Consider the following 72,089-nt stretch of genomic DNA (forward strand, 5'->3'; position numbering starts at 1 on the left):
GTCATACCTGAATGGTCTAGTGGTTTCCCTACTTTTTTCAATTTAAGTCTGAATTTGGCAATAAGGGATTCATGATCTGAGCCACAGACCACTCCTGGTCTTGTTTTTGCTGACTGTGTAGAGCTTCTCCATCTTTGGCTGCAAAGAATATAATCAATCTGATTTTGGTATTGACCATCTGGAGATGTCCATGTGTAGAATCTTCTCCTGTGTTGCTGGAAGAGGGTGTTTGCTATGACCAGCATGTTCTCTTGGCAAAACCCTGTTAGCCTTTGACTTGCTTCATTTTGTACTCCAAGGCCAAATTTGCCTGTTCCTCCAGGTGTTTCTTGACTTCCTACTTTTCCATTCCAGTCCCCTATAATGAAAAAGACATCTTTTTGGAGTGTTAGTTTTAGAAGGTCTTGTAGGTCTTCATTGAACTGTACAACTTCAGCTTCTTCAGCATTATTGTTCGGGGCACAGACTTGGATTACTGTGATATTAAATAGCTGGATATTAAATGATATTAAATGGTTTGCCTTGGAAACGAACAGAGATCATTCTGTCGTTTTTGAGATTGCATCCTAGTACTGCATTTTGGACTCTTTTGTTGACTGTGATGGCTACTCCATTTCTTCTAAGGGATTCTTGCCCACAGTAGTAGATATAATGGTCATCTGAGTTAAATTCACCCATTCCAGTCCATTTTAGTCCGCTGATTCCTAAAATGTCAACGTTTACTCTTGCCATCTCTTGTTTGGCCACTTCCAATTTGCCTTGATTCATGGACCTAACATTCCAGGTTCCTATGCAATATTGCTATTTACAGCATCGGGCTTTGTTTCTATCCCCAGTTACATCCACAACTGGGTGTCGTTTTTGCTTTGGCTCCATTTCTTCATTCTTTCTGGAGTTAATTCCCCACTGATCTCCAGTAGCATATTGGGCACCTACTGACCTGGGGAGTTCATCTTTCAGTGTCCTATCTTTTTGCCTTTTCATATACCAGACCACCTGGCCTGCTTGTTGAGAAATCTGTATGTAGGTCAGGAAGCAAGAGTTAGACCTGACATGGAACAACAGACTGGTTCCAAATAGGAAAAGGAGTACATCAAGGCTGTATATTGTCACCCTGCTTATTTAACTTATATACAGAGTACATCATGAGAAATGTTGGGTTGGATGAAGCACAAGCTGGAATCAAGATTGCTGGGAGAAATATCAATAACCTCAGATATGCAGATGACACCACCCTTATGGCAGAAAGGGAAGAAGAACTAAAAAGCCTCTTGATGAAAGTGAAAGAGGAGAGAGAAAAGGTTGGCTTAAAGCTCAATATTCAGAAAACTAAGATCATGGAATCTGGTCCCATCACTTCATGGCAAATAGATGGGGAAACAGTGACAGACTTTATTTTTTTGGGCTCCAAAATCACTGCAGATTGTGACTGCAGCCATGAAATTAAAAGACACTTGCTCCTTGGAAGAAAAGTTATGACCAACCTAGACAGCATATTAAAATGCAGAGACATTACTTTGCCAACAAAGATCCTGTGTAGTCAAAGCTATGATTTTTCCAGTAGTCATGTATGGATGTGAGAGTTGGACTATAAAGAAAGCTGAGTGCCGAAAAATCGATGCTTTTGAACTGTGGTGTTGGAGAAGACTCTTGAGAGTCCCTTGGACTGCAAGGAGATCCAGCCAGTCCATCCTAAAGGAAATCAGTCCTGAATATCCAGTGGAAGGACTGATGCTGAAGCTGAAACTCCAGTATTTTGGCCACCTGATGCAAAGAACTGACTCACTGGAAAAGACCCTGACACTGGGAAAGATTGAAGGTGGGAGGAGAAGGGTATGACAGAGGATGAGATGGCTGGATGGCATCACTGACTCAATGGACATGAGTTTGAGTAAACTCCAGGAGTTGGTGATGGACAGGGAGGCCTGGCATGCTGCAGGGTTCGCAAAGAATCAGGCATGACTGAGCGACTGAACTGCACTGAACTGAACTGAACTGAATTAACTTCTCTTAGTCATTCTCATTTATAGTATCAGAATAACAGTTTACAATTGTAATGAGATGAACTGAGATCATGAGTAATGAATATAAATATACTTTACAAGATGTAAGACACCTCAAGTTATAATTTAATTACACAAATATTGAATTCATCCAGGATATTTACATAGCCTTCTTCAGAGAAAGATATGGGAGTTTCCAAAGAAGATTTATTCAAGTAACCTCCCTTCCTACTTCATCTCCTGTCTCATATGTTTTGTTGTTGTTCAGTCTGCTAAGTTGTGCCCAACTCTTTGTGACCCCATAGACTGCAACATGCCAGGCTCCCTGTCCTCCACTATTCTTCCAGAGTTTGCTCAGTTCATGTCCATTGAATTGGAGATTCTACCCAACCATCTCATCCTCCGCTGCCCTCTTCTTTAGCCAGATATTTTTCTTTTTTCTTTTTGGCAAGGAGAGGGACAAAAACAGCCTAAAGGGGCTTCAATGCTTTAAAACAAGCATTAATTTCTTTAGAATACTATCACACCAGTTAGAGCCACATTTAGTTGTACTTTTAAAGCAGCTATTTAGTTTACTTATTCTGTGTAGGATAAGCCACAGGAAGAATTTCAAAACTAAACTTGAGGTCTGGTTATCCTTTCTAGTGTTGGGGCAAATTATCATCAGTATGGGGGGAGAAGGTTATCTTTTTTTTTTTTTTTTAATCACTCCAATCATATTAGCTGTGTTTTGAAGTATTCCTGTGAGACTAGACTATTTCTGGAACTACAATGAAAATTCATGGACTCAGGCCTCAAATGTAAACTTACCCTAGGGAGATTTGATTAGTTGGTTGAAACTTAATAGTAATGAGATGAAATTATCTGTTATGGAACAATGGAGTATGTTCTGTTCTATGGTCTCGGGCTACATTCAAAATTTAGCTAATCATCTCAGCATGGTAAGCCAGACTGAACTGGATGAATCAGCAGAAATAACTCTCCGTGACTACAAAAATTATATGCCCTACTGGTCTGAATTAGTATCATTATGTTTTGATTTGGAGAAAAGCGAATGGATTTTGAATAAAAACTGATAAACTTCAAGCTGACCAAATTTCCCAAACTTCCTCTGATATCTGGTCAATTATTTCTAAGTTCTAAATTATACCTCTAAGTTAGAGTCATGTCCGTAATAATAATAATGAAAAAGCAGAATAACACTTGATTAATAAGGTCCCCATGTTTGGAAATGATTGATTCTAAGATGTACTTCATACGAGACTGAAAGATTGTATTTATGATCAAGATTTTCAAATCCCACTAGCATCCCTAGCATATGCCAGGCACAAAACAAAAATTTCTTCAGTGACTGGTAACATGTCAGAAGATTTTGGTTGAGCATTCCATCAAGGATCAATTCAAAAAACCTTCAGAAATGCCTGTTGTTCAAGCAAGTCTAAATTTATTACATTTACTGCAGTGAAGGAGAACATCTTGTCAGAGGGTTAGTCATGTCTCAAAATGGGGGAAATTAGGAAAATATAACTTATAGGGTTTTATGGCTTGGGATTCATGACTTTAAGGTAGGTTTTGTAATGTGGAGAACTGACTCGGAGTGGGCAGAATTTATAATATAATAGCTTTCAATTGATAGGTACAGTGAAGCAAGGACTTGAAATACTCTTGATAAGCAAGCTTAGTCCTGATTTAAAAAAAAAGTTTTTAGTTGAGTCATAGTTTTACCTTTGAGGAGTGGATATTTCTTGGTGCAAGAGCTAAGGTACTTTTCCTTGGTATCAGTACAATTTTACATAGGGCAAGAAAGTATGCCTGGTTTCAGTATTGTTCAACACAGGGGCAAGAACTAATATTGGTTTTAGTTAATTAAAAATGAAATGAAGAGTAAGTAAATCTTTACAGAACCACCTAATGACAAAAATTATCTTAATGAGATTGTTGCATCTACCTCATTGCAAAGAAATTACTCTCCTCAGTTGTATTATTCTTAGTTAATTCTCTCTATGTCTATTCTATGCCTTTCTGAAGGTAACTGAAGGGGCTGAGAGAGCAATTACTTCCTTTCTGAGGTAGACAATACTCTGTATCAATTTCAATTCACTATTTTTGGTACTCAAGAGTTTTTGTCTGTGTATATCTGCCTAACTTATTTTTCCATACTCCATATCAGAGGCCAAAAGCAGTAAAAGAAGACTGTGAATTTTTTCATCTTTCTGCTAATTGATATTTTTAGCATTTCAAATGTTGATACTGTATCATGTATAGGTTAAAAAAAAACTTTCACGTTTTGAAGTTTATTATTTCAAGTTTTGATTGGGAGATCAAATTTCTTTTTGGCTACACCATCTTCCATGCAATATTATAGACTTTTGTTCCCTCTACCTTGCTTCATTAGCCCAAGATAGAAGGCATTCTATCTTGAAGGAAACTCATAGAAGTCCCTTTTATTCCATTTGCTCTGTTGCTTTGGTTTTTAAACTAGTTTTTTATTCCTTTGCTGTCATTTTATTGGGTTTTAGGAAGAAAAGGACAAAAGAATGTATACTTGGTCTATCATCTTGACTGAAAGATGTTTTGCTAATTTTACATATCAATTGGGGTATTCTGTTTATTTTTAACTGATTATTAAGTAATGAAACCTCTACTATCCTAAAATATATTGTACATCTTAATGGAAATTAATATAGAATGGTGAAAAAATAACTCTAGATTTAGAGTTAATTCAGTTCTAGTTCCAGTTTTGATGATTCTAGCTATATGAAGTTGAACAAGTTACTTAACCATTTCAATTTCAGTACCTCATCTGTGAAACAGTCATGTTACCCTATACACCCTTCTAGGAACCTTCCAGTGCTAATGTTCTGACTCTGTTTCATCCCAAGACAAGGCATCCTGATTAGCTACATTTGAGTACAGAACACTTTGATGATTTTAGTATAAATTTTAGGAATCTGTCTGTGAAATTTGCTCAGTCGTGTCCGACTCTTTGCAACCCCATGGACTATATAGTCCATGGAATTCTCTAGGCCAGAATACTAGAGTGGGTAGTCTTTCCCTTTTCCAGGGGATCTTCTCAACCCAGGGATTGAACCCAGGTCTCCCACACTGCAGGTGGGCTCTTTACCAGCTGAGCCACAAGGGAAGCCCAATTTTAGGAACATTAGACCTCAAACCCAAATTTTTGAGTTTTAAGTCATAGGTTTACGTGCTTTAAAATCTTTTAATGCTTTTATAGATATAGGTAGATATAGATATAGAACAACCAGATGATGAGAATTCAATTCTGACACTGACTAACTGGTGTTAGTATCAGACTCCACAGGTAAGGACTCAGTCCCACGACTGCCCTCATTTAAGATTCCAGTCACAAATATCCAAGTTATCCACACTTGTCCAACTTGCCTCCTAAGCTGGGTTTTTTTTACAATCCCCCTCAAGTTTGAAAATTTCTTAGAATGTCTCACATAACTCAAGAAAAATTATACTTACTATTATAGTTTGTTATAAAGGATACAAATAACAGTCAGATGAGAGGTACATAGGGCAAGGCCAGGAAGAGTCTTGAGTACAGGAACCTCTGTTCCATGGAGTTGGAGTGTGTGGATGTGTTCATTGATTCCTGAGTTCTCAGAACTCTGTTATTTAGGGGGTTTATGGAGGATTCACTACATAGGCATCAGTGATTAGCTCAATATCTAGCCCTTCTCCACTCTCTGGAAGTTGGGGAGTGAGAATGAAAATTCCAAGTTTTTAATCAGGGCTCGATCTTTTTGGGACCATTTCCACCCTGAAACTATTTAGGGGCCTGCCAGGAATCACCTGACTAGAACAAAAGATATTCCTATCACTCTTATCAGTTAGAAAACTCTAAGGGTTGTGAGAGCTCTGCCAGGAAATGAAGACAAAGACAAAATATTTTTCTTGTTTATAATACATTATATATATATATTATATACATGCATATGTATGTATATTGCTTTCCCACTTTAAAAATTGGTAGAAATGTCTCATTTTACTTTAATGTCTTGAATTTTAATTCACTTCTTTATTAAAGAAAGTTTTACAAGAAACTGATTAGACTACATAAGCAAACAGTATCTAGAATTTTATACACCTACTCAATTGATTTCATCAGGGTAATAAAATACTCCCTTGTGGTATATTAGATACTTTGGGAAGCTATGTTGACTCTTCAAGTCACTAGGGTACCATTTAGTAAATTGCAACTTCAATGGATTATTAACTTTTTACATAATATATTTCAATTAAAACAAAATTGGATCTCTATAAAATCAAATGGCTGATGCTGAGTTTAGTCTATGAGCAGGAAAGTAAGCACTGGAAATGTTGCTTAAAGGCATATCACCTACAAGAAATTAAATCACTTCAGAAGCGAGCTAATCATACATAGAAGGAATGGATACATATCCTAACACTTCATCTTCCTTAGAGATTTTCCCACATCTTACCTTTAAAAAGGACAGCTTTACAAAGTAATCCTCACCTGAATACTATAAAAATAATTGCTTTAAAAAATTCAGCATGGAAGGTATTGGTATTAGTTTCCTCTCACATAATTATTTCAGTAAGTTGGAATTCTTCAAACCTGCTATACTCACAAAGCTAGATTGTCTCACTGCATGTAAACTACACTCTGCTAACTATTGACTCATTTTCAAAATAGAATTAACTATTTCTTACCCACTAAGGGCCCATTTGAATGCATTGAACAGCAGTTATTGCAACCCACATCACCTCAACTTTCATATACTGGCTTAATTTTGAACTGTAATTCAAAGCCTCACTGGATTCACTGAATCCTATAGATAGAAGAGACATTTTGTTAAATTTATTTATGATATTTTTGACTGATTGATTTTTGTTATACTACTCTGAGTAGTATTCTGAGCATGTTGAAAGTAGGATAAGCTAAGCTATGATGTTTGGTAGGCTAGGAATATTAAATGCATTTTTGAATTATGATATTGGACTTTCCAGTTGGCTCAGTGTTAAAGAATCTGCCTGCCAATGCAGGAGCTGCAGGAGATGTGGATGAGGTCCCTGGGTCCGGAAGACTCCTAGTGGAGGAAATGGCAATCCACTCCACTGAGGTTATGGCTCTATAGTAATTGTACAAGTTGCATTCTTTCAGGGTGTTAATAATATAATTGGGGATATAATATATATGAAACATTAGTTGGTCTTCCTTATATTTCTCAGGAAAGATATTTTTCTCTATAAATTTTTAAAATATAATGTATGAGGTTACTGTGATCCACATTTTGGATATTTATGCCCTTGAATAGTTTCCTTACATGTTTAATAGGTACCTGATGGTATGTAACTTCCAAAGCTAGGTCATAAAATGCATTGCAGTTTCTACCTTGCTTTCCTTTGGATCACTTCTGGGAGAAGCCAGCTAATTCATGATGAGAAAACTCAGGCAGTCCATGAATAGGTACACTCTAAAACTGAATTCTCTTGGCAATAGCCAGCACTAGCAGTGAAAGTGAAAACAGATTCTCTAGCATCATTCAGTAATTTTTTTTTTTTTTTGATGCCTGATGGGGTTACTTGCAGGATCTTAGTTCCCAGACCAGGGATTGAACCCAGGTCATGGCAATGAAAGTGCCAAGTTCTAATCACTGGATAACCGGGAAATTCTCCATCCAGTAAATTCTGAAGATGAAGGCAGCCTTGGCTGACATCTGACTGAACCTCATGAGAGACCGTAAGTCAGATCCATACTACTAAGCTGCTCCTAAATTTCTGCCCAACCAGGTTTAGGATAAGGTACAGCAACAGATAAATAGTACACCATAGAAAAGATTATATGTAACATCATATATATTATTATAAAACATGGTCATAAACACCTGTGATACCACCCTTCCCGAAATTTGTAAAATAGGACAATATCATATATGCTAGTACAACACTTTTAAATTAGTATTGATTAGTACTGCATGTTTTATGGCAGAATATGTGCCCTCATCCAACGTTTTTGTTTCTTTTACAGCAGTGGCTAGGCTGTTCTCTTTGCCATTTTCTATACATTTTATTTCTAATGACCCCAGGGTCAAGATCTTGGGATCTATGAAAGACACTTTTGGGATACTCGTCTGAATTGCATTTTGGACAATTGAATATTTGGCATTGAATCTTCTTGACCATTAACTTCATTTGCCTAGGTCTTTCAGTAAATGTTCATGACATTCCTCACACATGTTTCACACATCTTTTGTTGGATTTATAATTAGGCACCTTACATAGCCATAGAAGTTGCTCTTCATTAGCTTATTTCATTAAATTTTAATTCCAGATTTTCATTGCTTTATTTATCCCAGAGGTAGGAACAAAATGATCATTTTACTTTTTATTAGAAAAACAAAAGAATTTATTATTTTTCTTCTTACTATTGTTCAGCTTATTCAGACCTTACATAAAGAAATCATTTGTAATACTAGAAATCAAACTGACTTTTGCAACCAGATCCTAATGATGAGCAAAAAATATTCACTTATTCTGGCTCATACTCTTTTTTTAGGTGACCTTAAAATAATGTAATATATGACATTCCCCATGTGTTGCCAAATATGATGGTAAAAGTTCTGTAATAAAATTTTGTAGGCTAAATTAGAGGAAATCAACAAAAGTATTATGTAAGGCAAAATATGAGAAAACATTTCAGTGGGTATGTTTAATATGCTTTATCATTTCTTTCATTATTATCTTGTTAGTTATTTACTACTGAAAAGAGATAAATTGTACACCATCCAGTCAACTTATTGACTATTACCTATAGAATATGTATGTACCTATATTCTGCATAAGGAAAAAAAAAGTTCATTTATGTAACAGCTGCTCTGTGTAGAGTTAATAGCAGTTAACCTTCAGCTCTATTTTCAGACCAACCATGAATCTTTGGTTCAGAGTACACGTAAAATATTGTGTCATAATTCTTAAATTTGTAATCAAAGATTTTTTATCAATAACTATTATGAAATTAATGAGAAGGTAAATAATTTCCTAAGACAAAGTAGCTATAAAACCTAAACAAAAGATTTCTTAGTTTCTTGCCTTTTAGTAACAGCGTCACAAATGACTTGGAAAATAAGTCTAGAGATAAGTTTAATAAACTGCCTTTTCCCCTATTCTTGAACCAATCATTCTTGAGAAATAATCTGGCATGACCTGTCTTTGAATATAACAAGGAAGGCAGCATTTGATTAAAAATCTTGATTCTGGATTAGTCTTGGATTGATCAAGAGTCATTTCCTTTTCACAGTCCTCATTAGTGAGTATAAGCAAGTATGTGTGAGCACTATCTTTTCTTTTAGGTCTGCAGTCTTTTCTGGTAGAGAAGTCCATTGCGTTTCTCCATTTCAGCTATACTTGCTATGGCTTTTGTTTTTAAGAACTGGTATACCAGAAGTAAGGCAGAAGTAACCTCTCAGAGAAGCTAAGGAAGCATCAGTGGAATGAAAATGGAAACCAATGGGAGTTCCATGGTAATTATAGAATAAAAGAGTATACATAGGTGCTGCTTCTCAGTCAGCCTTCAATGCCCAATGTAAGAGTGTTTCCAAAAGGATGTTCTCTGATTCTTTTTGAGGGGCATGCAATCAGTGTCTTGGCTTTTCAGCCCCCAGTCCTGCAGGACCCAGGAATGGGGGCCTCTTTATCATCTGCTTGTTCTACTCCAAGGAATTTATAAAAGAAGTTTCAATAATTGCTTTCTGAGTCTTGCTATCACAAAAGTCACCATGTAGCAACTTAGTACAGCACAAAAAAGTCTTCTAATATCTAAAGAGGTACTTTTTAATGTTTCTATGTTTATTTTTGACTTATTGTTGAGGTAAATGAAACTGTAAGCTCTCACAGTGCTGGAGTGTATAACTGAGAAAAGCTTTTTGTGATTTGACATCTTTTCCTATCTCTTGAGTGTGTTAATGATTCAATTATATAGTCTTAAAATTATTGGAGCTTTATTTTAATAAATTTATAGAGATTTATAAATGCTTCTCTGTATCTAGCAGTCCTAAACATCTACAGAGGAAAAAAAAAAGAAAATAAACTTAACATGTGCTAGCCTTTTAAGAGAAAAAGAAAAACTTTTCTTACAGAAATTTTGAGCATATTTACACAGAAACCCAGGTTCATATATTCAAGGTGAATCTTTTTACAGCTTAGACTAGTTTCAGAAACCTTATATGACTTTTTTTCTAATTTTTATGTGTTAAATATAACACAATCAATGAATTTTATTTTTTTATTATATTTAGGTTTGTTTTTTCATGAATAGACTAGTGATTCTGAGCTTCATAAACTGTTTATATTGGCTTGTTGATCAGATAAACAAATTTAGTTCTATACACTGAATAGGACTGTGAAAAATTGAAAACTATGTATTCATAATTTGGGATTCCCAGGTGGCTCAGAGGTAAAGAATCCACCTGCCAATGCAGGAGGCATTGAAGATGTGGGTTTGATCCCTGGGTCGGGAAGATCCCCTAGAGGAGGAAATGGCAACCCACTCCAGTATTCTTGCCTGGAAAATTCCATGGACCAAGGAGCCTGGCAGGCTGCAGTCCAAGGGGTTATAAAGAGTCAGACATGACTTAGTGTCTGAGCATGCACACAAGGTAATTATGTACAAAGTAGTATACATGTCTGACTGTGATTTCCAAGATTCTTACATAGACTCATGAGCTTTGTTCATCTGCTACTTGTTTGCATGATAGATGTTTTCTTTGTGAAAAAGAAGTTAGTTATGTTTGTTAAAGGATATAGTTACTGTGGGTAACTGAGACTGTACTAAATTAACAATAGCAGAAAAGCACAACTGCATGTACAAGGTAATGAATGGGAGGTGTTTTATTTAAAAAATGAGAGTAGTTTTTAAAATACAGTGTCTGTTTCAAAAAGTGAATGATTAGTAAAAGACATAACCTGGATAGACATAGAAAGTTTCAGATTTTTGCAGGAAAAAATCTAGTCTTCACTTATAATAACTGCAGATAATAGAGTGAAAAGAGGCATTGAAATGTATTAACATTTTGACAAATTTTGCTAAATGTTGATGGGCTTACTAGCAAGATGATTTGTTAAGAAAGGAGCTCCTGAATCTTATTTGGTTTTCTCTTTGTTAAAATGAAAATTGATCTTGAAGTTTTTAGTCTTAACAAGGAGTAGTAAAAAGGTTACTCTTTATGTAATCTTCTCAGAAAGCAACAGATTCAGTATCTCAACCAGAAAAAATTTCACTGCTCTGTGTTGAACTTATTGATCTCTATAACAGGAATAAGCAATTTTTTTTCTGTAAAGGGCCAGATAATAAATATTTTAGACTTGGCAGATTAGAAGGACTGTAAAATTTGTCACAACTACTCTATCACTATAGTAGGATAGCAGCCATAAATAAGCATATAAATGATTAAGTGTGGCCATGTTCAATAAAACTTCATTCATGAACACTGGAATGTCATATAACTTTCACATGTCACAAAATGTTATTCCTATTTTAATTTTTTAAACATTAAAATATATAAAAGCTATTATTAGCTTGTAAACTATACCCGTGAATTCATGGGTAGATCGATCAGTCATGGTTTGCTAATGTCTATGATAGGTTAAAAAAAAAATAACAGGACATATTTGAAACAGCTAAAATTTCTTACAACCACATAACTTTTTCCTATACTTATTTTAAAATATAATATTGCCACTTTGATTAAATAGATAGGCAAATATTGTTTCACAGGTGCCCATCATTCCATCTTAATTAAGTACTCAGATCTCCTTTGATAACTATTTTGATTTTGTCTTCTCAGGATCAGATTCTTAATTTAAAAAAATTAAAATATCTTTGCACCTGGAAGTATCTTTGAGATTTCCTAGTGCCCCCAAGCAAATCACAAAGATTTCTTCTTATTAAGAGAAAATAAATATTTAGGGTTATTTGATCCTCTCCATATTTATTAATTAGCTCAATATTATTATAAGAGATAAATGAGAATAATAATGATAAAATAGGAGGAGCTCATTCTTACCTAGGTTAATTTTGCACATGTAAAATGCTTTTAATATTAAAATGTAAGAGTATTTGTCAATATGCTTGTTATTCATAACATCTTATTCTTACCCCCAAGGGAAGGGAGTTGAAAAGTTTATGAAATAGTTATGTGCTGTACACTCCAATGGCTCTTTTCCATTTTGGTATTGTTGATTACTGTAATAAAGTAACAACAGCAATTTACTCTCAGACAGGTGAACTTTGCTTTCCTCTAGTTCTTACTTAAACACTCAATGGTTGGAACTCATATTTTCAACAAAGTCAGTTTTCATGTCTCTACCAGCTGTCTTCACTGGTACCTCAAAGAAGGCAGAAAAGATATCTGAAGATTGTTAAGCACGTGTCGCTTAGAATCCTCTCCAACTATACTAGAGGACTGACTCAAGCTTTCCAGGACATTTTTATTTCATAATGAGATGCCTTCTTGAAAACCAACTGCTGATTTGAGATCCAGGGGAACCAAAATTAATTATATTGGACTACACAAACTGATGGGAAAATCTTAATAGTAGTTATTTGTTTGGAATATTGCTTATGTTGTTTTAATGATCTATTGACTGATGAATATTTAAGAACTCACTTTTTCTTTCAGATCTCTGACCCTCAATTTAGAATATGATGCTTTTATAAATGGAAATGAAACATTTAAAAATGGAATCTAATTTCCAATGAAGTCTCATAGTTCAGAACCAAATATTTTAAATGAGTTTTCTTATTTATTTATTTATTTTTTGGGTAATAGTCATGTAAAAAAATTAATGAAGAGAAACCTCAGTTGAATAGAGTAGGGTGACCAAAGAGGGAGCTTTCACATGCTGCATGGATAGCAGAGACCAATAGGAAGAAGAGAGTCCTCTTTTTCCTGGCAAGGACGCAACCAATGAAAAGCTCTGGACTCTTCATTTACTACAGCCCTCTCTCAACTTCCCTTTCCTCTCTGTAAAAGTGTTCTTCTTCTTTACCCTGCAGGGGAACTTTACTATGGCTCATCATTGTTGTAGACACCAAATTGCAATTCTCTGCTGATCCTGAATAGTTACATCTTTGCTGGAGAAATATCTGGCAACTTATTGATGTCAGGTCAACATTTTAATGGCCCATATGGGGACCAGAGAAGACAGCTAGTGGTTCTGGGCCTGGTGAACACAAGGTGCAATACCCAAAACTGAGTCCAATGTCACTCATTGATTTTCTCACTGACCCTGGAGTTTGAATGGATGTCTTTCTCTTGGATCATAGTTCATGTTCTCTTTGTGTTTCATGTTCTTTAGGCTTTATTTGTGATCTATTTAAACGTTTCTGGTTAAGGGTTTGTTCTATAGGCAAGTACTTGTTTGATAATTCACTCTTAAGATCAGACCATTTCAATCAAAGCTGGCTGAAAATGCCTTTGTCCCAATTCCTTTGGGAAAGGGCTGCTTTGAATAAAACTGTGCCAGGTTTTCAGCCCTTTGGCCTGTTTCTTTGGATGGGCTGTCCTCTGGAGAGTGGCTAAAAAAATGCCTTGTCCTCCAGAACAGGGTTGTCTCCTTAAGACTGGCTGGGATCAGCTTGAAAGCTGTGTAAATTGAGCTGTTTGAAGATTGATCTTTACCCTAGAGGAAAAATACCTGAGAAGGGAAGTCTAGTTATCTAAATATCTTGAAACCTTCTCCCCAACTAGCTTTTATGTTTAAAAACCATGGCCCCTTTTCACGTGCACTTCTGACTAAATGGACTGGCCCAACCAAAGGGAACTTAGAGTATCAGGGTCCATAACAGGGTGTAGGTTCAATCTGGACCCCCAAGCAATAAACACTATTATCACTTGACATTCTATTGTTTCTAATCCTGTTGTTACTAACTCTGTTTTTACTACCATCCATTCCCAACAGAAATAAATTCTTTACTATAATCTATTTATGCAGTGCATTCTTTAGTATCCCAGTAGATGAAACTAGTCAATACTTTTTGCCTTCATGTCAGAAGAAAAACAATTCACCTGACAATAATGCTTCAGGGTTTTACTGAGTCCTTATTTCTAGCAAATCCTGAAGGCTGATCTGGATAACATAAATTTCCCTAGAATCTCTACTTTGTTGCAACGTGTGGATGATTTGCTTTCTTGCTCACCTTCTTAAGCCTCTCTACAGGAAGACAGGATCCAGTTGCTAAGGATTTTAGCCTTAAAGGGACATAAGGTCATCAGAGAAAAAGTGCAGTTTGCCCAAAATCTGCTTCATTATTTAGGGCATCTAATATCAGAACAAGGGCTACATCAAGATCCAAAAAAGACTTCATGATGTCCTAAGTCTCCCAAAATCTGAAACTAAATGCCAACTGTGAGGTTTTCTCAGACAAGTTGGTTATTATCAAAACTGGATTCTAAATTTCTCTTTTATGGCCAAACCCCTGTGTTCTTTACTCAGTAATAACAAGCCAAACCCAATTTTATGGGATAGATTGGATAACTTAGCCTTTAAGGCCTTAAAGGAGAGTTTGATGAACTCATTTGTCCTTGGGCATCTCAATGATGAGATCCCCTTTTCTTTGGGGTTCTCCCCAAAGACCACAGGGACCCATAGGGTAATATGGCCAGTCATTGGACCCTGTGGCACATGGATATGCCCCTTACCTTAGAGTCATTACTGCCGCTTTTCTTTGGTAAGGCCACTGAGAAAATTGTTGTGGGCTCTCCTTTAATAATTTTTGTACCTCATACATTTGAAATTCTTTTGAATTCTCATCACTTTCAACATTTCTCAGGCAGCCACTTCACCTCCTATGAAGTCCTTTTAACTACCCCTCCATAACTCTTTTACATCGCAAAAGCATTACATCACCAATGAAATCCTTCACAATTGCTTAATGCTGACAGACCACCTCCTGACTCCTTGTAATGATCTACAGAAAATTCCACTGGGTAACATTTACTTCTTATGGGTCAGTGTTGGTTCTTATTTAAAAGGTAACAATGGGAAATATTGTGCTAGGTATGCTATTGCAACTTCTTTTGAGGTTGTTGAGGCAGCATCTTTACCTAAGCTGCTTTGGCCCAAGAGGCTGAATTATATGCTCTTATAGGCTCTTGTACTTTAGCCGAGGATGAAACTGCCAATAGTTATAGTAAGATGTGCTTTTGGAGCAGTTCATGATTTTGGGATATTGTGGAAGTAATGTGGCTTCCTTACTTCCGGTGGAAATAAAAAATGATCCCTATGCTCAGGACTGGACTGAAGCTTCCCCTTGCAGATAGGCTACTGCCTTTCTACTGCTGAAGTCCTTAGGGAAGGATTAACCCTATTGGAAGAACTCTTCTTGAAATTTAAGGAACCCATTTTACTGGCCATGTGCTTCAACGAGTTTGTTTTAGCCAGTATTGGTGCTTGAGGTGTCCATCTCCTGAGGGTTCACTGTGAAACAATTACTCTACCAAAACATGGTTGTTTTTAATAGAAGCAATTAAGCCATTGCAATATTGGAGTATCTCTCTTTCTATCAGTTGTGGGTCAAAAGTAGGAGCCAAGTGCACTGGGTTTCCTGTGACTCTCTCGAAGGGTAAAAGTTTGAGTTCCAAAAGTGGTGGATCTGAGATTTAGAAAGACTAATGGCAGTGCTTTTGGCCAAGGTATCTGGAGGTCTTCTGCAAATTTTGCCAACTGAGTCTTAATAATGATGTTAATGCATTCCATTAACCAGAGGATAGAGAGTAGTAAGCACAGTGAAAGTTTTATAAAACTGGCCAAAACAAACTTGTTGAAGCACGTGGCCAGTAAAATGGGTTCCTTAAATTTCAAGAAGAGTTCTTCCAATAGGGTTAATCCTTCCCTAAAGGACTTCAGCAGTAGAAAGGCAGTAGCCTATCTGCAAGGGGAAGCTTCAGTCCAGTCCTGAGCATAGGGATCATTTTTAATTTTATTTCCACTGGAAGTAAGGAAGCCACATTACTTCCACAATGTCCCAAAATCATGAATTGCTCCAAAAGCATATTTTACTATAAGTATTGGCAGTTTCATCCTCGGCTAAAGTACAAGAGCCTATAAGAGCATATAATTCAGCCTCTTGGGCCAAAGCAGCTTAGGTAAAGATGCTGCCTCAACAACCTCAAAAGAAGTTGCAATAGCATACCTAGCACAATATTTCCCATTGTTACCTTTTAAATAAGAACCAACACTGACCCATAAGAAGTAAATGTTACCCAGTGGAATTTTCTGTAGATCATTACAAGGAGTCAGGAGGTGGTCTGTCAGCATTAAGCAATTGTGAAGGATTTCATTGGTGATGTAATGCTTTTGCAATGTAAAAGAGTTATGGAGGGGTAGTTAAAAGTGTTGATCCTTTATTGGACTGGAACCTGGTGGTCCAGAGTCGATGATGAGAGAGTGAAAGAAGGAAAGAGGCTAATATTCCCTGGGTTATGCAGCCGGCTTTCACGCTCCAAGGAATCAGCCAGAAATAGAGACAGAGTGAGAGAGAGAGAAAGAAAGAAAGACAGACAGATATGGGGATCCAAGCTCTGATGCAGCAAAGGTGTTTTAATCAACATGGTGTGGGCATATATACTCTCTTCAGTTCAGTTCAGTTCAGTCGCTCAGTCGTGTCCGACTCTTTGCGACCCCATGGACTGCAGCACGCCAGGCCTCCCTGTCCATCACCAACTCCCGGGGTTTACTCAAACTCATGCCCATCGAGTCGGTGATGCCATCTAGCCATCTTATCTTCTGTCGTCCCCTTCTCCTCCTGCCCTCAATCCCCCCCAGCATCAGGGTCTTTTCCAATGAGTCAACTCTTCGCATGAGGTGGCCATAGTACTGGAGTTTCAGCGTCAGCATCAGTCCTTCCAATGAACACCCAGGACTGATCTCCTTCAGGATGGACTGGTTGGATCTCCTTGCAGTCCAAGGGACTCTCAAGAGTCTTCTCCAACACCACAGTTCAAAAGCATCAATTCTTTGGCCCTCAGCTTTCTTCACAGTCCAACTCTCACATCCATACATGACCACTGGGAAAACCATAGCCTTGACAAGACGAACCTTTGTTGGCAAAGTAATGTCTCTGCTTTTTTTTTTTTTGTCTCTGCTTTTTAATATGCTCTCTAGGTTGGTCATAACTTTCCTTACAAGGTAGTTATTCTCAGCAAAGATAAAGATGAAAATTCCAGGCTTACAAAACGTAAGACAATCCATATTAGAGAGAGCTGTAAACATTCACTTTTACCGTATGGTTCATAAGAAGGAAGAGGGTACTTATCACCGTATTGAAAAACTAACAAAGGAGATGCCTGGATTCCTCAGCCCCGGGAAAGGCTTGCTCTTCCTCAAGGAACAGAGGATTCCTGACAGATCCAAAACAGCACGCAGGAAGCCTCCTGTTAAATGCTTCCTGACATAAAATGACTTCATAGAAGGTGAAGTGGCTGCCTGAGAAATGTTCCAAAAGAACTCCCTTTAACCTCAATGGAAAGGCCTCTACTAGGTACTGCTTAACAAACCCTTATGCCACATAATTCCAAAGAACAGACTCTTGTATTCATGTGGCACATCTAAAGTTCTGGACCCTGACTGACTGGACCAGCATGTCATCTGGTGAACTGAAAGTAACAATCTCCCAGAATTGAAGTAGATGACATCTGATGAAACAGCTTTCTCAAGATATCTGGATCAGGCCTGTTGGAAGTTTGTCACCAAACCTTTGATGCTGACATAACACTTCAGATAATCTCCAATGTTTATGATCTTGGTAACATATGAACTTTACATAAAAAGTGCCTGAGAGTTCTCCCTCTCACTTTGCGTAACTCAAATGTGACCTTAATAGCTTTCCAATCTCTGTACTTTTCCTCCAATATGAGACACTACAGCCAGGAAAGATTTTTCCTGGAATTGAGGGACAAAAAGCCACTGAAACTAGAAAACCTGACTCTTGATCAGCAATGTTTTCAGAGAAAGATCTTGTTCAACACAGGGAAATGTAAAAAAATTCAAAACAGAAGCCTTAATGAATAGAGTTGGGAGATCAGAAGGAGAATCTCTCACACCCTATAAGAACAACAGAGCCCAACAAGAAGAAGAAAGAATCCTCTTCTTTCCTGGCAAGGACTCAGCCAATGAAAAGCCCTGGACTCTGTTTACTGAGTAACATCTTCCAACTTTCTTTTCATCTCTGTAAAAGCATTCTCCTTCCCTTACTATGAGGGAGGACTTGGCTGTAGACCCCCAAAATGCAATTCTCTGCTGGTCCTGAATAAACCCATCTTTGCTGGAGAAATATGTGGCAATCTATTGATTTCAGGCCAATAGTTATTTTCATTATTTAAATAAGAATCAGTCTCCATTTTACCTTGAGTTAGAAACGATCATTCAACCAAAGACATACCACAGTGTTATATTTGAGAATGAATTACTTTTAGTTGGATACTGCAAGCCCACTGTACAAAGGTACAAATGCCTACAAAACCGTCATAGGAAACTGGTGTGGTACTTGGTTTATAGGGCTCCAGCCTCACAAGTGACAAAATCACTTTCTGGAAGGTCAGGAACCTTAGCATATTTGGGAGACCTTGAAAAGAGAAGAATTTACTAATCCTCTGGATACTACAGTAAAATCCAGGGGAGAGATTTTCTTAACCTTGACTTCCTAGCCTAGACTTTATAGAGTCTTTAAAATGGTCCAATCTTGGATTCTTTAATAAAATTCACAAGCAAAAGCTAATTGTTTTAAGAAGATTCACAGATATAGAGAACAAGCTAGTGGTTACCAGTAGGAAGACGGGAGGAGGAAGGGCAATATAGGGGTAGGAGATTAAGAGGTGCAAACTACTAGGTATAGAATAAGCTACAAGGGTATATTGTGCAGCACAGGGGATATAACCAATATTTTATAATAACTATAAATTGAGTATAATCTTTAAAAATTATGAATCACTCTTTTGTACATTTGTAACTTGTATAGTATTATACAGCAACTATATTTCAATTTTAGAAAAGCTAATAGTTTTGCCTCAGTATCTGTTAAATACTCTATGATCAAGCAGCTTATATAGTTATTTAATGCCACTTATTGCATTTGTAAAAATATTCAGTCTAGGCTACAATGAAGCCGGCCTTTTTTCCTGACCATGACCAAAACATAGAATGCTATGAACTAAAAGTTTGGGTTCCCCCCAAATTCAAAAGTTGAACTCCCAATCCCCAATGTGATCCTGTTTGGAGATGGGGCCTTTGGAATATAATTAGGTCATGAGGGTAGAACCTTAATGAATGGGATTACTGCCTTTATAAGAAGAGACATGAGAGAGATAATCTTTTTTTCTCTGCCATATGAGGACACAGCAAGAAGATGGCCATCTGCAAACCATGAAGAGGTCCTCACCAGAACCTGACCATGCTTGGCACCCTGATCTTGGATTCCACAATCTCTAAAACTGTGAGAAATAAACATTCGTTGTTTAAGCCACCCAGGCACCAGCTTGAACTAAGACAGGGAAATTGTTAAGAAAATGATTAAAACTGGAAAAATGGAGGAAAAGGTGGCTAACATGTCTTTTCAATGTTATGTTGAAACATTGTTTAATAACTTCACCCCAGGATTATATAATTTTCTAGGGGAATGTACCTATGTTTGACTTTGCTATTTACTACTTTATCAGAACTCAGACAATATAAAGTTGCTTACTAATATGTAAGTTCTATCTGATAGAACAGATAACTCTGATGATTATGGCTTAATTGATTCATAGGACAACAATGAGTTTTATATCTAATCTAACAATCCTACTCTAAAATTTTCTTGATAGACTTCATAAAACTCTGTTTCATCAAATGTTTTTAGTTGCCATTTTACCATCTTAGTAGTTTCCATTTTAATTAATGAACAAAATCTTTGAGATATGTTTATTTTATATTTCTACAAGTCATTTAAAACTTTTCAAATGTAATAATTTGACCCATATAAGGTATTCATGTTTACAAAAGTCTGCATTTTAATATAAACATAAGAATTCATACAGGTAATCATATAAAGCTTCATCCTAGAATAGAAAATAAGGCTAGATTTTAGCCTCTTTTTAGTTTGACATATTTAAGCTTTCTGATGCAGACTTTAGATTAATTAGGTATGTATCCTTCTGTGATGGGAAAGAGGATGCAAGTAATCTGAACACAGATTAAATGGTTTTAACGTCATGAACCAGCAACTGTCTCCAGAAATAACTGACCCTATTTTCCAATTGCTTTCAGAAATGGCAGAATAGTAAGTCTGCCAAGACCAAAATTGTTGTTGGTAGATATTTTTGAAAGTTCATATGGTAAATACTAATGATGCCAGTGTGGCAATTTGTTTAGTTATTTCAATGTGCATTTAGCAGCTGACTCAAACCTGGAAGGCCGCTGGGAAATGGTGCTGCACAAAATCAAAATTTTTTTTTCCCCTACAACAGCAATACTTGAATTATCCTCTGGCCAGGGTATATCACTAAATACACTTGCACTTATACATTTCTTGTATAAAGTATATATACCATATTCTATAATATGGGACTCTGAGGTGCTCATCAAGTTTTTGCCAAGGCTCATAAACTAATTCAAAGTTGTTCTTAAGAAACATGCTGACCTTGTCTGAAGGCAAATTAAATGGATGTGAGAAGGTATTTTGTCATCTTATGTGGGTGAGAATAAAGTCATTTGCTATCTTAATTTGAATAATCATACTCCTCCCATCCCAACCTACAGTCCTTTTACTTTCCTTCTTAGCAATTATCAACATATAACATATTATATATCTTACCTTTTTATTTGTTAATTTTCTCTTTCTCTTACTGAAGTAAAAGTTTCATGAGGTCAGAGATTTTTGTCTGTAATTTTTTCCTGCTATAATTTGCCAGTTAATATATGTGCCTGGTGCATAGTCAGTACTAAATAAATATATGTAAATGAATTAAATGAAGGGAATAAGTGAATGGACCTTCTCTAAGTTCATTTAACACTATGATAATATAATAATATTTTAAAACAAGTCAAAGCAACTTTCACTTGAATTTTTCTTCTATTGGATAATAAAATTCATATAATTTTTTGCTTTTATTTTGCTTTAGCAAAATTTAATGTCTAGTAAATGACAGAAACTGTTATCCCAGGTCACTATTCCATTACTTCTTATAAATCCAATAATTTATAAAGATTTTTCTTTCCATTTTAGTACCTTTCTTATATATTTTATAGGTCCTCTTAAATTCTATTGTTAATCATAGAAAGTATACATTAAAATATATATAATCTATATTTAACCAATAATCAGTTTTAAAAACTTTGAAATGATTGTTAAAATATTATTCATGTATCTATTCTACCAAAACCCTTCAGAAAACAAAATCTGTTGGAAAGAGAAATACTTTTTCTACTTTAAATCAGTGAACAAGTATGAATTGTGACATTAAATAATTCCCACAGAATTGTTACATACACTTATGTTAATTATTCTAGCAATAGGAGTTTCATTTTAGGACATGTACTGTGTCTACATTGGTAAGAGAATGACAACATTTTCTCCTATTGAGAAAGATACAATCAAAGGCTGCTAGTGTTGAGGAATAATTAAATACCTGCAAAAACTAAATTCTAACTTCTGGGAGGCTTTGCCTTTTATGTAGTGAATTCAAATAAGAAATTGCCAGTGTGAAAATAAGTTATTAGGTAGTATTACTTCACTACCAACTATTCAGATTGATCAAACATATTTATTTTCCCATAAATGCTAACTAAAGTGTTCAGTGTACAGTTGAATAAAGGAAACAAAAATATCTGACACTGCCTATGAATATATATTTTTCATCTGTAATATATGTTAACAGTCTAGTGAATATTTTGGACTATAAATATAAACATATTATTGGAGCTTAAAGTGTAACTGAAAGTATAAAAAAATGAAAATACTGATAGGCGATCTAAACATTCCATTTATTTGTGCACCAGAAGAGTCTTGGTCAGTTAGTCTTTGGAACCTGTGATAATTTTCTCCTTAAGAACATTGTAGATATTATGTAGGGATTTTCAGGCTATGATGGCATGTAATATTATAACTACTATTTGGTTTTGACCATTGGAATACACATCAAAATCCTCCCAAAAGTTTCAAACTTTTAACAGCATTGGAAACTAAGAATCTTCAGTCTGCAAAGCTTAAAGAAGTATTTCTATTTACTGAAGTGTAAGTGAGGTCATGAGGCAGAATGTTGGTGTGGACAACAGAGATACGGCTGGAAGAAGGGACCATAAAATTTTCACTCGTGTGTTTATTAAATCCCTTCACTTTCCCACTGGAAAAAAAAAAGGGAGGATTGTATCATCTGTCCTCCCAATCAGCCTTATCCATGCTTCTCATTCCATAATGAGCCTTGTCTGAGTTGAGAGAGCTGTGAGAATGGTGTCCTTTGGAGAATGCATAATAGTTCTTTATTTACCATCTCTGCTAGTGAAAGAAAAGAGTTTCTGATGATATCCAGAAAATCTCTTCCTAGTGGGCATATAACCAGGTAGTGAAACCAAGATATCCTTCCTTTAGACCAGAAAACTTACATAAAATAGATATAATTACAAAATAGTAACAATAGCAATAAATATTATGTACCAGCTATAGAATGGGCTAATTAGCTATCTCTTTGTTTTGCAAATTAAGAAAATAATTCCAATAGCAAGGTTATTATGAGAAAGGAGAATTCACTCATTTAGACTTGATACTGACATAACACCAAAGTTTTATATCTTCTATTTCATGCATATCACAAGTTGCAACAACAACCACAAAAATGAAATAAAGAAAACACTTTTTGAAGTGAAATTAATTTTAAGACACTGATACACTCTTGTCTATGATGAAAATACAAGAACCCATAATCAAAATTTGAGTTGATTTTAAAGTCAGAAAGAAATGAATAGAGAGTGCAGTGAGACAAGAAAACACGGCAAAGGATTTAATATTGCAGATTGAAATTCAGTCTTAGAAACAGTGAAGTGTAGTGATGCTGTGGGGAAGCTGAATCCATCATATGGAAAGCAAACCAAGGATACTTTCTCTGAATACGGAAAAACAGAAAAGAGAGTATGACAATTAAAACTATAAGATAAGACATGGGGAAGATAGAATGAGAAAGTTTATCTTCCTAAGGAGGAGATCAAAACCAAAAGATAATGAAAGAAAAGCAATATAAAATTTAATTTAGTAAAATATCACACAACTGAAGAAAGGTTTGACTTATTTTTTTTGAAAAATAAAAATAAAAAACACATTTATTAGAACAGCCAAGAAAAAAAGAATTGCCATTTATTAAGATTCAACAAAGCATTGTACTTTTGAAAGCAACTTTCAGTGCATTTTCTTCAACAATCACATTCTATGAGGAAAAACATTAAAAGTCACAAACTTGTCTTTTAATCTCAGAGTTACAGATGTCTTTAATTCAAAATAAAAGGTCAAAAACCCCACAAAAAAAGAAAAAAACAAAACCCCAACAAATCCCACCCTCCCCCCAAAAAACTGAGAGATTCTTTACTTCCATCCCCAATTTAAAGATATCAGTTTTCTACAACTCGATGCTAAATGCAGCATGGGAAGCTGTATGTCTGGGTGCACACGGGCATGCACACACGCACGCACGTATATTTGGTGTACATATGTGGGGATGTGTACATCAAATATACAGAGCGCATGTAATGGCAAATGAGATGCGCTTACTCTGAGGAAGGTCTGTTTAGCTAAACACACTACTGAACTTGAGAAAAAAGTCTCGAACCAGTTTGTGCATAGTTCATGATCCTCTATAAAACCAGCTTTTGTTGATCTGCAATTTTGCAGGAACTTTTTTTTCTTTCCTTTTTTGTCTTTTTTTTAAACTGTTTTTTGCTTTTTTGTTTTGTTTTGATAAAACCATTAAAAAACTAATTTAAAAAATGTAATGCATGCAGCTTTTTATCATGGACTAATGCAAGAAAATTGTTACCAGAGTATTGCACCATTTTTCCATTTGGCATATAAGGTTTGACTTATAAGACAAAGTGTTTACCAAGAAAAAGATCTCATCCTAGTGAATGTGTGAGACATTTCATGAAAGGTTAATAATTCTACAATCAAGGAAGCATAAAATTAAAATCTTACTCCAGGGAATAAAAAAAAAGGACTTTGGAACATTTGCAATAACAAATGCAGAAGAGAATAGAGTAAAATCTACAATATTTTGAGAGGAAAAAAGAAGTAAAAAAATATTTATATGCCAGATAGTCTGTCAACATACACAGGTGGCATGTAGGGCAGAGAAAGTGAGCCACCATGTTCTTTCACAAGAAACACTGGAAGATATATTCTAACGAATAAAAATATGAATTATTACATTTATTAATTTATTCATCAAGTATTTAGTGATAGCTCTCTGTAGTACCATTATTATAGAAAGACAGTATGCTAGGCATTGAGGATAAAAAGGTGGGCCAAACTTTGTATGGTGCTTGAACTTAATGCATTTCTAGAATGCATAACTGGGACATAGGATTCAAAGAGGAAATAAAAAAGGATTCATTCTCAAAATTATCATCATCCTTAGCAAGTGATTTTGATTATCAGGTTCTCTGGTTCCAAGATTGCTGCTATATCCCTAACATCATGTCTTGTTAAGGATAGAGGATATCCAGAAGACTTAACCTAATTTATGCTTCATCTTGTTATTCACTTCTGGGTACAGGGGCCCTGGGAAATTTAGTTTTGGTCTTGGCACATTGAAATCTAGAATGAAATGTGTTTTGTCTTAGTAAAGAATGGGAGAATAGACAATGGGGAGACAACCAGTTGTCTTGGATATACACATACATGGGAAAATCACTCTCATACACTACTTTATATGGTGTTTATTATTACAGACTTTCTGAATGAAATTTTGCAAATTATATTAAAATATTTATAATCTTTATATACTTTTGATGGCGCTTTTTTGCTTTAAGGAAGTTGTTCTAATGAGACAGAGTAATTCTGTCTCACCAAGCACACTTCAGAAGTTCACAGCTATGGTCATCTTGGTATGTAGATTGGAAACAATCCAAATGTCAAGAAAACCAATCAAAGTTGTAGGTTCTGGATATCAACTAATTACTTCTTGAATGGGGAATGGGATACAGTTGTGCCTTTTAACTACTTCAAATTGTAGCTCCTAATCCCTTTATTTTAATAATAAGGTTTAAGTAATGTCAAACTTAAGACTTTTTTCTTAAATTTTGGTACCCATATGCTGCTGAGCTTTTCCAAAGTAACCAGATTTTTCATTTTCACTTGTCCAATGCTCTATAGTTTGCTGCCTATTAAATATTGTATACTGATCTGATTTGTAATCAATACTGTAGATAAGAAAGACATCATCTTCTAGTTATATTTAGTGTCATCATTCAGAGAGTTCAGGTTTTGGTCAATGAAGAATATGATATTTAGTTCATTCATCTTGCAAAAACCATTTGAAATTTCTTTCTTCCTACATAGGGTGGGAGACTACCAATTATAATCAATTTGTTTCTGTAGGGTCTTAATTTTCCTAAATATAACAAATATTGAGAAAGGTACAACTTTATTCTTCATAAAAAGATAATTTCTTAACAGAAAATGGATGTTATATACATTACATTCCCTTATCATTAAAATTAACCAATTAAATAAAATTTACTGATATCAACAATCAATTACTAAAAGATGATGCTGTGAAAGTGGTGCACTCAATATGCCAGCAAATCTGGAAAACTCAGCAGCGGCCACAGGACTGGAAAAGGTCCGTTTTCATTCCAATCCAAAGAAAGGCAATCCCAAAGAATGCTCAAACTACCCCACAATTGCACTCATGTCACACGCTGGTAAAGAAATGCTCAAAATTCTCCAAGCCAGGCTTCAACAGTACATGAACCATGAACTTTCAGATGTTCAAGCTGGCTTTAGAAAAGGCAGAGGAACCAGAGATCAAATTGCCAACATCCGCTGGATCGTCAAAAAAGCAAGAGAGTTCCAGAAAAACATATACTTTTGCTTTACTGACTATGCCAAAGCCTTTGACTGTGTGGATCACAATAAACTGTGGAAAATTCTGAAAGAGATGGGAATACCAGACCACCTGACCTGCATCCTGAGAAATCTGTATGCAGGTCAGGAAGCAACAGTTAGAAGTGGACATGGAACAACAGACTGGTTCCAAATAGGAAAGGAGTATTTCAAGGCTGTATATTGTCACCCTGCTTATTTAACTTATATGCAGAGAACATCATGAGAAATGCCAGGCTGGATGAAGCACAAGCCAGAATCAAGATGGCTGCGAGAAATATCAGTAACCTCAGATATGCAGATGACACCACCCTTATGGCAGAAAGTGAAGAAAAACTAAAGAGCCTCTTGATGAAAGTGAAAGAGGAGAGTGAAAAATTTGGCTTAAAATTCAACATTCAGAAAACTAAGATCATGGCATCCGGTCCCATCACTTCACGGCAAATAGATGGGGAAACAGCGGAAACAGTGTCAGACTTTATTTATTTGGGCTCCAAAATCACTGCAGATGGTGATTGCAGCCATGAAATTAAAAGATGCTTTCTCCTTGGAAGGAAAGTGATGATCAACCTAGATAGCATATTAAAAAGCAGAGATATTACTTTGCCAAGAAAGGTCCGTCTAGTCAAAGCTATGGTTTTTCCAGTGGTCATGTATGGATGTGAGAGTTGGACTATAAAGAAAGCTGAGTGCTGAAGAATTGATGCTTTTGAACTGTGGTGTTGGAGAAGACTCTTGAGAGTCTCTTGACCTGTAAGGAGATCCAATCAGTCAATCCTAAAGGAAATCAGTCCTGAATATTCATTGGCAGGACTGATGCTGAAGCTGAAACTCCAATACTTCAGCCACCTGATGTGATGAACTGACTCATTGGAGAAGACCCTGGTGGTGGAAAAGATTGAAGGTGAGAGGAGAAGTGGACGACAGGGGATGAGATGGTTGGATGGCATCACTGACTCAATGGACATGAGTTTGAGTAGGCTCCAAGTGTTGGTGATGGACAGCGAAGCCTGGCATGCTGCAGTCCATGGTGTCGCAAAGAGATGGACACAACTGAGCGACTGGACTGAATTGAACTGAACTGATTGATATCAGCTTTCACATACATTATAATGTTCTTGTTTTTAAACTTCATACTAAACTTTCCTTTTATGATTATAACTAAAGAGTTATACTTTTAATCACAGGCTCGACTTGTTTCAAATAATTACAGTAGTATTTCCTCTGTTATGTATATATTGTCAAAACTTAGATCATGAGAATCCTTCTTAAACTGAGCTCATTTGTCCTTGTGCTAGCCAAGCCATCTCTGAAATCCTCCTCACTTTTGGGCAGCCATACTATGTTCCAGGCCACAGGATCAGCTATTTTTCAAGGTCTAGTTCATTTTTACAACGGAAAAGAAAAGGCATTTTTCTGGGCATTGGGGACTGTGTACCAGGTTTTCCACATGAGTAAGTCTGGTAGATAGTATGCAATTAATGCTGGGTCAAATTCTAGTTAAAACCAGAAAAGAAACTACTTTTAAAAGGACCACGAGTCCACAATATTTCTAGTTTGTTATTAATTCTTTATTTTGAGAAGTTTATTTTATCAATGACATACTTAGATTATTAATCCTTTCCCAAAGTTTAAAATATGCTCCCTCCTTTTAAAAATAATTTTTAGATCTCATTGACTTCCATTTTAGAGTCACTTCATTATCTTTCACTATTGGTAACAGTATGAGAAAGAAATGTCCTCTAACGTGTCTATTCTTTTCTGTTATCATATTGAAAGGTAGTGAAATAAAATATGTAGAAAGAAACATTCACTTCATTTTCACATTGTACAAATGAAGTTCCAGTTAATCCAGGATTGAAGTAATTATTTTTAAAGTAAAAGGTCAAAATGTGCACTGTTTTAATTAAGTTTGTATAAATTTGGGCTTCCCTGGTGGCTCAGTGGTAAAGAATCTGCCTGCCAATGGAGGAGACATGGGTCTTGCCTATGAAATCCCATGGACAGAGGAACTTGGTGGACTACAGTTCATGGGGTCATAAAGAATCAAACACAACTTAGCAACAACAAGACATATATATAAATTTATGCTTTAAGTAAAAGAAAAACTCATTCTATGAAGTTATTTTTAGCAAATATAATAACGAACACCATTTAGTGTGCTGTTATGAAGCACACCATTTGTTTTCTTGGAGATCTTAATAATCCTTGTGCAAATATGAAATGCAAATATTTAATTAGCTAATTTATTAACAATTAATCTGAAATATTTATTTACTATGTACTCTGTGTCAAACATTCTTCAAGTTCTAGGGATACGATAATAAGTAAAACACTTATAACTCCCTCCTCTCCAAATTACAAAACAGTTGATAAAACATCCAGTTAAATAAATGATTATAATGTAGCTTGATGAATGGTAACATTCATCCTGAAGGTAGGAGAAACCAGAATTCTATGGGAACCAATGGCAATGGAACAAAACCTGTCTGAGTGATGGTCTTCTTGAGAATGCCACATTTAGGTTAAGAACTGGAGAATGAATAGGACTCAGCCAGATGGAAGGTGGAGGTTGCATAGTGGAAGTGATAGCCTTTTGGGGTGATAGTTATTGATTTCTAGGAGTCAGACATTATCCAAAGGCAAAAGTTAGTCATTGAAGGGACTTAGTGAATAATCAGATTTCTATTTTTCAAAATACTATTTAAATTGGAAATTGGAACTGTAGAAGGACAGGACTGGGGCAACAGAGCAATTAGGAGGCTGTTTCAGAACTGCAGTAAAGGATGATAATGGCTTAGAACAGTGCTGGGCAAGTGATGATAGAAAGATGGAAAATAATCCATATCCAGACTATCAAAGCCTATTGAATTTGGCATTAAAATTTTTCCAGAATTGATCACTGCTCACCATCTGCCTTGCCACCATCCTGGTACAAGCCAACAACATATCTCATTTCAATTACTTCAATAACCTCTTAGCTAGAGTTGCCAGATTTAGCCAATCAAAATTTTATCTGGCAACTCTGCTCCTAACTATTTCCCACCTTCTGCCTCTTCTCACATGTCAGTCTCTTCTCACCATGACAGTTAAGAATACTGTTAGGCAAACACAATTCGATCTTGAAAAGTTCTAAACAGCCCACTGGTCACGATGTATTATGCTTATTCAGTTCAGTTCAGTTCAGTCCCTCAGTTGTTTCTGACTCTTTGTGACCCCATGGACTGCAGCACGCCAGGCCTCACTGTCCGACATCAACTCCTGGACTTTCATGACTTAAACTCATGTCCTTTGAGTAAGTGATGCCATCCAACAATCTCATCCTCTGTCATCCCCTTCTCCTCCTCCCTTCAATATTTCTCAGCATCAGGGGCTTTTCAAATGAGTCCATCAACAGAAAATTGGATTAAAGATTTACTGAGCATGGCCCTGCCCATCAGAACAAGACCCGATTTCCCCTTCAGTCAGTCTCTCCCATCAGGAAGCTTCCATAAGCCTCTTACCCTTCTCCATCAGAGGGAAGACAGGATGAAAACTATAATCACAGAAAACTAAACAATCTGATCACCTGGACCACAGCCTTTTCTAACTCAATGAAACTATGAGCCATGCCATGTAGGCCCACCCAAGATGGATGGGTCATGGTGGAGAGTTCTGACAAACGTGGTCCACTGGAGAAGGGAATGGCAAACCACTTCAGTATTCTTGCCTTGAGAACCCCATGAGCAGTATGAAAAGACAAAAAGATAGGACACTGAAAGATGAACTCTCCAGGTTGGGAGGTGCCCAATATGCTATTGGAGATCAGTGGAGAAATAATTCTAGAAAGAATGAAGAGATGGAACCAAAGCAAAAACAACACCCAATTGTGAATGTGACTGGTGATGGAAGTAAAGTCTGATGCTGTAAAGAGCAGTATTGCATCGGAACCTGAATGTTAGGTCCATGAATCAAGGCAAATTGGAAGCGGTCTAACAGGAGACAGCAAGAGTGAATATCGACATTCTATGAGTCAGTGAACTAAAATGGACTGGAATGGGTGAATTTAACTCAGATGACCGTTATATCTACTACTGTGGGCAAGAACCCCTTAGAAGAGATGGAGTAGCTATCATAGTCAACAAAAGAGTCCGAAATTATGCTTCTTACCTACTGCTGGGATAAATTTGTTAACATTTTATCTAGGATCTTTATGTTAATAAGTGCTTTGGTCTCTAATTTCTTTTTGTTAGCCTGATATGGTCAGATTTTGCTGTTGAGGTTATATTTGCATCATTAAGTGAATTGTGGAGTAATTTATTTTTTTCCCCTCTCTTCTCTGGAAATGTGTTTTTAAGATTATATTTATCTTCTCTTTGTAACTGACAGAATTTTCCTGAAAACCTTAGACCTGGTATTTGTTATTTTACATTTTAAAATAGTGATTCAGGGAATGCAAACTAGTACAGCCACTATGGAAAACAATGTGGGGACTCCTTAAAAAACTGGAAATAGAACTGCCGTATGACCCAGCAATCCCACTCCTGGACATACACACCAAGGAAACCAGATCTGAAAGAGACACGTGCTCCCCAATGTTCATCACAACACTGTTTATAATAGCCAGGACATGGAAGCAACCTAGATGCCCATCAGCAGACGAATGGATAAGGAAGCTCTGGTACATATACACCATGGAATATTACTCAGCCATTAAAAAGAATACATTTGAATCAGTTCTAATGAGATGGATGAAACTGGAGCCCATTATACAGAGTGAAGTAAGCCAGAAAGATAAAGACCAATACAGTATACTAATGCATATATATGGAATTTAGAAAGATGGTAACAATAACCCTATATGCAAGACAGAAAAAGAGACACAGATGTATAGAACAGACTTTTGAACTCTGTGGGAGAAGGCGAGGGTGGGATGATCTGAAAGAACAGCATCTAAACATGTATATTATCAACTGTGAAACAGATCACCAGTCCAGGTTGGATGCATGAGACAAGTGCTCAGGGCTTCTGCACTGGGATGACCCAGAGGGATGGAATGGGGAGGGAGGGTGGGGGGGGGTTCAGGATGGGGAACACATGTAAATCCATGGCTGATTCATGTCAATGCATGGCAAAAACCACTACAATATTGTAAAGTAATTAGCCTCCAAGTAATAAAAAATAAAGGGGAAAAAATAGTGATTCAATGTATTTGCTAAAAGACAATATTTTTGAGTCAATTATTAAAACTCAGTTTCTAGGAAATTGAATATTTTGTGTGAATAGTCAAGCTTCTTGTCATAAAGTTTTTCTTGTTCTCTCTAGGTAATCTGAGTATTATCTCTACTTATGTCTTTTCTCCTTTTTCTTCCCTCATATTATGTATATGTACTGCTGTTCTTCTTGATTAATTTTGCCAACATCTGTGTGTTATCTTTTCAAAATAATCAACTTTTGTCTTGCTGATTCTCTTTATTTTGTATTTGTCTTGAATTGCATAAATTTCCAGATCTTACATTTATTATCTCCTAACTTCTATATTTGGTTTATCCTATTGTTCATATACTATTGTTTATATTGATTTTGAAATTCTCATTTTTCCCCCATTTGTCAAAATTTCACATAACAGTTAAATCTAGATGTCCAATTGATTCAGTGTGAATATTTTATAAGTAGTGCTATGCAATTCCTATTGATTATTTTACCTTTTGTATGAATTTCCTTGAATAATGAGCTGGTTGCCTAAGTAGGATCAATAAGTAGGATATTAAGTGTAATTATCAATTTCAATGTTGGGTTGGCCAAAAAGTTCATTTGGGTTTTCTCGTACCATCATTTGGAAAAGCCTGAACACATTTTTTGGCCAACTCATTAGATTTGCTGTATTTCAGTATTCATTCTATTTGAAGCACAAATGGTCCTATGTTTGGCTAATGAGAGTCCCTTCAAGTTGCCTCCTGTGTCCTTTCATTGTCTATGAGGAAGTCTAGGTACAGGATTTCAGAAGTGACAAGATGATCAGGCTCACCTTGAATGTTTCTGATCACATATATTTTAAGAAACCCTGGCAATTTTTGTAAGTGGAAAATAATATTTGGAAACTATATCTGGGTGGTAGGTTTGCATTTTCTACTGGGTTGTCACAGCTTTTAGGGCATAAATTACATAAATTTATGCAATCAGTGGAGAGCTAAAAACACATGTATTTTGTTTATCTTACAAGGAGAAAAATGAATTCTACCTTTCCACACTATGCAGAGAGGAGTCCATACGGTATCGTCTTCAGTTTCTGTCAGAAAGGCGAGCGTTCACAATGTTTGAAGCCCTTGCCTGGCGGTAGTGCACAAGAAGGAGGAGACTGTACCTAAATTCCTTGCCACAGAAACCTATTCAGGTGGCACCAACCTTGACTTTCAAATGGAAAAAAGCAAAGTGGTGGCATCTACATCTTAAGTGTGAAGAGACCCTGGGAGAAGTTTCTGCCAGCAGCTCGCGCCATGGCGGCCACTGAAAATCCATCTGATATTGGCCTCATCTCCTTTAGGAACACTGGCCAGGGGGACGCATGAAATCTGTAGCTGATACTCAGGCCACCTCTACTGCTGGCCACTTCAGTTCTGGAAACTTCACTAACCAGATCCAGGCAGTGTTCCAGGAGCCTCCACTTCTCGTGGTTACAGATCCCAGGACTATCTGCCTCTCCCAGAGGCGTCTTAAGTTAACTTGTCTACTATTGGTCTGTGTAACACAGATTCTCCTCTAGGCTATGTAGACGTTGCCTCCCCCTTCAGCGACGAGGAAGCACCTTCATCTGGGGCTGACGCAGTGGCTGCTGGACCCGGAGGTTCTGCGCATGCACACCACATTTCCCCGCGTGAGCTCGCCGGAGGTTGCGCCTAAGCTCTACTTCCACACAGATCCTGAGTAGATTGAAAATTAAGAGTGGGCCGCTGCTGGAAAGGCTATGACTGAGGAGGAACTTCAGGGTGGATGGACCTATCGAGTTCCAGAGTTTACTGCTACTAAAGTAAAGGTTGCAGATTAGTCTGAGGGCAGGCAGCGCCCTCTGTGCCTATTCAGCGTTTCCGTGCTGAATATAACTGACTGGTCTCAAGCTGTTGCCTCCCAAGCTCTTAAACAGAAAACGGAACTATAAAGTTGACGGAAAAGACCATTTCTGCAAAAGTAAGTAAATCTATACATTCTAACTTCATATTACTAATTTCCCACATTTAAATGAACATTATCGGATTCTGTTTCACATTTGATTTGTATCTTGATGTTGTCTTTTATGCTGAAGATCTTGATTCTTAGTGATATAAGTGTAGTTGCTATATGGTTTATTATACTCTGTGTATGGTGGAGTATGTATATATCTTTTTTTTTTTTTAATGGTTTCCAATAATTTTTATTTTATTTTATTATTTTTTTTTATTTTATTTTTTTTTCCAGTGGGTTTTGTCATACATTGATATGAATCAGCCATGGATTTACATGTATTCCCAATCCCTATCCCCCCTCCCACCTCCCTCTCCACCCGATTCCTCTGGGTCTTCCCAGTGCACCAGGCCGGAGCACTTGTCTCATGCATCCCACCTGGGCTGGTGATCTGTTTCACCATAGATAGTATACATGCTGTTCTTTTGAAATATCCCACCCTCACATTCTCCCACAAAGTTCAAAAGTCTGTTCTGTATTTCTGTGTCTCTTTAGAGTTTTAGAATCATCCCAATAGCGCAACCTAAGATTCTGTGATTTTCATTTTTATATGCTTAGTATATAAAGTCAACATTCTGTTTTAAAATGTTTGAGGTAAATATCTTTGCCATTAGGTCACAAATTTGATATAAAGTAGTAGTCAGTCAGTCAGTCAGTTCAGTCGCTCAGTCGTGTCCGACTCTTTGCGACCCCATGGACTGCAGCATGCCAGGCTTCCCTGTCCATGACCAACTCCCAGAGCTTGCTCAAACTCATGTCCATCGAGTCGGTGATGCCATCCAGCCATCTCATCCTCTGTCACCCCCTTCTCCTTCCGCCTTCAATCTTTTCCAGCATCAGGGTCTTTTCCAATGAGTCAGCTCTTCCCATCAGGTGGCCAAAGTATTGGAGTTTCAGCTTCAAGCATTCAGTCCTTCCAATAAATATTCAAGATTGATTTCCTTTAGGATGGACTGGTTGGATGTCCTTGCTGTCCAAGGGGCTCTCAAGAGTATTCTCCAGCACCACAGTTCAAAAACATCAATTCTTCGGCACTCAGCTTTCTTTATAGTCCAACTCTCACATCCATACATGACTACTGGAAAAACCATAGCTTTGACTAGACGGACCTTTGTTGGCAAATTAGTAATAGTTTCAATTTATTTTTTATGTTAGCGATTGCTTCACTTTTTTCTATTTTATTTAATGTTATGTTTCACATGTATAAAAAAATGAAGATGGTGCTAAGGTCAAAATTATAAAACAAGTCACATTGAAAAATACCTAGTTTTTATCTTTGTTCTTCCCACTACCTCTCTTTTGTCTTCTTCCCCAAATTTACTATTTTGGTTTATCCTTCTATTGTCTTTTGGAAAATATTAGCAAACGTGTATGTTCATGTGTTTGAGTGTGCATATAAATTCCCACACTTGTTATCCAAAAGGTTCCCAAAAAAGTGTAAGGTATTTCTTTCATTCTTTTTCTTTTTTTGCAACTGTTTTGCTTTTGCGATTAGTGGGGAAGTAGCTTTATGCATTTTTCTGAGTGTATCTTGGAAATAGATTCCTAGAAGTGGAATTTCTGGGTCTCAGAGAAAATGCATGTGTAATTTTGCTAATTCAAATTCTTACAGCCAGTACAGTTTTGCTTTCCATTAGCAATGTATGAGGGTTTCCCTGATAGCTCAGTTGGTAAAGAATCCACCAGCAGTGTGGGAGACCTGGGTTCGATCCCTGGGTTGGGAAGATCCTCTGGAGAAGGGAAAGGCTACCCACTCCAGTATTCTGGCCTGGAGAATTCCATGGACTGTATGGTTCATGGAGTTGAAAAGAGTTGGACAGAACTGAGCAACTTTCACTAGCAATGTACAAAAGTGATTGTTTCTCACAACCTTAACAACGGAGTATGTTGTCAAAGTTTTCTGTTTTTGCCAAGGTTAGAAATCATACCTCAGTGCAGTTTCAATTTGTATTTCTCTTATTATACATCTGATCACCTCAGATAATTAAGGGCCATTGTTGGTTCTTTTTCTGTGAACTGCTTCCCATAGCACTTGCCTATTTTTTTCTTCTTTAAAGTGTTAGGACTTTTTCTTTTTTAGAGGTTCTTTATATAATAACAATGTTTGCCATTGATATGTGACACAAGATAAAAATATTTCGTCCAGCTTTGTCATTTGTTCTTATCCCTCCCTCTGTCACTTCCTTCTTTCCTTTCTTCCTTCTTTGTATTTTATTTTTTTGGCCATGCCACAAAACTTTCACGATCTTAAGTTTCTCCACCAGGGATTGACACCATGCCCTTTGCTATGGAAGCATAGAGTCCTAACCACTGAACCACTAAGGAATTCCCCCTTCTTATTTATTTATACCATACACATTTGTAATGAGCTTCCCTGGAGGCTCAGTGGTAAAGAATCTGCTTGCAATGCAGGAGACATGGGTTCGATCCCTGGGTAAGGAAGATCCCCGGAAGAGATGGAAATGACAACCCACTGCAGTGTTCTTGCCTGGAGAATCCCATGAAGAGAAGAGCTTTCTGGACTACAGTTCACGGGGTCACAGAGAGTCGGATATGACTTAGCAAGTCAACAACAATATTTTTAATGTCATAACATTTATCAAGAATTTCCCTTATTGTTTCTAACTTTTGCATCACAGTAAGGCATTTTTTAAAAAACCATTTTATAGATAATAAAGGAATTCACCCATATTTTAATACTTGTACAATTTTATTTTAGCCTTTAGATATCTGATATTTTAAAAAATTTTCATGGTCTACAGTGTGTAATTTTTTAATATACAGCACTTTATTATCCAATTAAAAAAAACTATTATTTCCCCTTTGATCAATGAGTTATTTAAAGGTAGTTTGTATCATACTGCTTCTTTGGTATTTTCTGGGCCTTGCTTTATGGATTAGGTGTTCATTTTTCTAAATGTATAATATATGCCTAAGTTATTCTCCATTTGTTCCTGTAGAGTTCTGCTTATGGCCACTATGTAAAGTATGCTCACATTTTGTGGTTCAGATTTTCTGTATCTTATTATTTTGTCTACTTGACTTGCCAGAAACAGAGCTATGTTGAAACCTTCTATGTTGCTGAGTTTGTCTACTTCAACTTGTAGTTCTGGACACTTTTACTTTACATATTGTAAGAATATATTACCATGTACAGAAATTAGCATATGATATCTTCTTAGAGGGGGCTTCCCTGGTAGCTCAGCTGGTAAAAAATCCACCTGCAATGTGGGAGACCTGAGTTTGATCCCTGGGTTGGGATGATCCCCTGGAGGAGGGCATGGCAACCCATTCCAGTATTGTTGCCTGGAGAATCCCATGGACAGAAGAGCCTGGTGGGCTACAGTCCACGGAGTCACACAGAGTTGGACATGACTGTGTGACTAAGCATAGCACAGCACAGCATCTTCTTAGAGAACTGACACTTTCTTCATATAAATATGTATTTCAGTTCAGTCTCTCAGTCGTGTCCGACTCTTTGCGACCTCTTGGACTGCAGCACGCCAGGCCTCCCTGTCCATCACCAACTCCTAGAGTTTACTCAAGCTCAGGTCCATTGAGTCAGTGATGCCATCCAACCATCTCATCCTCTGTTGTCCCCTTCTCCTCCTGCTCTCAATCTTTCCCAGCATCATGGTCTTTTCCAAGGAGTCAGTTCTTCACATCAGGTGGCCAAAGTATTGGAGCTTCAGCTTCAACATCAGTCCTTCCAATGAAAACCCAGGACTGATCTCCTTTAGGATGGACTGGTTGGATCTCCTTGCAGTCCAAGGGACTCCCAAGAGTCTTCTCCAACACCACAGTTCAAAAGCATCAATTCTTCAGTGCTCAGCTTTCTTTATAGTCCAACTCTCATATCCATACATGACCACTGGAAAAACCATAGCCTTCACTAGGCAGACTTTTGTGGACAAAGTAATGTCTCTGTTTTTTAATATGCTCTCTAGGTTGGTCATAACTTTCTTTCTAAGGAACAAGCGTCTTTTATTTTTTTTCTTTATTTTTTATTAGATGGAGGCTAATTACTTTATAACATTGTAGTGGTTTTTGCCATACATTGACATGAATCAGCCATGGATTTACATGTGTTCCCCATCCTGAACCCCCCTCCCACCTCCCTCCCCATCCCATCCCTCTGGGTCATTCTAGTGCACCAGCCCTGAATGTCTTTTAATTTCATGACTGCAATCACCATCTGCAGTGATTTTGGAGCCCAAATAAATAAAGTCTGACACTGTTTCCACTGTTTCCCCATCTATTTGCCATGAAGGGATGGGATCGGATGCCATGATCTTAGTTTTCTGAATGTGGAGATTCAAGTCAACTTTTTCGCTCTCCTCTTTCACTTTCATCAAGAGGCTCTTTAGTTTTTCTTCACTTTCTGCCATAAGGGTGGTGTCATCTGCATATCTGAGGTTATTGATATTTCTCCTGGCAATCTTGATTCCAGCTTGTGCTTCTTCTAGCCCAGCGTTTCTCATGATGTACTCTGCATATAAGTTAAATAAGCAGGGTGACAATATACAGCCTTGACATACTTCTTTACCTATTTGGAACCAGTCTTTTGTTCCATGTCCAGTTCTAACTGTTGCTTCCTGACCTGCATACAGATTTCTCAGGAGGCAGGTCAGGTGGTCTGGTATTCCCATCTCTTTCAGAATTTTCCAGTTTATTGTGATCCACACAGTCAAAGGCTTTGGCATAGTCAATAAAGCAGAAATAGATGTTTTTCTGGAACTCTCTAGTATATACTAAATCCATCCTGCTTAGGTTTATTTTTTCTGATATTAGTATAACTGGATCAACTGTAATTTCATTAGTGTTTGCCTGATATATATTTATTAACTACTTTAATTTTAATCTTTACTTAGCTTTGGGTTTTAGGTGCATGTATTATAAAAAGCATACAGCTGAAATTTGGTATTTTTGTTTAACCTGAAAATATACATCTTAATTAATAAGTTTAGTTCGTATGTTCTTGAAAGGTAAAGGGTAGCTTTCCCCAGACTGGTCTCCTGCAGGTTGGTCCCCTGAAACAAAAGTTGAGTTCACATATTCCTTTAAATCTCTGTGGAAAAGAATTATGGCCTGCTGACTAAGAAAATCATTTTTGGTACATAATAAGGTTTGGACCTCAGCTCCTTATCATATGAAGAGAGCATTTCAAATCTTGCTGTTGTATTGATATATTGCATTGCTGTAATCATATGGCTTGAAGTAGAAGAGACAGATAATGCTACCCACCTACCATGAATGCTGAGATTGCAAGGCAGGGCTGGAGTCAAGATTCTACCTTGTCAAATTGCTATTGTAGCCTGGTTGCTGATCTAACCATGGGAGGGACTAATGCTTCCCATGGATTAATGATGCTTTACAAGTGCATAGCTCATGTGTTGAGGACCTTCTTCCAGAGTCTGAGGGCTAACATGAAATATTCTTCATTGCCTAAGAATTCAGTGGCAACAGAGGACTTGCACACATGTTATTGCTTCTATTTCCATGGGGTTTCCTCAATAAATACTACAAGCATGTGCAGTGTGTGGGCTTCTAGCCATATAGATTTTATTTATACATGACAACAGGGATAATAAATACAGATACTGCCTGGATTTGTTTCTATAAATTTACTTTTCCTTTTCTATTTGTTTCATTTTCTCTGAGATGCTTCTTTTCTCCTTTCTTGTTTTTTTGGTTTGTTTATGTGGGGATTGATTGAGCTATATTTGGTTTCTGTCACCTTTTTTTCCTTCTAATAGTTTTGAAAGAAAATTAGAGCAGTTTTCTTTTACTGATTATAGTGGATATTTTATCCGGAATATTTAACCCAGTCTAAAGTTAACAATTCAAACACCTACTGACCAATGCAAAAACCTTATTAACTCTTTAACTTTTATCATCCTAGTTTTGACAATGTCTTATTGTGTTAGGTATCTGCCCTTTTTTTTAGCTACACATATTAGACTTTTTGTTGCTATTTTGTTGTTATTCTTATTTTATATGGAAAGTACTTGTTAGACATGCCTACATTTTAATCTTTTATTTTCCTCAGTGTTAAGCATTTTCATCAGATCCTTTAGAAGTTCTTTCAATGCAGGCTTATTTATGGTAAAATCTCTTTTCATGTATGTTAAAATGTTTTTGTTTTCCTTGTTGAAAGACAGCTTTGTGAGGCACACACTATAAGGTTGATACCTTTTTTCTTCACCAATTTGAAAATAATACTCCTCTATCTGGCTTTCATTATTGCTATTGAGTTTTTAATTTGTTTTTAATTTGTTTTGTTTTTGCTAGTTTAATTCTCATTTCTCTCTAGTAATCTGTCTTTTATAAGTGCTTTAAAATTTTTTCTATTCATCTTTGTTGTTCTTCAGTGTTATTCTAAATGTATCTAGGAATCAATTTGTATTTCTTCTTTACTATGCTATATTTAGTGTCTGTGCTTTTAACCACCTATTCAATCTTCATTTCCTTATAATTTAATCACTCTTCTGATACTCTATTCAACCTCATCACTCTGCCAGATTATCTCACTCAAAAGTCAACATGATCCACCAGATTAACAATACAATGTCTTTTTCTTAGTACTTGACCTTCTTTAACCTGCCACAGCTACTTATACTTTGTTTATCCATTTGTTATTTTTTTCTTTTTTAAAATTGAAGTATAATGTATAATACTATATAATGTACAGGTGTATAATATAGTGATTCATAATTTTTAAATGTTATATTCATCTAGTTTTTATGAATATTGGCTATATTCCCCATGTTGTACAATATATCCTTGTAGCTTATTTTATAGCTAGTAGTTTGTTTCTCTTAATCCCCTACCCCTATCTGTGCTTAAAATCTTTTTTCTTTGTTTACTGACGTGGTAGGCAAAATTCTAAAGATGTCTCCACCCCTAGATTCCTCTCCTTTGACTATTCAATCAAACAACAATCTAGGAATTGTTGTGAAGGGATCTTACATATGTAATTAAAGTCTCAAGTCAATTGACCTTAAAATATGTAAATTATTCAGGTGGGCCCTTTAAAATAGAGTTTTCTCCTTCTGGTTGAAGAAAAGGAAGTCAGAGAGATTCAAAGTGTGAGAAGGAATCAACTCACCAAAGCTTAAGATGTGGACATTTGGGGAGCATGTGTGAAAGAATGGTCACCCTTAAGTTGGCCTCTGGACAATGGTGAGCAAGAAATGAGAACCTCAGGCCTACAGTTATAGAGAACTGAATTCTGCCAACAACTTGAATAGGCTGGTACACAGATTCTTCCCCAGAGTCTCTAGATAATAGATCAATCTGGCTGATACTTTGATTTCTGGCTGTGAGATCTTGTCCCTGACTGGACTTCTAGCCAATATAACTGTGATGGGATAAATGGATGTTGTTTTAAGCTGCCAAATTTGTTGTAGGATGTTACACAGCATTTGAATGCTTAAAGTTTTATCAAAAGAGTAGATATTCTGTTAAGTGCTCTTACAACAACGACAACAACAACAAAATTTCCAAAAAAGCAGTAGAAAATTAGTATCTTGGGCCTCTATATTCCTGTCTCTCCTCTGACCGTTGCAACCACTCTGCCTCTGGCTTATCTTCTGGATTCCCTTCCTCAGTCTGAGCCTTAAATTTGGGGTTTTTCCAGAGATCATCAATAAATCACTGCCTTATAATTTTGTCACCTAGAATAAGACAGTGCATCAATCTATGCAAAAGCCCCCCCCCCTTTTTCTTTTCTTCTTCATTGTTTTATGAGGGAATGGACATTGTTTTTTGGATTTAAATAGCATTTGCAAATATTGAGTATTATCTCATAATTCTTTCATTTAAAGAAAAAATTAAGAATAAATATAAAGATAACAACTCTATAAACAATGTTTTAAATTGACACTAAAACTTCAGTTACAATTTAATTGAATCCATAATTTTTAAGCTATTTGTGTTTTCTCTAATTTCTTTTCTAGCCTCATTCTACCCCTGTTGTCTGTTTGATAAAATGTAGAATTTAATATTTTATTAGGACTGTTTGCTGCTTGTTTTAAGTACATATGTCTCCTGTCCCTAAAGGTGAAGAATTCCTAGATTTTTGAAGAGGAATTCTACTTTATTTTGAACCTCACTCCCAAAGAGCACAATTCTGGAAATATTACATATGTTTAATGTTTAATGCAAGTTTTCTGATTTGCAGAGAAAATGAGATCTAAAAAGGGGGCTTCTGTATAAAAGGTGAAATGGGAAGTTTTTGCAATAGTTTCTACCACCATATTATCATGAATTTCTCTCTACTGTCAACATTTTAACTCAGTGATACCAGTGCCATAGTATTACATCAGAGAAAGAGCATCGTATTCTATTTGTTTACTTTCCTTAAAGTAATACACACACACACACACACACACACACACACACACGCACACACACACACACACACACACACACACACACACACATATATATGTCCAGTATCTTCTGTATATATCTACTCTGGCTATTTTCTTTTTGATCTTATTAAGACACAAGGTTTTTCAAACCAGAACCCTTGGTTTGTTTTGACAGAGACAGCAAAGGAGGCATTTGATAAATGCTACATAATCAACACCTAAAGATGCCTGTCAGAGCTAGCAGATCATGCCCATTTAACTTGCTCTCTCTAATGTTTACCCTAGCCTGTACACAGCTGGGATGTAATAAGCTCTTTCTCTTGATACATAAGAATACCCTGAGGGCCATGAGCTGCAGAGACCTAAGGTCAAATCTGGCCACTGTGCTTCTTCTTTGTCTCAAATCTGAATTTATTCGTGATTAGTTCTGCTTGCTGCTACAATCAGAAAAGCTAAAGAGGTCATATGGAAAGCAGAGGAAAAAGATGTGATGGATGTAGAAACAGTAGGAAATGATGGATGATCCTGCAGTCTCTCTGGGCAAGCAGTTTCAAAAGAATGCATATGAAAGAATAGATTTTCCTGTGCTTTGAATGTATTGTCAAGAAACAGACTACTTAAAATGCACCTTTTTAATGTTCTCATTTGTCTTTTCTACATATCTCAACACACCCTTTTAAAAAAGCAAAATACCACAGCCTGATGAAATATTAAAAATTCCCACACATATAATCTGTGATAAAAGTGTTATAAGTGAATGCCATCAAAGGCATTTCAGAATAAGTTAAATGAAAATAAAGGTAAAGAGCTATAGGAATATAGTAATTAGTAATAATAAGATGATAGTAATATTAGCTATTATTTATTAAATATATTCTGCATACTAGGCACTGCTAAGCAGTTTATATAAATTAACTCATTTAATATTTTAAAAATAGGGTTATGTAGACAGATGGTGAAATGGAGGAAACACTTGTCAAAGGTCATACAGAAAATATAATGTAGAACCAAATTTTTTTACCCACTTCTGTCTGACTCAAATTCTTAAAATCCTTGATCTAGTGCCTCTCAAAAAGAGTTATTGATTTTGAGTGTATTCTCCCATGGACAGAGGAGCCTGGTAGGCTATAATCAGTCCGTGGGGTCGCAAAGAGTTGGACATGACTGAGCAACTTCACTTTCACTTTAGAAATTGGGGGGCTTCTGTTGAAGATTTATATTTTGCTTGATACTATTTTCTTTGTGTCATTATAAAAATTACTGTTTCAGAAATAGAAATGTACATCTTAACCACGTTATTATGTGTTTACCTCCCAAGTCTTATATCAAATGATGTCAATGGATAAACTTTGAGTAGATAACATGAGGTGTATTTAAGGAAGTAATATGTCTTCATCAGGCTAGATTATAAGTGAAGCTGACATAGGTTAAGGGATTTAATGTGAAAAAAGGCTTCATTTTTCTGGATAAAATATTTTCAGGCACAAATTGAATATATGAATAAGTTCAACTTAACACCATTTTAAAAAATCTATTGATGTTAAAAGAAGCAAGAACAAGGTCATACTTTTTCTTCTCTGCAGTTCTGATGGTTTTTCTTTGTCTCTGTAGTTCATCTACTCATTTGAATGTCATATTAATGGAGCCACTCATTTTCTTTTGTAGTGTTTAAATTGATCTTTTACATGACAAGCTTGTGATAACTCATTTAAATAGTTATGTTGTAATAGATTAAACAGAAATGTTACTGTATCTTTTCTGATATATTTTATATGGGGTAAAATGAGATATTTTTTAAAGAACATGCATATTTTATCTAAATCTTTATAGCTCTCATGTCTAGTGAATTTTGGAGATAAGAATCTTGTAATTTTCTGAGAGAATAAAAGATTTGTGGAAAGTTCTGAACAAATTCCTAGTATATGGAAAAATTCAGTTTTCTCTGTTGAATGGCTCGCCACAGAAGTTTTGGTTACAAGACATGGGGCCAGTCCTAGAGAGCTTGGACTTGGAACTAGATGTACTTGCTAGAGAAAAAAATTGCTGATCAGGTGAAGAAATCCATTCAAACAGGATGTTCAGTTATCTTGAGGGAAACTGAAAGGTAACTGGTCAGCCTGAGGAGCTACCTAGTATACAGGGCAGAAAAAAAGAGGGGCCTACAAGGAAGTGATTTATTGAGGTATGTGGTAAGCAGACATGTTAAGAGTTTGGAAACAGGAAGCCAGACCTAAAACATGGGGTTCAAAGTTTGGAATCATATCTCAAGAGGCAAGGATGGAGGCATGAGAAAATTAGAATTGCAGTCCTGAAGTCATTGATGTGCTGGAGTAATATCAGATCAGGGCTAATAACAGAGTCCAATAGGAAACTGAATCATGAATCATAAGGTGAGACTTGATTTCAAGAAGAAGTCAAGTTACTAGAACTGGGGCATAAAGTAGATCTATAGGAGCAGACAGATTAACTTGAATATAGATAGCAATTATGGATTCCCTCTTTTAAAAGGCTCAAATCTTTCTAAAACTGAGACAGGGCCTACATGTCAGTGTTAGTCAGACCCACACAAAAAAATCTTTTGGGCATAATAAACCTGAGACATTAGAGTAAGTTTTCACTTTAGGACTGGTATTTAAGGCAATAAGAATGTAATTGACTTTGGTTTTAGTTGAGTTTGTTTGAGCAATCATTTTCACTATTAGCAACACATATATGATAGAAGTGAAACATAGGTAGAGTTACACCTCAACAGACCAGACTGGAACTATAAAGGGGGAAGAGTATGAGAAGATCCAAAAGGTCACACTGGAACACCCTTAAAAGAAAAACACCACAACTCACAGAGCAGTAGTGATTTGATCAGCCTGATATTTTGTTGCTTTAAGGAAACATTTGTCAACTTTATATTCAAGAACTTGGCTGGAGGAAAGGAGATTTTACTTTTGATTTATTCACTATCTAGATTTGAGAATTCCTTGGGTCTTTCAATCATTCCTTTCTAAACAATAAATAAAAGATATGAGATATTTTAGAAATATCTGGTTAATTCTCTAGTTAAGGACACTTGCTAGTAGAACTTCGGAAATAATATGTTGGTAAAAGTTAAATGATCACCTTAAAATTCTGATCATGTATTTGCTTCTCAACCACATCCACACACAAAAATTATAATCACCATCAGAAGAGATATTTTTGAACATGAAGTCCAGTGATAAATAGCTGTAATTTCACAAATATCACCCCATTCTTCAAACTCTAATAATTTCAGTTCCCATTATGCACTTTAGATTCTAATTTATTTTATATTAAATATATTAGTCTCTTACAACAAAAATGAGATAGCAAGTATATTATTATAAAGTATGAGCAAAAATATAAATTTGCTCATTTTATAACTTTAGCACACAAAACAACTCATAGTTTGATAAGCATCAATGGATTTTTTAAACTTCAACCAATACAGAATTTTATGTGCCTTTAAAAAAAAGAAAAAAATAAATCAGTTGTACTAGGGTATTTTGTACAGCTAGGGAAAGATACGTTGACATAGCTAGCTTCAAGCATGTGGTGCTGGAGTCCTATTGGCACACATATATGTCACTTCCCTTTCACCTTTCAGAACCACTGAATTGCTGTTGCTTGACCATGGAAGCTCAATTATTTCCCATACTGACACCTGACCTTCCATAGCTTAATGAACTTAACCACCCAAGACAAATGTATATATTTGTGCTCCAAATGACTTCATGGCAGCCATATGAAGGCAAGTGAGGCCCAATGCCTGAACTCCTGTATATATAGTTTAAATAACCTGAATATATATTTTATATGTCCCCTTTGTTCTTTCTGACTGCCCTTAGGCCTCAAATTAGCTAAATCCTGTGTGTTTTTAACAAACACACTTCAGACTGGCTTTTCTTAAACCTAAGGGACATGATCGTAGTCAAATCTTCCGATTCTAAAATGTCTTAACACCTTAACACCTAACATCTTGACCTCTTCATCTTTCATAGTCTTAAGATGTGTTGGCATAAGAGGGAAAATGTCTGAATGAATTTTGTAGTTATAATAAGAAGGGCTCTATGTGAAGTGAAAATAAGAAAAACTGACTACCATGGGATATTACATTTAGGGTGTTATGGAAATGTAGATGATTATGTTTTGTATTATTTTAAGGTCTTGGCATACTGCACGTGTGGAATCCATAAAACAAAGCAAATCACCTAGATATACAGGGAAGACTCTATGTTGATGCTAATGATACTTCTGATAATCTTCTCATTCAGTTCCTAGACCATTATTATTCTAGTGAATTCTACTTTCTCCTTCTGCTCATGATTCAGTTCACACTTCTCTGACAGCAGAACACTGTCTCAAAGTCTTAGTCTTTCCAGCTCTCCATCTTTCCTTCTTTTTCATTTTGTTCTTTACTTTCTTTATTGTCTATAAGTCTCTTAATCTTTAAGCACAGTCCTAGAAACGCATTCTTTTTGCCCTATCTGGGTGCCAAAATGGACAGTTTGAGTAATCTCCTTACCCCCTTAACCTGGCTTGCCAATTTCCTTCTTTTAAGTTTAAGCTTCTGCTTTCTATGACAGAAAACAAAAAGGTTTAGGTGAATTCTTAGAGAAAACACTTAAATGTATGAATATGTTCTATCATAAATTCATCCTTTTCTAATTAATTGGATGACAATGACTACTGAGGCCTGCCACTCCCACTCTTTCTACGTTTAGAAACAAAAAAAGCAAACTTTGGGAGAGTATAGAAAAACAGATTCTATATCCTAGAACTTTATTAGAGGCCTCTAGAGAAGTACAAGGGATTGAATAGTTTTACTTAAAATATGAAGTTCAGATTGGTAGCAACAAAGAAATCATACTTTGTTACTAATCACAGAATGTTGGGTTGGGAAATCAATGTTCACTCATGTAATTTTGTTTCTTACTAAACATTATATTGATTGGTTAAATGTGTTCACTTGACTAACCATTTAAAATTCTTCCTATTTACATTTCATGTTTCTATTTTTATCTCCTGTCTCTAATGATTTTCTTCAAAAGATCCCAGCAGCTGCCTTCTGCCCAATCAAGCCATGGTTCACCTTTTTGTACCTGTGCAGTCACATTAATACAAAGCAGAATGCTTTATCTTCATATTTGCTGTCATTATTAGAATAATTTCAGAAATCTCTTTGACTTTTGAGACCATGTCAATTTGTTTTACTTAGCTGATTGATCTTGTTATAGATGTGCTTTACTGAAGTGAGATTACTCTTAAACCAGGTTTGTAGGATCTCTCCCCTCCTACATTCTCACAGCAGATTTTGTCACATTATCATAATTCTAAGAGCTTGTAAACTCATTTACTCATTACCATATAGACTAATGTTTAAATGCACAGGTCCTTGTGTTTAAAGTTCTGTCACTTATTAAGCTGTGGGACATCAGGGAATTAATGCATGTCTTTGGGTTCACTGTGATTATCTGTAAAATGCGAGTAATAATAGCATTACATCATGTTGTTATGAGACAGAAATGAGGTAATTCATGTAAATATCTTAACCTGATGCCTAATATATGGTGAGCTCTCAGGAAGTGTAGGCTGTTTTTATTAGCAGATGCAAGCTACTGACGCTGTAAAAGCTTTCAGCAAGTATGTGTATTTCTTTCTTATATAAAACAAACTGCCATTAAGGCTGCCCTATTTTTTTTTTAAAGATTACCCTTACCTGTAGGTCACTCACATATTCAAATCTACAGTGGAAATAAGTGTTTTTGTTTTGTTTTGTTTTTTTAATTACTTCTGGAAAGGTGTTTTAAAACCAGTCCTTAGAAGAATCCAAAGTGATCCACACTAGTAAAACATACCTTCAGGTGCTCCTCTGTTTTTAGGCAACAACAGTGTAAAATACATAAACAAATGAGTGATCTTATTTGCTAAAATTTAATCTGTTAATCATTTTGTATTATTGCTCTTCCTGGAATTCTATCAGGTAACATTACTCATTATTAAGAAGAAGAAGATCCTTAACATATTATTTCAACAGCATAATTTAACCAGATGATTATCATTATGATGATGCTTTAGATTCATTTAAAATCCATCATTCTGAGAGGAAGAAGAGCTGGCCTGCATTATTCCTCATACTTATTAAGAATTGCTGCATTCCCGTTTGTGAGTTTGTTGAACATCTGGGTAGCATGCCTCTTTATAAAGATAAAATGGAGACTAATAAACAAAAACACTCCCTAGCTATAGTCTTGGTTTAATTGGTTATTAAAATAATCTCATATTATACTTGCATTTTGCTCTTGGAAAATTGGCAAAATGCTAATATATTTAGCTTAACTGGATCAAGTACATGTCTTATTTAACTTTGATTTCCCAACACAAACTCATTTATTGAGGATAAATGTTTGTTAACTTGAATTAAGCTGCCAAACAGTAGACAAGTAAAAGCTGTGGTTAGCAAGATGGACCAGACTGAAATATTCTTGTTGAGAAGCTTATTTTAATTACCTTGTTATTTTCCAACCTACTATAATCATCTCCAGTAGTATATTGGGTACCTACCGACCTGGAGAGTTCATCTTTCAGTGTCCTGTCTTTTTGTCTTTTCATACTGTTCATGGGGTTCTCCAGGCACGAATATTGAAGTAGATTGCCATTCCCTTCTCCAGTGGGCCATGTTTTGTCAGAACTCTCCACCATGACCCGTCGTCTTGGATGGCCCTACACGGCATGGCTCATAGTTTCATTGAGTTAGACAAGGCTGTGGTCCATGTGATTAGATTGGTTAGTTTTCTGTAATTGTGGTTTTCAGTCTGTCTGCCCTCTGATGGAGAAGGATAAGAGGCTTATGGAAGCTTCCTGATGGGAGAGACTGACTGAGGGGGATACTGGGTCTTGTTCTGATGGGTGAGGCCATGCTCAGTAAATCTTTAATCCAATTTTCTGTTGATGGGTGGAGCTGTGTTCCCTCCCTGCTATCCCAAAGAAAGGCAACACCAAAGAATGCTCAAACTACCACACAATTGCACTCATCTCACACACTAGTAAAGTAATGCTCAAAATTCTCCAAGCCAGGCTTCAACAATATGTGAACCATGAACTTCCAGATGTTCAAGCTGGTTTTAGAAAAGGCAGAGGAACCAGAGACCAAAATGCCAACATCTGCTGGATCATCGAAAAAGCAAGAGAGTTCCAGAAAATCATCTATTTCTGCTTTATTGGCTATGCCAAAGCCTTTGACTGTGTGGATCACAATAAACTGTGGAAAATTCTGAAAGAGATGGGAATACCAGACCACCTGACCTGCCTCCTGAGAAATCTGTATGCAGGTCAGGAAGCAACAGTTAGAAGTGGACATGGAACAACAGACTGGTTCCAAATAGGAAAAGGAGTATTTCAAGGCTGTATATTGTCACCCTGCGTATTTAACGTATATGCAGAGTACATCATGAGAAACGCTGAGCTGGATCAAGCACAAGCTGGAATCAAGATTGCTGGGAGAAATATCAATAACCTCAGATATGCAGATGACACCACCCTTATGGCAGAAAGCAAAGAAGAACTAAAAAGCCTCTTGATGAAAGTGAAAGAGGAGAGTGAAAAAGTTGGCTTAAAGCTCCACATTCAGAAAACTAAGATCATGGCATCTGGTCCCATCACTTCATGGCAAATAGATGGGGAAACAGTGGAAACAGTGTCAGACTTTATTTATTTGGGCTCCAAAATCACTGCAGATGGTGATTGCAGCCATGAAATTAAAAGATGCTTACTCCTTGGAAGGAAAGATATGATCAACCTAGACAGCATATTAAAAAGCAGAGATATTACTTAGCCAAGAAAGGTCCGTCTAGTCAAGGCTGTGGTTTTTCCAGTAGTCATGTATGGATGTGAGAGTTGGACTATAAAGAAAGCTTAGCACTGAAGAATTGATGCTTTTGAACTGTGGTGTTGGAGAAGACTCTTGAGGGTCCCTTGGACTGCAAGGAGATCCAACCAGTCCATCCTAAAGGAGATCAGTCCTGGGTGTTCATTGGCAGGACTGATGCTGAAGCTGAAACTCCAATACTTTGGTCACCTGATGCGAAGAGCTGACTCTTTTGAAAAGACCCTGATGCTAGGTAAGATTGAAGGCAGGAGGAGAAGGGGACAACAGAAGATGAGATGGTTGGATGGCATCACCGACTCGATGGACATGAGTTTGAGTAAACTCCTGGAGTTGGTGATGGACAGGGAGGCCTAGCGTGCTGCGATTCATGGGGTCACAAAGAGTCGGACACGACTGAGCGACTGAACAGACTGACTGACTGACTAAACTATGGCAGAGGTAATGAAGATAATGGTGACCTCCCTCAAAAGATCCCATGCATGTACTGCTATAGTCCCTGCCCCCAACCCTGCAGGAGGCCACCACCAACCTTTGCTGGAGGCTCCTGGACACCCACAGGCAAGTCTGGGACAGTCTCCTGTGGGGTCACTGTTCCTTTCTCCTGGGCCTTGGTGCACAAGATTCTGTTGTGCCCTCCAAGAGTCTATTTCCCAGTCCTGTGTAAGTTCTGGCAGCTCTATGGTGGGGTTAATGGCGACCTCCTCCAAGAGGACTTATGCCATACCCAGACTCCGAGCCCCTGTCCCTGCATCAGACCACTGCCTCCCCGTACCTCCACAGGAGACACTCAAACACAGTTCTGTCTCAGTCTTTGTGGGGTTTCTGGGTCCTGGTGCACACAAGGTTTGTTTGAGCCCTCTGAGCATCTCTGGCGGGGATGGGGTTTGATTCTAAATGCAAATTCGCCTCTCCAATCTATCGTCTTCCTGGGGTTTCTCCCTTGCCCATAGATGTGGGGTATCTCTTCACAGCTGCTCCAGTGCCTACCGTCTTACTGGGATTTCTCTGACCTTGGACGTGGGGTATCTCCACAGATGGTTGGATGGCATCACCGACTCAATGGACATGAGTTTGAGTAAACACTGGGAGTTGGTGATGGACAGGGAGGCCTGGCATGCTGCAGTCCATGGGGTCACAAAGAGTTGGACACAACTGAGCAACTGAACTGAACTGAACGGAATATGATCATCTATTAGAGTGATAGAATATTTTCCATATTGAGAAAACAATGGCTTTGTATTATGTTTAATCTGCCAGGGAATAAAATAGACACCTTATCAAATTTGTTGGAGGTGTCATGAAAATTGATACTTGAGAGTAGCTGTGGGAACACATTTAAATAAAAATATATGCAATATTTTTGATATTGTCTCATGTCCTCTATTATTTGGGAATATTGCAGTTTCAATTTATAAAATTGTATCATGTATTTTAGTACTGGAGAGAAACTTGATAAGTCCTCTATTGAATCTGAAGAGAATACATGGCAATAAGATGCTCATTCAAAAATCAAATAATGATGTGGATAATGTTGATCATCTCTATTGGAGGAAAAAATGCTACATATTAAGCACATTACTCATTATATATTTATTTAACAATCCTGGAATTTATTAATAAAATGCTTTGTAGCATGTATGCCTTATTATTATTTTTTTCTTTCTTATGCTTAAATGTCTGAATTCTGAGAAATGTCAGCATGCTTTGGTGAGAGGAACTCTCATCTCATTTTCAAAAAGATGCAGGCACAGACTTACTTTGACCAAAAAATGTATTATTGACCAAACTTGGCCTATACAGTTTGGAAAATAAATGAATAATTCTACTGCTGGTGAGATGAATATATAGGTAGAGGGAGGGGAAGAATACAAGCTATTTGGTAGCCTTGGACTTTCTCATGACTTTAATAGAAGTGCTGGAGAAATATCAGTGTCATCATTCCCAGAAGCCATTTATTTAGAAATGGAAATTAGAATTTCCATTTTCTATTTCCATTTCCTGACAGGAGTTGCCTATCAAGAAGCAAAATGGATGTGTGTGATATCTACCCACTCTCATGATGAGGGCCCTGCATTACACTTACTGTCCTAAAACTTACTGTCCTGGAACCTTCTCAGCAAAGGTTCCAATTTCTCATAATGACCTCTAAGTGAAAACATGAATGAGGTTTAGTGACCAAGTATGTACTTCTGGTAACTAAGAAAACTAACCAATCTAATCACATGGACCACAGCCTTGTCTAACTCAGTGAAACTATGAGCCATGCCGTGTAGGGCCACCCAAGATGGATGGGTCATGGTGGAGAGTTCTGACAAAATGTGGTCCCCTGGAGAAGGGAATGGCAAGCCACTTCAGTATTCCTGCTTTGAGAACCCCATAAACAGTATGAAAAAGCAAAAAGATAGGACACTGAAAGATGAACTCCCCAGGTCTGTAGATGCCCAATATGCTACTGGAGATCAGTGGAGAAATAACTCCAGAAAGAATGAAGGGATGGAGCCAACGCAAGAACAACACTCAGTTGTGGATGTGACTGGTGATAGAAGCAAGGTCCAATGCTCTAAAGAGCAATATTGCATAGGAACCTGGAATGTTAGGTCCATGAATCAAGGCAAATTGGAAGTGGTCAAACAGGAGATGGCAAGAGTGAATGTCAACATTTTAGGAATCAGCGAACTAAAATGGACTGGAATGGGTGAATTTAACTCAAATGACCATTATATCTACTACTGTGGGCAAGAATCCCTTAGAAGAAATGGAGTAGCCATCTTAGTCAACAAAAGACTCCAAAATGCAGTACTTGGATGCAATCTCAAAAACGACAGAATGATCTCTGTTTGTTTCCAAGGCAAACCATTCAATATCACGGTAATCCAAGTCTACGCCCTGACCAGTAATGCTGAAGAAGCTGAAGCTGAACGGTTCTATGAAGATCTACAAGACCTTCTAGAATTAACACCCCAAAAAGATGTCCTTTTCACTATAGGGGACTGGAATGCAAAAGTAGGAAGTCAAGAAACACCTGGAATAACAGGCAAATTTGGCCTTGGAGTAAAGAATGAAGCAGGGCAAAGGCTAATAGAGTTCTGCCAAGAGAATGCACTGGTCATAGCAAACACCCTCTTCCAGCAACACAGGAGAAGACTGTACACATGGACATCACCAGATGATCAACACCGAAATCTGATTATATTCTTTGCAGCCGAAGATGGAGAAGCTCTACACAGTCAGCAAAAACAAGTCCAGGAGCTGACTGTGGCTCAGATTATGAACTCCTTATTGCCAAATTCAGACTTAAATTGAAGAAAGTAAGGAAAACCACTAGACCATTCATGTATGACCTAAATCAAATCCCTAACGATTATACAGTGGAAGAGAGAAATAGATTTATGGGACTAAATCTGATAGAATGCCTGATGAACTATGGATGGAGGTTCGTGACATTGTACAGGAGACAGGGAGAAAGACCATCCCCATGGAAAAGAAATGCAAAAAGGCAAAATGGTTGTCTGAGGAGGCGTTACAAATAGCTGTGAAAAGAAGAGAAGAGACAAGCAAAGGAGAAAAGGAAAGATATACCCATTTGCATGCAGAGTTCCAAAGAATAGCAAGGAGAGATAACAAAGCCTTCCTCAGTGATCAGTGCAAAGAAATAGAGGAAAAAAATAGAATGGGAAAGACTAGAGATCTATTCAGGAAAATTAGAGATACCAAGGAAACATTTCATGCAAAGATGAGCTCAATAAAGGACAGAAATGGTATGGACCTAATAGCAGCAGAAGATATTAAGACGAGTTGGCAAGAACACACAGAAGAACTAAAGATCTTCACGACTCAGATAATCACGAGGCTGTGATCACTCACCTAGGGGCAGACATCCTTGAATGTGAAGTCGAGTGGGTCTTAGGAAGCATCACTACGAACCAAGCTAGTGGAGGTGATGGAATTCCAGTTGAGCAATTTCAAATCCTAAAAAATGATGCTGTGAAAGTGGTGTACTCAATATGTCAGCAAATTTGGAAAACTCACCAGTGGCCACAGCACTGGAAAAGGTCAGTTTTCATTCTAATCCCTGGTTTTAGAAAAGCTGGTTTTAGAAAAGGCAGAGGAACCAGAGATCAAATTGCCATCTTCTGGATCATTGAAAAAGCAAGAGAATTCCAGAGAAACATCTATTTCTGCTTTATTGGCTATGCCAAAGCCTTTGACTGTGTGGATCACAATAAACTGTGGAAAATTCTGAAAGAGATGGGAATACCAGACCACCTGACCTGCCTCCTGAGAAATCTGTATGCAGGTCAGGAAGCAACAGTTAGAACTGGACATGGAACAACAGACTGATTCCAAATAGGAAAAGGAGTACGTCAAAGCTGTATATTGCTACTGTGCTTAATTAACTTATATGCATCATGAGATGCATACATGTACATCATGAGAAACGCTGAGCTGGATCAAGCACAAGCTGGAATCAAGATTGCTGGGAGAAATATCAATAACCTCAGATATGCAGATGACACCACCCTTATGGCAGAAAGCAAAGAAGAACTAAAGAGCCTCTTGATGAAAGTGAAAGAGGAGAGTGAAAAAGTTGGCTTAAAGCTCCACATTTGGAAAACCAAAATCATGGCATCTGGTCCCATCACTTCATGGCAAATAGATGGGGAAACAGTGGAAACAGTGTCAGACTTTATTTATTTGGGCTCCAAAATTACTGCAGATGGTGACTGCAGCCATGAAATAAAAAGATGCTTACTCCTTGGAAGGAAAGTTATGACCAACCTAGACAGCATATTAAAGAGCAGAGACATTACTTTGCCAACAAAGGTCCATCTAGTCAAGGCTATGGTTTTTCCAGTAGTCATGTATGGATGTGAGTGTTGGACTATAAAGAAAGCTGGGCACAGAAATGTTGATGCTTTTGAACTGTGGTGTTGGAGAAGACTCTTGAGGGTCCCTTGGACTGCAAGGAGATCCAACCAGTCCATCCTAAAGGAGATCAGTCCTGGGTGTTCATTGGCACGACTGATGTTGAAGCTGAAACTCCAATACTTTGGTCACCTGATGTGAAGAGCTGAGTCATTTGAAAAGACTCTGATGCAGGGCAAGATTGAAGGGAGAGGAGAAGAGGATGAGATGGCTGGATGGCATCACTGACTCAATGGACCTGAGCTTGAGTAAACTCTGGGAGTTGGTGATGGACAGGGAGGCCTGGCGTGCTGCAGTCCTTGGGGTCGGAAAGAGTCGGACATGACTGAGCGACTCAACTGAACTGAACTGATGTGCTTCTGGAACAACATGGTGGGAGCCTTTTAACATTTTTTCCAAAGCTATTTTCTTTGGAGTACTGTTCTGTGAGGTTTAGTAGAAGAAGGCTCCCATGATCAGAATGTTTGGGAAACCTTGAATACCTTATCCCTGTGTTATAAAGTCACAATGCATATTTTTTACGTCATTTATAAAATTCCTAGAGTAAGCCATAACTGAAAAAGAAACAAACATGAAATCCTGTTACTTTGATTCATAAAAACTTTTCACTGAACACTTGTGAATGTTTTTGTGGCACTGCCTGATACTGAATACATTCTTTGGAAGGTTGGTCTAAGGAATTAAAATTCTGTAAATTATGAGGGAAATACACTTCTGAGTGAGAAGGGATGCATGTGGTAGCAGCCTTCAGTATTTTCTATTTTCATTCAGGCAATTGTTTTCATTTGATCCCTTCCACCCTTTGATTCTTCTTTTCAGTAGACTCTGTGGTAAGGATGAAGAGAAAAATGTCATGTATTACCCTAGAAGAGCTATTTATTCTACTGTAGATAATTACAGCAGAGGCTGGTAAAGGTGTGTTGATAATAAGACATATTATTAAGTTCTCTTGGTAGCAAATAATAACTAAATCAAGTTAGATGTATAAAACCCAAGGGCAGAAATACAGCCAGGCTCAGGAAAGGTCTTGGAAGCAGCTATATCATTTCCAGTAATGTAATCACCTAACTGCTTTTCAACAAAGGGCATCTTCTTAAGCATACATTCAGAATCTAGTCTAGAGATTTAAAATGAACTCTGCTGCTGGTTGGAATAAAAATGTATATACATATATATACACACACATCCATGCATACATATATACATATGATACAAAGAAAAGAAAACATACATAAGTGAAAGTTTAGTTATTGCAATATGCATGCCAGGCACTGCTGACCATAGGAAGTCACCTCCATGTTGATGGGCAATCCAGCTTTAACACTCATTTTTCCATAATCACTGTTGCCAAGAGTGAACTTGTCAAAGAGGTTCTCTACCATTCAGACTCCCAAGTCATCCTCTCAACACTCCATCTTGCTATTCATGTGTGTGTGTGGATAGCGCTCAGTCGTGTCTGACTCTTTGCGACTCCATGGACCCATTAGACTCCTCTGTCCATGGAACTTTCCAGGCAAGAATACTGGAGTGGGTTGCCATTTCCTTCTCCAGGGCTTGCTACTCATACTTAACCAATAATATTTGTATACTTTAATGAATATAAACAGTTCAGATGAAACTGAAGACTCCCTTTATTTTAACCCCTGCCCAATCCCATTCCCTTCAGTTCTTCGCCAGAGGCAACTGCAATCCTGATTTTCAGGCTATACTTCTATACTTTTACTATGCACATGCACCCACATTCACCAGGGCCCTACCTCACCCCCACCCCATCCCACCCCAACCCAGTCTACCCCATATACCCACATTGTTTATGAGGGGAAGACGGATTTTGTGTTTCCCAAGGGTCCATGTAAGGCCTTCCCTCTGTGGAGGTCCTGAGCTGCACACAGATGGGGCATTGGTGGGTGGAGAGACTCCTGGATTCCTGTTTAAAAGTTAAAAGGAGAGATTTGCACACACGAATCAGAGACCCTTATTTATGCATCAACTAATAACTTTATTTGAAGAATCAATAACTTTATTTGAAGACCTGGTAAAACTGGAAGAAAAAAAAGGTCCAGTTCAAGCTCAGTCCTCTTTGTCACCGTCACCCAGGGTGAGCTTGTCAAAGAGGTACTCTGCCATGCTGACTTCCGGCGCCCCCATCTTCTGCAGGTTGCTGACATGGTCCCCCAGCTCCTTGATGAACTCAACCTGCTGGCCCAGGTGGCGGGTCTCCAGGAAGTGGCACAGGTGAGGGTCGTTCTTGTCAGTGGCCAGCTGGTGCAGGTCGAGCAGGCTCTGGTTGACGCTCTTCTCTAGGTGCAGGGCGCTCTGCATGGCCTGAAGGCCGCTCTCCCAGTTAGTGCGGTCAGGCTTTCTGAGGTCTCGGAGACAGAAGCGGCCCCCGCAACGGTTCTGCAGGTGCATCAGGCCCTCGATCTGCTCCTTATGCTTGTGAGAGCAGCGCAGGAAGAAGTGGGAGAAGCGCTTCAAGGCCACGTCGTCCCTGTCGAAGTACAAGGCCATGGACAGGTACACATAGGAGGCGTAGATCTGCAGGTTGATTTGACCGTTGACGCCGGCCTCGCAGTCTGGGTGGTAGTTCTGGCTCTCATGCGAGGGAGCGGGCATCATGGCTGGCGGCTTGGGCACGGCGGGCGCGAAGGCCACGGTGAAAGCCGAGGGGAAGCAGCAGCCGCGGGTCTGGCAGCAGCAGCAGCGGGCACGGAGGCAGCCGCTGCCTCAGAGCTTTCCCAGGGTGTGCGGCGACGGGATCTTCGAGGCGTTCCCAGGATGGGCTCTGGGGTTAGGCAGTGGGCTCCGCCATGGGACTGGAAGGCGAGTCCGTTTTTGAGGGTCCGGAAGCCGGAGAGAATCCGTTGGGGTCAGAGAAGGGCGCGAGCGCGGTGTTCCAGGTTCCACCCAGGCCTGGCTGAGGCAGGGAGACTATGCTGAGCGTCTGGCTTGTATAATATTAAAATGTTATTCACTAATGTAAGTGCAACCACTTGGAGTTAATTAGGTGCGTGATTTCTGTGCACAACTTATTTGAATGGTGCCCTAATGTGATTGTTTCATTAAACAGTCCTCTTCTGGTGTCATGGTTATATTTACTATTATAGAGCTCTATTTGAAGACAGCTCTCGTCAGTGACTTCAACACCCATACTGATGACACTTCTGATAGGTTCTTCTTTGGGTTCCTGGACCTCATTAACCCCAGTGATCTCCACTTTTCTGTTTCTGGTCAAGTTCACACTTGCCTGACAGCGGAGTGCCACCTCCAGAGCCTCAGTGAATCTTTGCACCTCTGCAGCTTTCACTCTTTTTGAACTTCATGTTTGCTCCCTTTGTTCTCTCTCATCTCTTAATCTTTCAGCACAGTCGTGGAAACCCAGCCCTTTCACTTGACTTACCAATTTCCTTCCTCTTGGGTAGTGCAAACTTCTCTTTTCTCTGTCAGAAAACAAAAGACTTAGATGCATTCTTAGAGAAAGCACATGTGGATATATATTCATCCCCTCCAGCCTCATTTGTCCTTTCACTGCCATTCAGCAAGCATTTTTTTAACCCCTCAATTATGTTGGATGGAATGAGCCATAGTGGTAGGAAATACCATTGATCTCAAATTGTCTTTCATTCATTCCTTCAACAAATATTTATTGATTACCTAATGTGGCCCCTGGCACTGATATGGGATTTGGGTATATATTAGTAACAAAGAGTCTGTTCCTGTGGGATTTGTATTCCAGTGAAGCAGACCAAAACAAAATAAACTGCTGTTTTTCTTTCTTTATTGTCTCAAGTAAATACATATATTATGCATGTATTTGAAATTAAAAGGTCAATATATTTTCTTAGAAGTTAAGGATATTATAGTAGGAGACATAGACCAATCTAGGTATTTTTAATTAATTTATTTGTGCATCACATTAATTCAACAGCCATTTATATATTCCAATTATGTGTCAGACACTGTTTGACTCTGGAGATACAAAAAAGAGTCAAACATGATCTCTGTTCTCAAGGTACAAGATCAAGTGATGGATTGTTCTAAGTGCTCTCAGACGGCTTTAGTTTGGACAATATAGCAGTTTTCACTTAAGGTTTTATTACAATGACTTTAATTAACTTACCTATTGAGAGGGTCTCTATTTCTCTTAGAAAGCTCATGCTATCCTATAATCGTTTATGAAGGAAGCAAAGGATCAAATATCCAATGTCACACTGTAAACCAATTTAAGCAGTTATAGAGGCATTTAATTGTTGAGTCTGTAAAGAAATAGAATAATAACACTGTCTTTTTGATAAGTTGATTTTAATGTTAGAATCATACATTAAACATGGAAGAGAACTACATGATCAATTTCTCAGTGAGATAAAATTGTATTCTATGTTTGCTTATCATGAGCTCCTTATTGCAAAATTCAGGCTTAAACTGAAGAAAGTAAGGAACACAACTAGGCCATTCAGGTATTACTTAAATCAAATCCCTTATGATTATGCAGTGGAAGTGAAAAGTAGATTCAAGGGATTAGATCTGATAGAGTGCTTGAAGAACTATGGATGCATGTTTGTAGCATTGTACAGAAGGTGGTCACCAAAACCATCCCCAGGAAAAGAAATGCAAGAAGGCAAAATGGTTGTCTGAGGAAGCCTTAAAATAGCTGAGAAAAGAAGAGAAGTGAAAGGCAAAGCAGAAAATGAAAAATATATACCCTTCTGAATGCAGAGTTCCAAAGAATAACAAGGAGAGATAAGATAGTGAACAATGCAAAGAAATAGAGGAAAACAATAGAATGGGAAAGACTAGAGATCTCTTCGAGAAAATTAGAGATACCAGATAATTTCATGTGTACATGGCTTCAACTACCTTATAAAATAGAGCTGCCTCTGTTAGATTATAATATTTAGGAAATAATCCATCTGAACTGGAGGTGTGGATCAGATTATAAAATATGCATACACTATGTGCACGAGTGATAGGATCACCACTTGTATTTTTTCTGGAAATTTCTATATATGAAAATAAAAGATACTTTCTAGAAATGTGGAAAAAATATTAGCCTGATACTGTTCATTCTTAACCTTTTTTGGGAATTTTGATAAGTGATTTGTTTTCCCTTACTCTTAAGCCTTTTATTTTAAAAAGGTGATCTTGGACTATATTCTCTTGCAGATACTGTGGTCAAATGACTTTATGCCCAAGGGTTTCAACTCTTGGCTGTGAATCAAAATTATTTGAGGAAATTCTCAATTTCTCAGCAGGTCCAGGGCATATGTACAATTGACCCTTGAACAACTTTGGAGTTATGGGTGTGAACCCCAACACAGTCTAAAATTCAGGTATGATTTTACAGTCAGCCTTTTATATCTATGGTTCCACATCTTCATATTCAGTCAACCCCAGATTGAGTAGTACTGTATGATAAGTGAATCCACACAGTTCAAACCCATGTTGTTCAAGGAACAACTGTACTTTTAAGAAGTGCCACAAGTGATTCTGATATTCAGCCAGGATATAAAATAGTGATTTTATGCTATTTGATGCAAAGGACAAAAATGGAAATCTCTACGTCTAGCTATATATTTATTGTAACTTATCTAAATTTCATACCTTCCTAGAAAAAATGTCATTGGGTGCTCAGTTCAGTTCAGTCACTCAGTCATGTCCGACTCTTTGTGACCCCATGGACCGCAACATTCCAGGCCTCCCTGTCCATCACCAACTCCAGGAGTTTACTCAAACTCATGTCCATTGAGTCGGTGATACCATCCAACCATCTCACCCTCTGTCATCCCCTTCTCTTCCTACCTTCAATCTTTCCCTGCATCAGGGTCTTTTCAAATGAGTCAGTTCTTTGCATTAGGTGGCCAAAACATTGGAGTTTCAGCTTCAACATCAGTCCTTCCAATGAATACTCAGGACTGATCTCCTTTAGGATGGACTGGTTAGATTTGCTTGCAGTCCAAGGGACCCTCAAGAGTCTTCTCCAACACCACAGTTCAAAAGCATCAATTCTTCAGTGCTAAGCTTTCTTTATAGTCCAACTCTCACATCCATACATGACTACTGGAAAAACCATAGCCTTGACTAGATGGACCTTTGTTGGCAAAGTAATGTCTCTGCTTTTTAATATGCTGTCTAGGTTGATCATAACTTTCCTTCCAAGGAGTAAGCATCCTTTTATTTCATGGCTGCAGTCACCATCTGCAGTGATTTCGGAGCCCCAAAAAATGAAGTCTGACACTGTTTCCACTGTTTCCCCATCTATTTGCCATGAAGTGATGGGACCAGATGCCATGATCTTAGTTTTCTGAATGTTGAGCTTTAAGCCAAATTTTTCACTCTCCTCTTTCACTTTCAAGAGGCTCTTTAGTTCTTCTTCACTTTCTGCCATAAGGGTGGTGTCATCTGCATATCTGAGGTTATTGATATTTCTCCCGGCAATCTTGATTCCAGCTTGTGCTTCATCCAGTTCAGCATTTCTCATGATGTACTCTGCATATACGTTAAATAAGCAGGGTGACAATATACAGCCTTGAAATACTCCTTTTCCTATTTGGAACCAGTCTGTTGTTCCATGTCCACTTCTAACTGTTGCTTCCTGACCTGCATACAGATTTCTCAGGAGGCAGGTCAGGTGGTCTGGTATTCCCATCTCTTTCAGAATTTTCCACAGTTTATTGTGATCCACACAGTCAAAGGCTTTGGCATAGTCAATAAAGCAGAAATAGATGTTTTTCTGGAACTCTCTTGCTTTTTCGATGATCCAGCGGATCTTGGCATTTTGGTCTCTGGTTCCTCTGCCTTTTCTAAAACCAGCTTGAACATCTGGAAGTTCATGGTTCACATATTGTTGAAGCCTGGCTTGGAGAATTTGGAGCATTACTTTACTAGTGTGTGAGATGAGTGCAATTGTGCGGTAGTTTGAGCATTCTTTGGCATTGCCTTTCTTAGGGGTTAGATTGAAAACTGACCATTTCCAGTCCTGTGGCCACTGCTGAGTTTTCCAAATTTGCTGGCATATTGAGTGTAGCACTTTCACAGCATCATCTTTTAGGATTTGAAATAGGTTAACTGGAATTCCATACCTTCCTAAAGAAAATGTCATTGGGTGTAGCGATGGTAAAATAGCTGCAGTGTATTTCATTATGAGAAAAGATGGTTATGGTGTTACTGGTAGAAAGATGATCAGAATGGACATGCATTCGTTAGGATTCTCCAGAGAAATAGACCTAATAGGATATTTATATTATGTTATACTGGATTGGATTGGATATATAATAGGATATTATATAGAATTGGGTAAAATGTAGTAATGCAGTTGACCCTTGATCCATATAAATTTGAACTGTGTGGGGCCACTTATGCATGGGTATTTTTCAGTGAATACTGCAGTGCTACATGATTCAGGTTGGTTGAATCTGCAGATGCAGACATGGATTATGCAATTTTTAACTGTGCCCTAACCCCACGTCCAAGGGTCAGTGTATATATGTAGAGGGGGTTTGATTTCTTTTAAGGAATTGGCTATTAACTTTGGTTTATGTGATTGTGGGGCCTGGAAGTTGGAAATCTGCAGGGTAGGTTAGCAGCTTGGAAATTAAGGTAAATGTTTATGTTGCAGTCTTGAGTCTGTGAAGAAAGCTGAGTGCCGAAAAATTGATGCTTTTGAACTGTGGTGTTGGAGAAGACTCTTGAGAGTCCCTTGGACTGCAAGGAGATCCAGTCAGTCCATCTGAAAGGAGATCAGTCCTGGGCGTTCATTGGAAGGACTGATGCTGAAGCTGAAACTCCAGTACTTTGGCCACCTCATGTGAAGAGTTGACTCATTGGAAAAGACCCTGACGCTAGGAGGGATTGGGGGCAGGAGGAGAAGGGGGTGACAGAGGATGAGACGGCTGGATGGCATCACCAACTCAATGGACATGAGTTTGAGTAAACTCCGGGAGTTGGTGATGGACAGGGAGGCCTGGCGTGCTGCAATTCATGGGGTTGCAAAGAGTTGGACACGACTGAGCGACTGAACTGAACTGAACTGAACTGAGTCTGAAAGCTAGAAACTCAGACAGAATTTCTATATGCAGTCTAGAGGCATAGTTCTTTCTTCATAGAAAGACTTCAGTCTCTGTTCTTAAGGCCTTCAACTGACTGGACAATGTCTAAGCAAACTATGGAGGGATAATCTGCTTTACTCAAAGTCTACTGATTTAAAAGGTAATCACATCTAAACTGTATCTTCACAGCAACTTCTATACCAAACAGCCAGGATCCATAGGCTAAATTTACATGTAAAATTAACCATCAGATGGTAAACATGAGTGAGGGCAGGCTGATGCAGGCAAAGTGTCCAAGTGGGTTCAATCAGAGTGAGTATGATTGGGTATCTCAGAATGGCTGGTACATGCTCTGTGGATCAGGAAGGCAGCAAGGTTGCAGACTACCTGCATCTGTTGAGGCTCAATAATGGTTCCCTGAGCTAGCAAGAAGTCTGCCATAGTAAATGTAGTAGGTGACTAAGATTAGGCAGAGACACACAGGATGTCATAATTGAGACCAACTAGACTTCATTTAACCAGTAAGTTTCATCATGTTGATTTTCATAGTTTGTTCTCATGCCCTTGTTCGTCTATTCATTATATAATATTCTAGTCAGAGCCTTTCAGCTTGCATGAGCATTTGTTTATTAGCTTGGTGGTTTTGCTTTTGGTTGTCAGTACTGCAGTATTCATTTTTGGAATATCAGTTCATACTAAGGTGGTTATTGCCTGTTGACTGAACAAGCCAGTTGTAGTTCCTCTGCACTCCATAGTGATGTCCCTTTTCTTCAACCCAGGAAGGGTTGTTTGAATAAGCAAATTGCTTCCACTTCTAGTCTTTCAACTGCCACTTGGATGCTTGCCAAACTATCATGACTCCATTATCCTATGTGCCCACTAATTATATACATACTACTTTTCCTTTCCTGTCTTGCATATGCTGAATTTTGATTTTCTCCAAATTTGGTTACCTTGGCTAATACCACTACTACTTTGGTTTTTATAGCTTTTGAAAGCCTTTTGGGCCTGTAAAAGGCACAGGGCTCTAGCAATGGAATCCTCATATTTTGGTATGTGTAAGAATCATCTGTAGACTATGTGAAAGGCAGATTCTTGGTTCCGTTTCTAGAAAGTTCAGATGCAATTTAAATGGAGAGGGGTGTGTCCACAATCTGCATTTTACAAGAACTACAGTGTTTCTCTCTACTATGCCTAATATTTATTCTGTGTTTATTCATTATAATGCAATATGCACTTTAAAAAAAACTAAACCTTTTTTGGGGATAGTAGATTTATCAAACAGTTTGCAGATATAGTACAGAGAGTCCTCATGTACTCTTTACCCATCTTCCCTTAATGTTAATCTTTTATATAGTACATATATTAAAACTAAAAAAGAATTCAGTGTTATTTTTAGCTAAACTCTAGACTTTTTTCAGATTTATCAGGTTTTTTTTTTTTTTTTTTTTTACAATTATGTCTTTTTTCTGTTCTAGGACCCAATTCAGTATATCACATTGAATTTAGCTGTAAACTCTCTTCTATGGTCTCTGACATGTTCCCAGCCTTTCCTTATTTCCTATGACCTTTATTAGTTTTCAGATATACTGGCCAGGCTTTTGTAGAATGACCTTGAATTTGGCTTTATTAAGTGATTTTCTCATGATTAGATGAGGGTTTGGGGTTTGGAGGAAGATTACCATAGAGGTGAAATGTCTTTCTCATCACATTGTGTCAGAGGGGTACATGGGTTTTCACTGGTGACATTAGCCTTGATCACTTGTTAAGGTGAAGTCTGCCAGATGTCTTCACTGTGAAGTTACTATTGTTCCCTTTCTATACTCTTTCTTTTGGAATCCATCCCACACTCCTGAGAGGGATTTTTAAAGCCCCATCTCCTGGGGGGAAGAGGATTTACATATGTTATTTGAAATTCTTTGTAAGAAAAATTTGTACCTTTCTCCCCATTTATCTGTGTATTCAGTTATTTATATCAGTATAGGCTCATAAATATTTATTTCATATATCTCTAAAAATTTCAAGTATAATTAATTTTGTTACTCCAATTGTTTCAGCTTAGGCCATCCAGTGCTGCTTTAGTTGAGTTCTTATGTTCCTTTGATCTGCTTCCCTCCTTTTGTTTTTGAGTGTTTCCTTATTTCCTGGCAGTACATGATGCTTCAGACTCATCTTGTGGTTTCATTGCCCTAGCCCTAGAATTAGTCATTTCTCCAAAGATGTCTGCTTTTTGTTTTGTTTTTGTTATTTTGGAGAACCATGTTTAGAAACTAAGGCCTAGATGCTAGATGTGTTTGTTGCTACTTGGTGTCATTGTTTATAGTTGCTCTGCAGACAGTTATGAAATGTATGCATGTACACACATCTATAATCATTTCTGTAGGTGTCTGTCTCTATACATATTAAACTAAACATGAGTTCATACTAATGTCTGAGACTCTAATCCAATATCACATGGTTCATTCTAGCTTTTGCCCCTTACTCTTATGTAACGACTTTTACTGACTCACCTTGACTCACCTTGTGCTCATGTACTCTGTCATGTCTGACTCTTTGTGACCCTTTGGGCCGTAGCCCGCCAGGCTCCTCTGTCCATGGGGTTTTTCAGGCAAGAATACTGGAGTGGGTTGTCATTTCCTCCTCCAGGGAATCTTCTCAACCCAGGGATTGAACCCAAGTCTTCTGCGGCTCCTGCATTGCAGGCAGATTCTTTACCCGCTGAGCCATCAGGAAGCCCAAATTGTTTACCATTTATTCACTTATTTGTTCTATCCTAGTGTAAATGTGTTTTCATATTTTTAAACTGTATTCCTGTGAGGAACAAACTTACAAACTAAAATAGTGTTTATGTACAGTTATTTTTGTGCCTCATTTTATATTTCCCAATCAAAACATCGTTTTCCAAAGTCACTTATGTCAGCTCCTTTTTCCCTATCCCTTTCATTGCCATTTTATCATATATTGATAATACAGTTAAATTCATCTGTCACAGTATGCATTCTTTCCAGGATACTCTGATTAAAAAATGCATATATTACCCAGGTGACTCAGTGGTAAAGAATCTGTCTACCAATGCAGGAGATGCAGGTTTGACCTCTGGATCAGGAAGATCCCCTGGAGAAGGGAATGGCAACCTGCTCCAGTATTCTTGCCTGGGAAATACTATGGACAGAGGAGCCTGGCATGCTACAGTTCATGGAGTTGCAAAGAGTCAGACACGACTGAGCATATACACACATGCACATTAAAGTTGCACCCTGTGATGTACTATTCTATGTGTTTTGACAAATGCATAGTCATGTATCTTCTGCCTAGTACTGTACAGTACAGTTTCATCAACTTAAAATATTCTTTGTGAGTCCCCTTTGTAATCAATCACTCCCAACCCCTGACAAATGCTGATTTGTTTTCCATCTCTATAATTTTTCTTTTCCAGAATGTAAAATAAACAGTCATACAATATGTAGACTTTTGAATCGGGTATCTTTGGCTTAGCAACATGCATTTAAGATTCAGTCATGTTGTTGTGTGACTCTATAGTTTCTTCCTTTTTATTGCTGAAGTATCCATCATCTCAAATACCTAGTTTGTTTATCTATTCACCTGTCGAAGGATAATATGATTATTTCCAGTTTGGGACAAAATATAAATAAAGCTGTTATAAACTTTTGTGTTTGGGCCTTTGTGTTATTTTCAGATATCTTTTGATATTGATTTCTAACATAATTTTACAGTGATAAGAGAACAAACTCTGTATGCTTTCAGTACCTTTAGACTGTGTAAACATAGGTTTTCAATTAACTGGAGAGTATGATTGCTGGATCCTATTGGAATACTATGCTTAGCTCTATAGAAAACTATCAAACTGTCTTCCCAAATAACTGTGTCATTACATTCCCATTAGTGGTGAATGTATGCTCCTGTTGCACTTTGTCAACATTTGGTATTGTTAGTTATCGGATTTTAACTATTCTGTTAGGTGTGTAGTGATCTCATTGTGGTTTTATTTCTACTTCCCTAATAACATATGCTGGAATAGGAAATGGCAACCTACTTCAGTCTTCATGCCTTGAAATTTCCATGGACAGAGGAGCCTGGCAGGCTAGACTCCATGGGATCATAAAGAGTCAGACATGACTGAGTATACATGAACATGCATGCAATGACATATGATGCTGAGCATCTTTTCATATGCCTATTTGCTATCTGTATACCTTCTTTGGTAGAAATATGTATATACGTATTTTTCTTCCCTTTATTCTTGTAGATTGTGTGTGTGTGTTTATAAGTTAGGTTGCTTGTTTTCTCATTGTTGAGTTTTAAGAGTTCTTTATGTATCCTAGATAATCTTTTCTACAGTATATTCTTTTGGCAAGTAAATGAAATGGATACAAGGTATAAATAAACTTTAACAGTGATATGAAACATTTTGAATATGGCCAATTGAACTTTAGGATATTTTAGATAAGTGAATACTCATCTTAACTTGCTTTGTTGTTGCTGTTCAGTCGCTCAGTCGAATACAACTCTTTGTGACCCCATAGACTGTAGCACACCAGTCTTCCCTGTCCTGCACTATCTCCTGGAGTTTGCTCAAACTCATGTCCACTGAATCGGTGATGCCATTCAAGAACTGTGTCATCCTTGGTCAATCTCCTTCTGCCCTCAATCTTTCCCAGCATCAGGGTTGTTTCCAGTGCGTCAGCTCTTTGCATCAGGTGGCCAAAGTATTGGAGCTTCAGCCTCAGCATCAGTCCTTCCAATGAATATTCAGGGTTGATTTCCTTTAGGATTATCTGGTTTGGCCTCCTTGCTATCCAAGGGACTCTTAAGAATCTTCTCCAGCACAACAGTGTGAAAGCATCAATTCTTCACTGTTCAGCCTTCTGTATGGTGCAACTCTCAAATCCATAAGTGACTACTGGAAAAATCATAGCTTTGACTATATGGACCTTTGTAGGCAAAGTGATATCTCTGCTTTTTATTTATTTATTTTTACATGGGTCTTGTTTATTAATCCATTCAGCCATTCTGTGTCTTTCATTGGAACATTTATTCCACTTACATTAAAGATGAAAGGTTGTTTCTGAATCACGCAAAGACGCTGGGGTTCTTGGCCTCTGGAGGAGAATTCAGTCTGGGGCCAGAGACGAGGTTGGATCACTCAGGGCTTTTGTGCAATAAAGTTTTATTAAAGTATAAAAGAGATGGAGAAAGCTTCTGACATAGACATCAAAAGGGCATAGAAAGAGTACCCCCCCCCTTTGCTAGTGTTAGCAATGGAGTTATATACACTCCAATGAATCCAAAGAATGTCTGGAGGTTGTAAAGACCTCACCAGACCTACTCCCATAATTTACATTTTAAGATAACAGAGTTGGCCAGAAGGTTTAATCCAAAGATTGTCCTCAGGCAGGATACATCCTTGTAAAGACCAGACCTACTCCCATAATTTATGTTTTAACATAACAGAATTAGCCAGAGGGTTTAATCCAAAGACTGTCCTCAGGCAGGATACATTATTGTTACATAATCCTAAGGAATGTAGAGGGAAAAAAGTAAAAAAGCTTGTCCATTCTTCCACCTTGAATATTTCAGACCTCTCTCTCCTTGGGGACCCCTAGACTTCTTATCAATCTGCCTAGGAAATGACTCTCTCATTCCCCCCTTTTCTTTTAGGAGAATTATGTTGCCAAGGGAAAGGGGCATTGTTTTTGTTCTATAACTACTTCTTGCTGTTTAGGGGCATGGTCCCTAAATTGTTAAGGCAACATATTCTCCTAACCCTCATATTGAGGGGCTCTGATCCAGGGGCCCCCAGTAATAGTTGGAGGAGGCTGTGGCACTCATAGGAGCTCGGACAACCATTTGTAAATTAAAAGCTTTTAGATGGTTAGAAAACCCCATTACACAGTTACAAATGTAAGGCAAAATAGTCATCAAAATGAAAAGTCACATTATGTCCATAGTTACATCAGTCCATTTTAGGGTTGTTAGATGTCATCAGTTTAAGAAGAGGCATCACATGAGATTGTTGAAGGTATTTGCAGACTTGGAGAAAGTCTTTTCCTTGAAGTGGAGATGTCCACCATGGGAAGCCTTCCATGGATGAAGAAGGGAGTGGTCCACAGACCCAGCAGTTAGATCGATTGTGGAATGCAGTGTAGGAGTGAGTCCAGGACAGGAAGGCATTGTCTTGAGAGTCAAATGGCAGACTCAGGATTTTTGGAGTCAGCATAAGTAGGCTCACATAGATTATCAGGCCCACCTTGTCCTGAAGGATCCCGGACGAGCCCCCAAGATGAAAGGTTGTTTCTGAATCATGCAAAGATGCTGGGGTTCTTGGCCTCTGGAGGAGAAGAATTCAATCTGGGGCCAGAGACGAGGCTGGATGGCTCAGAGCTTTTGTGCAATAAAGTTTTATTAAAGTATAAAGGAGATAGAGAAAGCTTCTGACATAGACATCAGAAGGGGGTAGAAAGAATACCCCTCTCTCTGCTTTTTAATCCACTGTCTGGGTTTGTCATAGCTTTTCTTCCTATTTACCTTGATTCGTGGACCTAGCATTGCAGGTTCCTATGCAATATTGTTCTTTACAGCATCGGACTCTACTTTAACCACCAGACACATCCATAACTGGGCGTTGTTTCTGCTTTGGCTCAGCCTCTTCATTCCTTCTAGAGCTATTTCTCTGCTGTATTCCAGTAGTATATTGGACACCTACTGACCTGGGTAGGGGTTCATCTTTCAGTGTCCTATCTTTTTGCCTTTTCATACTGTTCATGGGGTTTTCAAGGCAAGAATGCTGAAGTGGTTTGCCATATTATCAAAAGAAATGGTTGAAACACTGGATCTTATACAATCCTTAGGACTTTCTAAGTAAGGAAGCTAAAATTATACTCTTATGAAAATATTGTCTTACTATTTAAACATCGTGAAATCTACTAAATATCTTGAGACTTTAAGGCACATCCGTATATAGAGAATATGTATTGTGTCCAGTTTACAGAAGAGGAACCAGAATCAAAAGAGGCATTTATCATGCCTCATTCACAAGGAGGAACTAAAGGATACTTGTTACTAATGGTACAAAACATCATTCAGCTACATCTAACAAAGGAAAAGATAAATATTTCCTTGACAAGTTAATAAATGTGTTCAGAACAACTAATTCTGTCATGAAAGATGGTGTGATAAAGGAATAATCCAAGATTATTTTGCCTGTATTTAATCTTTATAAAACAGCTTTTCACAGGCATTGTTGTAAGCACTGTGAAAGAGATAAAAATCCAACTGATACTATTCATGAAAAAATCAAATATTGAAATTGAATCTATATAGTAACAAATATAAATCTGTGATGTTAATTGTTTACTGCTTAAGAGGAAAATGTCTCAGTTTTCAAAATCTAATGTATTTACTTTTATTTCTTTAGTGCTTTATTTTCCTCTTATAGATCATAGGATGTCACCACTGTTTAAAATATTAGCCTCCAACTAATAAAAATAAATGGAAAAAAATAATAAAAATAAAATAAAATTCTCATATTATTCTTTCATTTAAAAATTATTTTGTTAAAATACTTAAAAGTTTAAAAAGACTTACAGAATTTTTAAAGGTTACTTTCCATTTGCAATTATTACAAAATATTGACTTACATTTCCACTTTTCTCCACATCCTCCCCAACATTTGTTACTTATCAACTTTTTTGATAGTAGCCATTTGGTCAGGTGTGAAGTGATATCTCATTGTGGTTTTTGTTTGAATTTCCCTGATTATTAGTGGTGTTGAGCATCTTTTCGTGTGCCAGTTGGCCATCTGCATTTCTTCTTTGGAAAAATATCTTTTCAGTTCTTCCCATTTTTTAAATTGGGTTGTTTGCTTTTTGATGTTGAATTGCATGAGATATATATATATATATCATATTAATATCATATGATATATATGATATTAATCCCTTTTTGGGATTGATATTAATTAATTAATTAACTAATATTAATCCCATTTGGACAAAACATTCTCAGAAACATTATATTTTCAATGTAGCCAGTTTTGTCTTTGCAGCTCTGTTTATTTTAATTGATTTAACTCATGGTTACATATTTGTAAGGACTTTGGCATGTAAATCTTTGGTGCATTATTGTGCATTTTTTAACTAGAGTTCATTAGACAACAGTTTTAAGAACTTTATTTTTTTTCCTTTATTTACCCAGAAGTAAATAAATAAGGGTCTTTCTCTAAATAATAAATTTTTTAAGCTGTTGGTGAGATGGCTTTACTTTAAAAAAGGGCTAGCAAAAATAAATAAATAAATGAAAAGCTTGTTGCTGTCTTCTGCCATCATCATCTTGCAGAACACAAATTTCATATTCACATTAAAAAGACATATTGCTCATGTTGATCATTAACTAGGAAAATGAGCCATAGGGGATACATTAGGCTAAAGAACAGTTAAATGAGACAAATTCCCAAAACACTTGCCTCTTGAAAACAGCCTATAACTAAAATATTTTTTAACACCATACTGTCATTTGATAAACTGTTATATTGAAAAGGTAAAAGTCAGTACCCAAATTTGAGATGTCACCACATGCATATACTGTGTGACTTCATTTGTCTGTAATTGGCATCCTCTTTTTACAAGTGGTGATTGCTACAACAGGCAAGGTGGAAAAGTAGAGTACAACTTGTTCTAGAAAATGAAAGTGTATCTTTATTTTTCCTTTATTAGAAGCTCTGGTACATATGTTATTGCCCTAGTTTTAGTGGTTAGTGTCAAAGGTTTCAAGATGAATATTTCATTTTTCATTATATTGCTGAATGTCAGTGTGGAAATAACATACGCAATTAGAAGACATTGACTTGGATCTCACACTTTAGGTAACTCAAGTTATATGGAGTTTTCTCAGTTATAAAAATTACAGTAATACTTTTGGGTTTCTCTATATTGTAAACATAAAAAAAAAAATCAAAGGTTGTGAATGGGCTTTGAAAACTTTAGAAGGCTACACTGACACAGATACATAAGGTTCTCCTGATTTCTCTGTCTTAAAAACTACAGATTTGAGGTCAGATTATTTTTTAAAGTCTCATTGATGCTAAGTATATAAATAAATCCAAAAAAAATCAAACACTGCTCTTGTTTTATTTCTATATGACAACTAATACCAATATAGATAATGAAAAAATTTTTTTCAAAATTTCATTACAGCAATGAAAAAACCCACACAATTTCTCCAAGGAAAGTTTATTTCACTGGAAGTAGCCATCACCAATAAGCAAAAGAAAGCTTTACTAGTGACTCTCATTTTGCTAATACATTGTTTTCATCTTAATAGATGAGATTGACTGAGCTTTAATTGAAGGCTATCGCGTGGGATAAACACCATTAACGCTTTTCTTTGTCTTGGGTTCTCTCTTCCTTTTTAGAACTCTCTTTCCTTCCACTCTTCTACAGATATATGCTGAGTATCCTATGAGGGCTTCCCTTGTGGCTCAGGAGTAAAGAATCGACCTGCCAATGTGGAGAT

At 37.3% G+C, this 72,089-nt stretch overlaps 1 protein-coding gene and 1 pseudogene across 1 annotated transcript; one reads left to right on the forward strand and one right to left on the reverse strand.

The window, feature by feature from the left end:
* Positions 1-27,370: 27,370 nt before the first annotated feature.
* LOC122690514 lies at positions 27,371-33,022 on the forward strand (annotated as a pseudogene).
* Positions 33,023-56,583: 23,561 nt separating this feature from the next.
* LOC122690786 (ferritin heavy chain-like) lies at positions 56,584-57,132 on the reverse strand. Its single transcript, XM_043897725.1, has one exon. The coding sequence runs from the start codon at positions 57,130-57,132 to the stop codon at positions 56,584-56,586; it is 549 nt and encodes a 182-aa protein (XP_043753660.1).
* Positions 57,133-72,089: the final 14,957 nt, after the last annotated feature.

Source organism: Cervus elaphus, chromosome X (assembly GCF_910594005.1).
Source record: "Cervus elaphus chromosome X, mCerEla1.1, whole genome shotgun sequence".
NCBI lineage: Eukaryota > Metazoa > Chordata > Mammalia > Artiodactyla > Cervidae > Cervus > Cervus elaphus.

What these genes read in the sequence shown, in the direction of transcription:
- LOC122690786 (XM_043897725.1), bottom strand. Translation starts at nt 57,132, where the DNA reads ATGATGCCCGCTCCCTCGCATGAGAGCCAGAACTACCACCCAGACTGC.